The 72,089-nt window shown below is 31.0% G+C and overlaps 3 protein-coding genes across 3 annotated transcripts; 1 reads left to right on the plus strand and 2 right to left on the minus strand.

Moving 5' to 3' along the window:
* Window positions 1–14,813: 14,813 nt before the first annotated feature.
* On the minus strand, window positions 14,814–18,645 carry LOC107451460 (uncharacterized). Its single transcript, XM_087149383.1, has 2 exons — window positions 16,888–18,645; window positions 14,814–14,828 (listed from the first exon to the last, which is right to left on the minus strand). Exons 1-2 carry the CDS (start codon window positions 18,643–18,645, stop codon window positions 14,814–14,816), a joined length of 1,773 nt encoding a protein of 590 aa, XP_087005509.1.
* A 10,169-nt stretch (window positions 18,646–28,814) lies between these two features.
* Window positions 28,815–44,209, plus strand: LOC107449293 (uncharacterized). The gene is made up of 3 exons (XM_016064787.5): window positions 28,815–30,602; window positions 40,134–40,426; window positions 42,101–44,209. Exons 1-3 carry the CDS (start codon window positions 29,403–29,405, stop codon window positions 42,348–42,350), a joined length of 1,743 nt encoding a protein of 580 aa, XP_015920273.4. The 5' UTR covers window positions 28,815–29,402; the 3' UTR covers window positions 42,351–44,209.
* A 4,906-nt stretch (window positions 44,210–49,115) lies between these two features.
* LOC107449290 (uncharacterized) lies at window positions 49,116–53,113 on the minus strand. The gene is made up of 2 exons (XM_016064783.4): window positions 52,771–53,113; window positions 49,116–49,959 (listed from the first exon to the last, which is right to left on the minus strand). The coding sequence occupies exons 1-2, from the start codon at window positions 52,901–52,903 to the stop codon at window positions 49,226–49,228; spliced, it is 867 nt and encodes a 288-aa protein (XP_015920269.3). The 5' UTR covers window positions 52,904–53,113; the 3' UTR covers window positions 49,116–49,225.
* Between the last annotated feature and the right edge of the window lie 18,976 nt (window positions 53,114–72,089).

The following is a 72,089-nucleotide window of genomic DNA, read 5'->3' on the forward strand; positions in this document are numbered from 1 at the left end:
TTCTCAACAATAATGTGCTGGAAGATCCTAGATTCAACAAGATGCATAAGTATTTATTTTTTTGGTTTTCACCACAGAGAAAAACTACCATCGCCCCATATCCTACTAGATTTGGGTAAACGTTGGACTTGAAGAAAATTTGAAAGGTCGGATCTTCCAGAAAAAAGGGGACCGCATGTTCCATTGAACTATGCGTATTGTCGTCATATTCGGTGTTTTTTTAATTTTATTTCAACAATGAAAAATCATTAAACTCAATATAAAATATAATTAATTCTATTATTTAAACTATTACTGGTTTTTTATTCGTGACATAATTTCAGTTTGTCAGGTGGGTGGTACCTTCGCAATTTTGATATATGAACTATTTCTGTATTTTCTTTATTATGAATATTCTTTTTATTTATTTTGTAATTAACATCAGAAATTTTTTCAAGAATTATATATGGACCGGAAAAAGTTGGGGTAAGTTTCCTAGTATTGGGATATTTAAAATCTTCATACATTACAGTATCATTAGGGGAAAATTCAATATGAGTAAATCTTGCATCATAATAAATTTTATTTTTCTCATGATATTGTTTAGTTCTTTCAACTGCAATTTTTCTTGCTTCTTCTATTGGTGGATAAATTTCTTCGGATAAAGGATGATTAAATGGGACTGTGCCAAACATTTAAAAAGCTGGTGGGAATTTAGTTACTGAATGTGGAGTTAAATTGTATTCTTCGGTTACTTCTTTTAATAATTTAGGCCAAGGAACTTTTTTAGAAGAATCATTAATTTTGCATTTTAATCGTGTTACAATGGTTTGTCCTAAACGTTCAACTTTTCCATTGGTTTCGGGTCTGTGGGCTGTAGTTAACAATTGTTTGATTTTGCTATGCTTAGGAAATTTTTTAAAGTGGGAAGAAGTAAACGCGGCATTTCTATCACTCAAAATACTTTTAGGGGTTTGAATTTGAAAAATTTGGTGCAAAAAATTTACATAACTTTCCGTAGTTATTGATTTCGAAGCAAAAGACCACATATATCGAGTGTGATGATCAATTACCAAAGTTAAATATTTTTTGGTAGAATTATAATAATTAAAACCACCTACACTATCGATTGCAATTATTTCAAAAGGTTTGTCATCTGGGGGCATTTCCTGAAGTAACCCAAATCTTTTCTGTCTAGGTTTTTTATTAATTTGACAAGTATGACAATGTTTGTTAAAATTTGTAATGTCCAAAGTAATATTTTCCCAATAGTAAACAGGAGTAAGTAAATTAATAGTTTTTTGAATTCCCAGATGGCCAAATTTTTTATGAGTAATTTCAAGTAATTTATGCCTTAAAGAAAATGGAACAACAATTTTGGTAAAACCCTTTTTACGTAAACACAAAACATTATCTATTTTACTAAAATTTCCAGTTAAATTATCATTTTGTTGGGCTTCGCGAATTTCGTCTAATTGCAAAAGATGTGAAAAATGGCTTACATTATTTAAATTAACATTGCTATTGTGTTCAATATTGTCAGGAATATCTCGGGATAACATGTCAGCTTCAAAGTTCAAAGTGCCTTTTGTGTATTTTATATCATAATCATACATACTTAATAGTAAAGACCAGCGGAACAATCTACCTTTCAGATTTTTAACATTTTTTAACCAAACTAAAGCCGCATGATCTGTATGTATGGTAAATTTATTTCCAAATAAATAGTGATAAAATTTGTTTAATGCATCAACAATAGCAAGACATTCCAGTTCTGTGATTGCATAATTTTTCTCATAGTCTCTAAGAGAACGAGAATGGAATGCTATTGGATGTAAGACACCTGAAACATCTGGCTGTTTCAAAATTGCTCCAACACCACTTTGACTTGAATCAACAAAAATATGACATGGTAACTTAGGGTTAAATATTTTCAAAATTGGTTTACAAACTAAAGCATTCTTTAAAATTTCGAATGCGTCTTGACATTTGGGAGTCCAACACCAGGTTGTATTTTTCTTTAAGAGATTATTTAAAGGTGCTCTAATTTTAGCATAATTATTTATAAATTTATTATACACATTTATTGAACCTAAAAATCGTTGAAGAGATTTAACATTAGTTGGAGGTTTCAAGTTTTTAATTGCTTCAATGTTGTTGTTATCAGGAGTTACTACACCATGACATATTTCATAACCCAAAAATTGAATTTTAGTTTGCAAAAAAGAACATTTAGAAGGTTTTAATTTTAAATTTTCAAATCTACATATTTCAAAAATTTCCTTTAGATGATTTAAATGTTCTTCAAAACTATTAGAATAAATTATGATATCATCAAAATAATTAGCTGCAAATGAAACTTTATGTTTAGTGAGTATTCTACGTATTGTTCTTTGAAAAATACTAGGGGCGTTCTTCCACCCAAATGGCAATCTTAACCATTCATATAACCCACTATTGGTGACAAAAGCAAGTTTTTCAGTGTCTTCAGGGTTGATTGGAATTTGCCAATAACCACTTACCATATCGAGTCTACTAAAATAAACACTGTTCCCTAATTTATCTATAAGTGTTTCTATAAGAGGCAACGGTTCTGCATCTGATTTAGTAATTTGATTTAATTTTCTAAAGTCTATACACAATCTACTTTTTTTATTTTCATCTTTTTTATAAACTAAAGTTACTGGAGCCGAATAGGGAGACGAGCTTTCTTTAATTATATTATGCTTTAACAATTCTTCAATTTGTTTATCTATTTCCTCTTGTTGTTTTGGGGAAGTTTTGTATGCTCGTAAGGATACTGGTAAGTCTGATGTTAATCTTACCCTTTGAGGTTCAATTCTTATTGTCCCTACATCATATTTATCTTTAGCAAATATATCTGAAAAATCTTCTAAAATTTCCTGAAGTTGGAAACTTTTTTCATCATCTTGAATTTGCATAATTCCGTCAACATGATTTTGACAATGTTGCGCACCATTATCACATTTAGTCTCAAGAACATTTGAAAACTCAAGATTATTTTCAGTTTTGCTATTTAAATCTTTATTTTTAAGTCTATTTTTTATTTTATTCTTCTTTAAATTCTCTTTGTTTACATTTTTATTTTTGTTTACTTTTATGTCCAAAATTTTATTTTCCACAATCATTTCATTTTGTTTATTTTTAATTGATTTAATATTGTTTCTTTTATTTCTACTTTCCTTATTTTTATTCTTAGCTTTATTTTCTTTATTGATATTTTTGTTGCAATCATTAACCTGGATTTCAGGAGAAATGTGTAAAGACAAGTTGCTTTTATAATCCGAAAAAACTATCAGCTTCTTCTGATTTTGCATTACAACTCGTTCAACACAATCTATCACTAATTTAAACCCATTACATTCCTTTAAACCCAGTATGGCATAAGGTAGATCAGTATTTAAAATATAAAATTCCCCTGACCTAGCTATATCTCCAATTTTTAAATTTAAAGTACAAGTGTGGTTAAGTTGCAAGATACCTTTTGTTTGTTTTACATTAACAAAATCTTTTCTTTCTTTTAGGACATTAAGTTTTTCAAAAAGCTTAGCCGGAATTATATTTAAAGTACTTCCTGTATCAATGTTTAACAGGATAGTTTTATTTGACAAAATTGGGTTTTTGTCACTTATATTGTTTTCATTTTTATTTTGTAAATATCCAGTTACTATTAACTGACAATTTTGTTGTTGGTCACTTTCCTGTTTAGGCTGAGTTTGATTCTCAGCCGTAAAAATATTAAGTTTGTTTATACAATTTTGGCCCCAATGATAAGCATTGGTTATACCAAGCTTATCACAGTATTTACATGGCTTAGGAAGCAACTCCTGGGAAGCCTGGGCGAAATGACTTGTTTGTTGTTCATTTATATGAAACTTTTCATTTCGAATTGTAGGTCTAAATTGGGATTGTTGGTTATAACTTTGACTAGGCCCGGAAAAATTTTGATTTTGTTGAGGATTATAATTTGGATTACCCGAGTTGTTAAAGAATGGCCGCCCTGGTACCCAGCCTTGATATTGTGGTCCATACCCATTAAATTTGGATTCTGGTATTTTTTGTTTAGTTTCAGTTTGGGGTAAGACCGTAGGCACATCATGAATTATTTTCGAAACAATTGTGAGCCATTCAATCGGGGTTTTGGGTTCTTTTAAAACCGAAAGTGTCCTAATTTGGGGAGGCAAATCTATAGATAGACCCTCAATTATATGTCCATTACTTAAACCTATCTTTCTACCTAACTCTACCTTTTCAGTAAAATATGAGTTAAGGTCTTTAGCTTGGCCAGAAAATTTTAAATTTTGAAAATCGTTTAAGCCAAAGAGAGGTGAAAAATAATGTTCTTGAAAAATTTCAACTATTTCCTGATATGAATTACAATTAAGGCAGTTATTAATATACAATTTCAAAGCTGAACCTTTAATGAATTTTTGAAAATTTCTAACTTTCCATTCGTCATTACATTTAGCATCTAGAGTTTGTTTTTCGAAGTGTTTGAGCCAGGATGTGAATTGAACACCAATGTCAGGCTCAAAGACTAGTATGTCTGGTTTATCCTCTACATTTTGATGCATATTTGTAATTTTTGCCACTCAGTAAAGGCATTAAAATAACCAAAATAAATTTCAATAATTAAATATAACATTTAGAAGGAAAAAAATTTAAATTTATGAATAGCACATATTTTGCTTTTTTAAACACCATAATAAAATAAAAATTTAAATTTCTCTTCTACAATTAATATAATATACACTGTGATATATAATGCAATATAAAAAGTGATTCCTTAAATAATAATTAAAACTATAATCATACTGAATCATAAGTGGAAAAAAAAATATGTGATAGCACAAAATTTTAATATCATTATTTAATTTAAACAAATGATATTATAAACCATTGAATAATAGCATCAATAAATGGAACTATTATCAAAATATAAATATTAATAGATAAATATAATATTACCGGAATAAATATTTGGAACAATAAACATAAAATTATATGTTCCTATTTCAATATATGAGCGTAAATGATTCAAAAGTATTCACGTTTAAAAACTTAAACTTTTGAGAGTAAATACCAATCACATCTGTAATTAATCACCAATAAATCACTTCTAATATTTGATGAATCACGCGCACACGCGAGCGGAATCATAGCTACCACTTGAGATCACATTTTTGGTCATCTTCCGTTCAAGGAAACACAGAACACTCGAGAAAATCGCCACAAAACGAAATCAATTCGATCATATGCTGAACCTTTATCAATCCTCAATGAGACCGACAAGCAGCAAGCAAGTAGGGCAACACAGCAAGCACTTGCTGTAAATCCGCAAGAAGCTAATTGTTGATGGTAACACACGGTAGGCGAAAACGAAATCAAAACAGCGAAGACATCAATTCTTTAACGGCGATTCCGGTACAACGGTGTAGAGGCAACGTCTGGACCCATTATGAAGGAAAGTCCCGAAATTCTCATTCTTTTAGTCAGGATATCTGTTTCACGAGCAACGCCGGCATCTCCTAAAACTTCATTCGATTATTTTCTTTCCTTTTATATTTATATATTTTTTACTTATTTGAAAAAAAGCATTTTTTTAATGGAGCCAGTGAAAAAAAAAGTGCCAAACCAACTGCAAAATTTATCCTGCTAGGCTTGAAAGGGTAGCAGTCATGGTGAGTGATGTTAGGCCACGCAGATAGCAGTTGGAAGGCAAAAAATATTTTATTAAGTTCACATAGTGTATTTAAGACATTTTCTAGCAAAGGCGGAGCTCAAAATCGCACTCAAAAACTGTGTGCTTAAGTTTTTATCCTAGGGAAAGTAGCAAAGGAATTTCCCTCTATTTTGTTATATTTGAGGGGAAAAGGGAAGTGATACGGATTACTATTGGTTTATGAAAGAAATCTAACGTTTCCCACACAGAGCATAGGGAGATATGTCCTGCTCTTAATTAAATGCATAGTTGAGCCAAAAATAGATTTAAGAACAGGATGTGGCTTTTAAAAGTGTGAGAAAGAATTTGGAATAGAATAATTAATTAGGAATAAAGTAGGAGTTGTTTCATAGCAAAGAAACTAACATAAAAAGATTAATAAAAGCTTTTTATGTTACATATATATATATATATATATATATATATATATATATATATATATATATATATATATATATATATATATATATATATATATATATATATATATATATATATATATATATATATATATATATATATATATATATATATATATATATATATATATATAGTCTACGTTCCATAGTATGTTGCTCCTCTCCATAATGCTACAAACCTACAATTATAACGATCGATACATGAAGTCCCAGTTGCTCTTCCAAATACACATCGAATTATTTTATCAGCCGTTAGAACATCTGAACTGAACCACACATTTAAAAATAACGAACAAATTTCTTTTCTTTTTCTATTCCCAGGAAATCACTTAAAGAAAGGTGTTGAGCTTTTTTGAGTTTTAAAATTATTTCTATGAGAGCGAGTCTATGAATAATAAAAGCGTGGAGGAAATAGTCAAATTACTATTACTTTTTGCTTTACCACTCAATAAACGTAAAACAAGAATTCAATAGGAATAAAAAAGAATTCAATAGGAATAAAAAAGATAGTAACTGAACTACCTATTATTTCTTAGGCTGTCCGTCCTGAGTGTATTTATGGGTATAATAAAAGTATGAATTGTTGAATATTTTCCATTATTACGAATTGCAAGTGTTGGTGGGACAACCTCGGACTTTCCTGCGTGCATTCCTAACTTTCGCGAATTTCTTGTTAAAGGATTCGATAAATTCAACGATCCTGAGACATTAATTTGAAAATTACATTTTTTTTCTCTTTGTAAGGTAGTTTATTTTAGAGATTCGACATGTGGCATTCATGTACTTCTCAATTTTTTAACGATTCAATGATCAATTAGAATTAAAATTAAAGTAACATTTATAACCAAATAAATTAAAATACTTTATTATGATTTGAAATTTTTGTATTCGTAATTGTATATTTCGCATTCAGATTTGTCAGGATCTGACGAAATTTCAGCCCACATAATTTTAAAATCTTTAACTGTCAGGCTCAGTTGTAGAGCTTAATCTTTTGCTGAACATACCTGTCAAAACAAATAAAATAATGAGGTTAGATATAAAAAAAATACAACTGTACTCTTTGTGGAAAAAGAAAATCATGCATAAATATCCTAATAAAGGCACATTTATAACTAAATAAAAAAACTTTATTATCATTTGTAGTTTTAAAGTTTTTGTTTTTGCATTCAGATTTGTCAGGATCTGATGGAATTTTAGCCCACATAATCTTAAAATCTTTAACTGTCAGGCTCAGTTGTAGTGCTTAATCTTCTGCTGTCAAAACAAATAATTAATTACACTCGATAAATACTGACACTTACTGATTAAAAATAACATTCAGTAAATGGCGATACCATATAGTGACGCAATGGGTAAAATGAAGAAGTAAATATAAGAGAAGAAAGCCTTTTCTTTTGTTTCACAGTTCAAGGATATTGGCGACTGAGTTTTGTTTGGAATATTTCTTTTGTTGCTTGTGGTGATATAATAAAAGTATTATTAATATTATACTATACTATATGGCAGTGTTTCCCAAAGTGTGGTACGCGTACCCCCAGGGGTACGGGAACAGTTTAACGGGGGTACGCGTTCTTATGCAAAATATTTTGCAACAAACGAAAATTTAAAAAAAGTTTTATTTAAAAACAAAGTTGGCCATGTCAATTTACGAGTACGTATTTTTCTATTGGCTATTTTTTGCAGAGTTAGCATTCAATAATTAGTGGTGACGACAGCCAGTTGTGATTTTTAAATTTGTGTGCAATTTTTTTATAATAGCAAAAATAATATCCTTCTCACTGATGCAAATAAACTTATTAACAAAACTTTGTACCAAAAAAGAAAAACATATTTTTTAAAAAATACATTCATTTTTTATTAGTGGTACACAGCGTTGCGAAAAATTTAGAAAGGGTACACAAAAGTCATAAGTTTGGGAAACACTGTTATATGGTATTTTTCAAAATTACATTTTTTTTATCTTATTTGAATCTTGAAATTTGAAAATTAATTACAAATGCTCATTTTCAGACAAATCAAACCTATTTATTTTATAATATAAATTTTGCGATCACTTGAATATTTTTGTGGACTCACCTTATAAAAATCTGCATGAACTTTCCGGACGATCCAATACAATATTACGATAGCCAATATATCGTATAACACTTTGAATTGGAAATGGTTTTTATCTCTCTCGAGTCTTTTATAATGTTTAATTTTAACTCCAGTTGCAACTGAGTCGGCCAGCTATAAGTTCAATAGTAGACAAGTCCCGAAGAAATAATTGAATCTTATTTTTTTTTCCACACTGCAAAACATATTGTGTCGTAAAGCAAAGCAGTCAGAAATTTTGAGCAAAAAAAGTATTTAAATCTGCAATAGTTTCCAGACAAATTTTTAAAAAAGAAGCTAATGTAAAGTTCATAATCAAAACCTATTCTTTAAGCATGTAGAATTTCATCTCGTTAGTTACATTCTTTCGTTCTGTAGAGGCATTAGAGGCATAGAGGCATAGAGGCTATAGGCATTTTCCCCCACAGGTTTAACAGTTTAATGCATTTCTTGCTAAAAAAAATTAATAATAATAATTATGAAACTTTAATTGTTACAGAAAGTATTTCCAACAAATACTAAGAGATCATACCAATTAGAAGTAGAAAATAATTATATTTCTAACTTCGCTGATCCCTCATTTGACACTGTATACAAAATGCTAAAGCAATGTGGGATATGTTAAATCGTTTTAAATTTGCTTGTCAATTTTCAGCATTGTATACAATGCCGGATTTTTAATTTAGACACTGGTGTATCGAACAATATGTAGAGAAAAATAAAGGATACGAACACAAACTTTTAGAATCAGAAATGCTTCATTTTTATATAGATTAGGGGAAAAATAGGTACAAAAAATTACGATTGCTCAAGAGAAATTGTAAAACTTGGTTCGGTTCGATAAACCAGAGTGTTCTTCAGCGTCGAACCACAAAATGGCTAAACAAAGCTCATCAATATCATGGTAGAGTTAATAGTGTCGAATGCGTGTAAGGTATAAGTCTCCTGTCTTCAGTGAAAAAAAAATATGAAGATTCTCCATCCCTTTGTTACTTTACACCAAGACTAAAATCATAACATTTTTACAAACGCAAACATCCTTTTCGAATACATATTAATACTAACATATTACGATAATACACTCTATAACAAAAAAATCGATGCACCAAGAAGGAGTTGTCCGATTGAAACGAAAATTGGTGGATAGGAAGGCAATGTACAGAATAGTAAATGATTAAAGTTTCAGAACAATTGAATAATTTATTGCAGAGTTACAGTAACAAGTTCAATAAGGTGTTGACCCGCCTCTAGCCTGGATACAAGCTGCCACACGGCGTGGCATAGACCGATAAAGCTCCCGGATGGTCTCTTGCGGTATTTCCTGCCAAATTCGATTCAATTGTCGAACGAGGTCATCAATATTCCGTGCCTGATGCAATCGCGTTCCCATCATATCCCAGACATGCTCGATGGGAGAGAGATCTGGTGATCTGGCAGGCCAAGGAAGAGTTTGACAAGCTTCTAGACAGTTCATAGCAACACGTGCCGTATGTGGTCTGGCATTGTCCTGCTGAAAAACCAGCCCAGGCGCTGCAAAAGGAACGGTAGCAAAACAGGTCTTAGGATGTCGTCGACGTACCGCTGTGCAGTAAGTGTACCTCTAATGACGACCAAAGGGGTCTGACTGTCAAAGGAAATGGCACCTAGACCATAATGCCTTGTTGAGGGACGGTGTGGCGTGCAATAGTGAAGGCAGGATCCCCCCTCTGCCCTGTGCGTCTCCAAACACGTCTTCGATGATCGTCAGGACACAGTTGGAGGCGGGATTCGTCGCTAAAGACTATACGTCCCCAGTCGGCATCATTCCAGCCTGATCGAGCCATGCACCACTGCAATATGGCTCGGCAGTGTGCAAACGTGAGTGGCAGGTGGCGTAACGGTCGCCGCGAGCGTAGATTTCGCTCTCTCAACACTCTGTGAATGGTCATGGTGGACACTGGTGTTTGAGTTGAACGTCTGATGGTTGATAGAGATGAAGAAGGCGCTGTGACAGCTGCTCGGACAATTACTCCGTCCTCACGCTCTGTTGTAGCCCTAGGTCGACCGCTACCATCCTGACGCTGAACTCTGCCATTTTCCACCCATCCTTGCCAGCATCTTCGAATCGCCCCATCGCTTCGACTCAAATGACGAGCAATTCTCCGATTTGTCCAACCAGCCTCTTTCAATCCAATGATACGACCTCTGTCAAACTCTGAAAGTTGCTCGTAATGAGCGCGAACCCTGCAGCGAGGCATTTTTTGAGTTGTTGTAAGGTAATCTGAATCGCAATCAAACCGAAAGTTTTAACAACCGTTGAAGAACTGCTCCTTATTACGTCTCCTGGATGCGCAGTTCCGATGCGCCAGAGATCAAACTATTCGTTCATTGGACACAAAATTTTAATCATTAGCATATCTGTTCAAAACATTCATGCTTACGAAATTTCAAAGCAATCGGATGATTGCTTCTTGGTGCGTCGATTTTTTTGTTATAGAGTGTACTTTATAGTCTATCAAAAAATGACATTAGCAGTGTAATATTTACATCAACGATTCTATTTTAAGCATAAAATCATGTATATTCAATCAAGCAAGATTAACACAAAGATTTTAGATGTTACAAGCACAAATTATTGAAGAGATTTTTTATTTATTTACTCGTTGGTTATTTAGCATGAATTAACCCTATGGCAGAATTTTTTCGAGCTATCTGCGACAAAACTAATATCATTCTGCAAGATACTTTTAATAATAACAAACATATATGTTACTTATTTAGAAATAACAAAAGAGCTGTGTTTTTTTTTAACTGTAAAATATTTTTTTAATTGAACACGTTATAATATTTTATTCTAATATTATGGGTGATATTCTTGTATTTTGTTTGGAGGGGGGGATGCACAAATTATTTCCCTCTTCGCATTTTGTAAATAGTCATCACAATAAAAAAAATAATTAAAAATCATGAAATCCGAATTGCCGAAAAAAGATCAATGACGAAATCACGCTAATCAGATTCTTAAAATGCGTGTTTCGTTTCGAGATTAGGTTTGTTGAAATAAATAATATCGTGTAAAAATATCAGATTTAAAAACTGTGGAGAAATCAATAGCATTAACTGCCAAAAATTCAATAGAATTATTGGCTTACAGAGTAAACACTCAAATGCACGATTCGAATTATCCTATATTGCTTGAAATATATCGGGATATTTAAAAAATCACGTGAAAATAAAAATCAATAACAGCCGAAAATTCAGATTTAAATATTACCTGTAAATGTTTAGAAAATAAAAGTAAAATATTTTGCTTTTTAACAGAAAGCTGCGATTCTGCAACAGGGGCATTGGAGTAAATGTATAGCTTTGTGATTAACAAAATGTTATTATCAGAAGTATTGAGTATTATTAGCAAGTCCATGCTATTTAACAAGCCTACTTCCTTTCGTATAAAATGACCAATCCTCAATAGCAGCTCATGGACCTATTTATGAAGATTGCACAGTTATTGTGACATTAATTTTCTTAAAATGAAAATAAACATGACTAAGGGTATAAAAAAAGAATAAACTTTTTTTAATTAAATTCCTATTTATACAGTTCACAGAAAAAAAAAGAGATTTGTCCGAGACCAAATAATCTAAGTCGCTAACATTGATTTCTGCATGGAAGCAGCATTGACACAGAAACAGCATTGGAGGAGTTGATTTAATGTTAGACTAAACAGAAACAAAAAATTCTGCTTAATCCAACAATACCTCAATTTAAGGGTTTACAAATATCGAGCGTTTACGTCGATGATGTCTAATATACTATATTTAAACCTGGATTTTCGTTTCATTTAAAGTGAAAAATTGATTATCAGCAGGGGCAAAAAAATTCTTAGACATGGCATTTGACCAGAACATAAATCTTAAAATTCTTAAAAATTCTTCATCTTAAAATTCCCTGTTCCTATCAACGCAGATGACCAGATCACTTCCACTAAGTTCTGTCTTTCGATATGTTAATTTTAATTTATAGGGCTTTTCAAGTATTTATAACCGTGGTTGAACAGTCAACCCAATTTTTGGCTTACGGCTATTAATGTTCAACTCCGTAGTCTTGTGATTTTGAACCCAATCCAAAAGACAAAGGAACTTCTGGATCAAGTATTGGGAGAAATTTGCCTCCGTAGAGGACCTTTTGACGAAACTAACCCGCATTTTCATTACATAAGGAGGAAAAACAAAGAAAACCTCCCTGGGTTAGCCTCACGGCAAGGAGACTTTAACCTATGATCCGTCTATGACTGAGTATAATTTACGTCAGCACTGTGGTCCGTATAAGCTAGGTGCGGAATTCGTATCAACCAGCTGGGATTCAAACCCGGTTGCGTGCTTCAAATGAGAACCATTCCAATCCTTATGCTAGGGAATATTTGACTTTTCCCCTCGTTCTCGAGAAAAAGGATTCTACGCAATGACGTCAAAATGAAATTGTGCGTGCGCAACATGCCGTGCACTTGTGATAGGCAATAACAGGTATTTTCAAATAACAGGTTCCAGCTGTTACAATACAAAATAATACCTATTCCAAAATAACAGGTCTAAGGAAAAATGTCCACTTTTTTATATTTGAAAGATAGTTTAGAATGGCAAGTATTTTTGTAGCAGATACATTTTTTTCTATTAATTTTACAAAGTTTTTAGGAAAAGTATTTTTTCTTTCTAAGAGTAAGAAAATATCGCGAAGTTTGTTTCTATTTATTTTTTTAAACAAAAAGAAAGCAATTACATATTAGTTTTTGTTTTATTCTCTATTGTTTAGGGTCGGCGAAAAAACTACATTTCGTCTTTTTTTATGTAAACATAATTTATTTATTTATTTATTTATTTATTTTTTCGTGATTATACTTTAGATCGGGTAGTTTAAAATGGTTGAAAACAATTCAAAAGCATATTTGTCTGTGTCAGTGTAATCAAATATAATAAACAATAATAGAAACAATAATTTTTGTTACAAAATATAGTTCTTTTTAATGCACTTTTAGGAGAAATGAGTAACGCAGAAAAAATTCTTTTACAAAATGTGCCTCTTTTTAACAAGCATAAAATAATTTAGAAAGCTTAAATAATTTAAAAAGTTTTGAATATTACAATGTACATTGTTTCTAAATCTAAATAAAAAGAATTTAGGAATTCCCTATTACATTCTGTTTGACGATATAACCAGAATCTTTTCATTTCTACAAGAGGTGAAAAATGGAACTTCATAAATATTGAGATAAATTAGAAATTTAAAAAAAAAAAAATTAGTCTCTGAATTTAAAATACAACATATAGTGTATTATTATTTTTAAATCAAAACAATGTAGGAGTTGCACGTTATATTCTGTATATGTGGCAGAATAACTAATATTTTTTTCATTTGATAAAATGGGGAAAAAAAACAGAGCTTAGTTGCCCTCTAGAATTTTAAGTTGACAAAAATGAAATTAAATATAAGCTAATACACAAAAATAGTCTAACTGCATGCATTGCAACCTCGTCGCAACTTTTTAAATAGCTCGAATAACATCATTTTATAGTTTTAAATAAAAAAAAGTTATTTACACAAAAATTTAATAGATTGAGCTTTATCAATTTGCACCAGCTAAAATATTTATCAAATTAAATATAAATAGAGCATAATCCCAGACTTTTAAACATTTTTTTAAAAGTAAATATTCAAAATAATCAGTATACGAATTCAGCATAATTTTTAAAGAAACAAGCCTTTTTAACAATTCCAAACTTTTCATGGATTATTTAAATAATATTTTTCTTTCAAAACAATTAGCGCATTAATTTCATAATATCACATACTATGTAGCCTTGATGGTAATTTTAATATCAAAGGAAAATTCAAAACAATAAACAAAAGAAATTCGCCAAATTAACTGTAATAAATTTTTTCTTTTCCTGCAGAATATTATCATTTTAAAATATTTATTTATTTTCTTCAAAAATTCAAAATAAATAAATCTATTAAGCAACAAAATAATAGGCAATGGCAGAGAGACATCTATTTCTGTGCGAGTGGACGAAATTCAACACAATGACAAATCAGTCTTCACATTGAACATTGATTGAATTACTACAACAAATAACTACGAGGGAAATAAAGGACACGCCTTCATGTAAAGATACTGAGAAAGACGATTCGTAACCTTGAAGGCCACGGTTGAGAAAGAAACCGAAAGTTATTAGGGGGCCAATGGCGTAAAGAGGTGCCTGGATTCTCGAAGTAAACTACTTGATTAAATCTCCCCCAAAAGACGATTGTAATTTTTGCAGTAAATACAGTATTCGGAAAAAAGAGGGGGGAAAAATTGGAGCATTTTTATGTAAATGTAGGACGTAGTTACTCTATAGTGAGCAATTCACTATTTCAAAAAAAATATTCTGAATTTTTCATTAAATGTATAAAATACATAAATTTTATGACCCCTAAAACTTCATTACTAAACTTCATTATTAAATCCCATTCATAAAATATTTTGCTTAACCCAAACATCCATTCGATAGTTTCCTAATAAAAATAATAGCAATGTAATTAGTCCATAATCGACAATTTTATGCTTCCTTTGGCTGAAAGTTAAGAATTGTTTCTCTTATTTTCATGAAAAGAAAAATATTTACATATTATTCTACTACCCTTCATCTTCTCTGTACTACTCCTTCATGCTTCGTCATAAGTTCAGCATTTTAAAGTGGACGAAGTAAAAAAGGATAAAGATTGGGAGAAAAATATGGTGTTTGATAAGTGTTTAAATATGGCTTGAATTCGCATACTAAATATAGTTTTAACAATTTTAACACCCCCTTCTCATAATGGAATAAAAAGTTAAAATATTTATTGTCTTAAAAAAAAAGGGGGGAAAGAGAGAGAATAAGACCGAGGAGATAAGAAGTGAGACAATAAAACTCGTATTTTGTAGGAAATTTGTGAGAAATTTTTTTCTATTTTACATGTAGGAAATATGTATCAATATCAAAATTAGGAAAAATATTTGAATGCTTCTACTTTTTGTATCACAGAAGAAAAAAAAATTAAAACAAGGAAAATGCAATTATAAGCAACCTGCCACCCCCCATATGCCCGAGCATCAAAAGGGCAGGGGGACAGGTCACCACGTACCCGACATTCCTGCAAATAAACCTAACTTGCAAACTAGCAGGCAAGGCTATCACAAAATTCTTGCCTAGTTTTAAATACAAATTTGTTCAAAGATACTAACCTGTTTCACCTGTTCCAAAATGCTAGGCTGTGACAAAATACCATATGTTCCAAAATACTTACTTACTTACTTATCCTCTACGTGCCTTGGGCACTTAAGGCCTCCAGCATATCCCTCCAACGCCTCCTGTCTTTAGCAATAGATCTTGCTTCCTCCCAGCCAGATATTCCACATTCTTTTAATTCGCCCAAAAACATGCGCTGGATGGTAAGTCTGGGTCTTCCTCTTGTTCTCTTACCATCAGGGGCCCATGTAAGCGCAACAGATGAAATTTTTTCTTTGGGCATTCTAAGGATATGTCCGAGCCAGCTCCATCTTCGTTTTTTAATTTCATCTTCGATTGTTTTTATTTTAGCTTTCTTTAATAGATTTTGATTTGATACTTTGTAAGGCCAGAAAATTTTAAAAATAAATCTTAAACATTTGTTTTGAAAGGTTTCTAATTTTTGTATTTCGATCTTAGTCTGTTTCCAGGTTTCTGCGCCATATAATAGTACTGCTCTAACTATAGCTTTGTAAACAACTATTTTTGTCTTTATTTCAATATTTGACTCTCTCCAAAATTTATGTAATCCCTTAAAACATGTTCTTGCTTTGATTATTCTCTGTCTAATATCTTCGCTACTTCCACCTTTTTTATCTACAATAGAACCTAAATAGCTAAATGATTCTATGTCATCTATTTCGTGATTTTCGATTTTAATTTTGTCATTTTTCTTTTGATTTATTCTCATTACTTTAGTTTTCTTCTTGTTCATGAATAAACCTACACTATTTGAATATTTGTTGAATTTGTCTGTTTTAAGTTGAAGGTCTGTACATTTGGATGAAATAAGTACGATGTCATCAGCAAAATCAAGGTCTTCTAAAGTAGTTGTGAAATTCCACCTTATTCCTCTTTTTTCATCTTTCAAGCTGTTTCGCATAATCCAGTCTATCACCAGTATAAATAAAAATCCCGATAAAACACATCCCTGTCTCACGCCAGTTTTTACTAAAAAGAATTCAGTTAATTCTCCATTTACTTCTATACATGCTTTGCTGTTATCATACATATCTTTGATTATGTTAATATATTTTTCTGGTATATTATAAAGTGATAAAATTTCCCATAATTTCTCTCTCTTAACTGAATCAAAGGCTTTACTGAAATCAATAAAGTTTAAATATAAAGAGGTGTTAAATTCTAAGCTTTGCTCAATGATATTTCTAAGTGTGAAGATTTGCTGCATTGTTCCACTTCCACTGCGGAAACCTGCCTGTTCTTCTCTTAAAATTCCATAAATTTCATGTTTTAGTCTATTCAAAACTATTCTTCCAAATATTTTTCCTGGTATGGAAAGTAGGCTAATGCCCCTCCAATTTTCGCATTTTGTTAGATCGCCTTTCTTGGGAATTTTCACTATTACTGCTTCTTTCCATTGTTCTGGTATTCTTTCATTTCTCCAGATTTCATTGAAGAGCTTTTGCAACTGTCTTGTAGCGGTTTCAAAATCTGCCTTAAGCATCTCTGCCACGATTCCGTCTCTCCCTGCAGCCTTCTTTGGTTTTGTGGCCCTCAGGGCACTCTGTACCTCATCCAGCGAGATATCTTCCAAAGAAAAATCTACAGTAGATGCTACATTTAATGTAACATTTGGGAGTTGCTCAGAATTTTCAACATGGTGTGCGTTAAGCGTATCTTCAAAATATTCTCTCCATCTTTCTTCGATCCTCTTATCCGTAGTAAGTAACTTATTGTTTTTGTCTCGTACTGCACATTGCGAATTTCGTTTATTTCCTTTTATTTGTTTCACTTTCTGATAGAAAGTACTTATTTGTCCTTTTTGCGCTGCATCTTGAGCCTCATTGGCAAGGTCTGTGAAATATTTCCTTTTGTCTTTTCTGGCCGACTTTTTTACTTCTCTATCAATTTGACTATACTGCTGTCTATACCGATTAAATAATCTTTCAGACTTTGTAGTTTCCATCTGTATTTTCTTTTTCCTTCTGCTTTCAATTAGTATTAATGTTTCACCCGTAATCCATTCTTTGCTTTTCTTTCCTTTCTTTTCACCCAACACTTTTTCTGCTACGTCGCAATAAATGTTTTTGATATGTTCCCAAGTCTCTTCAACTTTTTCTTTTACCTCATTTTCTGATTGCTTAGTGTTGCCATGATTTTCTTCTTCCTTTAACAGCTCAAATCTGTTTTTCAACTCGATTGAAAATTCTTGTCTGCACTCTTTGGCTTTTAACTTAGCAATGTCATAGCTTATTCTTTTATGTCCCGTCTTCTTTGGTGATTTTCTTAATTTTAGTTTTAATATTGCAAGAATCAAGTAGTGATCTGATCCAACGTCGGCACCTCTCATCGCTCTTACGTCTCTTAGTGAGCTCCTGAACTTGTTATTAATTGCAATATGATCTATTTGATTCTTTGTTCTTCCGTCTGGTGAGGTCCATGTACATTTATGTATCTCTCTATGCTTGAATCTACTCCCACCTATGTTTAAACTATTTAGTTCGCACAGGGAAACAAACAGTTCTCCATTTTCGTTCCTCTCACCCGGTGATTCGTTTCCCATGGAGGTTTCATCATCACTAATCCGTTTTCCAACCTTAGCATTAAGGTCTCCCATAAGAATTATCATGTCATGTTTTGGAACTCGATTTAAAACACATTGTAGTTGATCATAAAATGTCTCCTTTTCCTCCTCATCAGCATCATTCGTTGGTGCATACACTTGAATAATTGATAGTTTAATATATTTTGAATAAAATCGTGCTCTTAAAATTCTTTCACTGATTGGTTCCCATTCCAAAAGACTCTTCGCTGTTTCTTTATTAATGATTAGCGCCACGCCTCTTTCGTGCTTTTCTTCAGCTCCTGAGTACAAAATGATTTGTTCACTTCCAGTTTTAATCTTGCCAAAACCTGTCCATCTAAGTTCTGATATTCCCAAGATATCCAATTGGTATCTATCCATTTCCATTGATACCTGTCTACTTTTCCCACATTGGTACATAGTTCTTACATTCCAAGCACCAATTCGTAACTTGTGTTTAGGTTTCATCAATGACTTCTTCCGCATCGAAGGCTCCAAATGGCTTTCCCTTCGACACTTCATAGGCGTGATTTCCTCATTCCAGGTTAGATAACTGTCATTTGGAATTTCACAAGTCATTGCTTCCGCCAAGAGAATTTGGCCCGATATGCTTTTGGTTTCTGTAGTCAGGGATGTTTTACGGGGTAGAGGGACTAGCCCTACGCCCAACCCTCCTCCTTTATCCAGGCTTGGGACTGGCGCACGGAATAGCCGAAGCTACCCATGTGGCGGAGTTGTTCCAAAATACTAGCTGTGAAAAAATATTGCCTGTTCCAAAATACTAGCTGTGAAAAATATCGCCTGTTCCAAAATACTAGCCTGTGACAAAATATCACCTGTTCCAAAATACTAGCTGTTAAAAAATACTCCCTGTTCCAAAATATCACCTGAGTAGGGGAAAATTGAGCGTTCAACCCCACTTTTTTTACTATGGGATGAGTGTTCAACCCCACTTCGGGTCGATGACCTCTTTTACTATAGTTCTATGGGATGAGAGCTACACCCCACTTCGGATCGATGACCTCTTGTCTACGAGATCCCCTCTTTAGATAAAGTTTCATCAAAAGGAAGATTTTTATTATCTCTTCTTTGGAAAGTGGAAGAATTATTTTTATTTTCGGGACATAGAAATTTTTCGCAAACTAGTATATTTTATTATGCTTTCAATATTTAAATTAATTTGTGAATTATTATTTTCTCAATTAAGCATTATAATTTCAATGATTTAATTTTAAAAATGAGCCTTCAAAGATTACATTTTTATTAATTTTATACTATATAACTAAAAATTCTAAACTAATTAAATAGTTTCATGATCAGAATGTTTATATTTAATTAGTTTTCTTCAGTGAGTTCGCTAATGTGAAGAGGAACGTTTTTTTTCCCCAAGGACTTAGAAATTTTTCGCAAGCCAGTATATTTTTCCTATGTTTTTATTATTCAAATTAATGTGGGAATTATTATTTTCTCATTAAAGCATTATAAAAACATTAATTTAATTTCTAAATGAACCATTCCTTAGAGATTAAATTTTTACCAATTTTAAATGATATGTCTAATAATTCTAAACTGATGAAATAGTTTATTAGTCAGAATGCTTGTATTTAATTAGTCGAGATATAGTAAATATGTAATAATCATTCTAAGAGTTCTAAGTATATGTAATAATCATTCTAAGAGAATATGTAATAATCATTCTATATATAATCAGTTGAAGAAAATGGTTTAAGAGTTCGAAAAAACTTGATGAATTTGTCTACTCATTATCAGTTATAAAGTGTAATTATTATTCATTAATATTTTAATGAAAACTAATTAAGTCACTAAAACTCGTAATTCATATTTTAATGAAAATCCGTTAAAACTCGTTTGATTAAGGCAGTTCTTGGAAATGTCGATGAAATACTAGCGTCTTTATCATTAACCTAAGAAAGTTAAGTAAACTCATATCGTCACTCTGAAACTGAAGTTTTCGATAACTATGTCTTGTTTTTAATCATCTGCGTTCCAAAACACTTCAGATTGGTTGTTAATTTGAAGTTAGAAAAATATTCAAAATGTTTGTACTTTGAAAATTTCCAATGTTATTGGTACTTGGAAAATTTCTGAAGTTCTTTGTACTTTGCATAACTTTCAAATTGTTTTGAGTTAGAAAAATTTAAAATTTTTTTGTACTTAGAAATACCCTGAAGCTGTGTGAACATATAAAATTATTTTAGTTGATTAATACGGTACCCTGGTAGTTATAAATTTTCATTAAGCTTGATGGGAATTTGAAAAACTTTAAATTCGGATGTATTGTTGGTAGAAAATTTCCGAAGTTGGTTGTGCTTTGAATTATTTTTAAATTGTTTTAACTCCAAAATATTTTCGAAATTTTTGTCCTTAGAAATATTTTGTAGTTTTGTAAACATGTAAATTTTTGAAGCTGGAAAAAATGCATTTAAAAAGTAGCAAAAGTTTACATTTTAAGTAATTTTCAACTTGCTCCGGCTTAGAAAAATTTTACAATTATATGTAATTGAAAAAATTCTGAAGCTCTTTGAACATAGAAAAGTATTTTAGTAGAAAAGAAACGCGTTTATTTAAAATCACAGAAGTTTAGTCACGGAAAAAATTCGAAACTGTTTCGGATTTTGTAAAATCTTCTAATAATCTGCAGTTTTCTTCAGTGAGTTGATCGCTAATGTGATGAGGAACGTTTTTTTTTCCTCAGGAAATTTTTCGCAAGCTAGTATACTTTTCCTATGTTTTTATTATTTAAATTAATGTGTGAATTATTATTTTCTCATTAAAGCATTATAAAAACATTAATTTAATTTCTAAATGAACCATTCCTTAGAGATTAAATTTTTACCAATTTTAAATGATATGTCTAATAATTCTAAACTGATGAAATAGTTTATTAGTCAGAATGTTTGTATTTAATTAGCTGAGATAGTATATATGTAATAATCATTCTAAGAGATAACTATACATATTCAGTTGAATAAAATGGTTTATGTTTTCATTACTTAAATTAATGTTCGAATTATTATTTTCCCATTGAAGCATTATAATAACATTAGTTTAATTTCTAACTGAACCCTTCTTTAGAGATTACATTTTTACCAATTTTAAATGATATGTCTAATAATTCTAAACTGATGAAATAGTTTATTAGTCAGAATGTTTGTATTTAATTAGCTGAGATAGTATATATGTAATAATCATTCTAAGAGATAACTATACATATTCAGTTGAATAAAATGGTTTATGTTTTCATTACTTAAATTAATGTTCGAATTATTATTTTCCCATTGAAGCATTATAATAACATTAGTTTAATTTCTAACTGAACCCTTCTTTAGAGATTACATTTTTACCAATTTAAAATGATATGCCTACTAATTCTAAACTGATGAAATAGTTTATTAGTCAGAATGTTTGTATTTAATTAGTCGAGATATAGTAAATATGTAATAATCATTCTAAGAGATAACTATATATAATCAGTTGAAGAAAATGGTTTATGAGTTCGAAAGAACTTGATGAATTTGTCTACTCATTATCAGTTATATAGTGTAATTATTATTCATTAATATTTTAATGAAAACTCGTTAATTAAGTCACTAAAACTCGTAATTCATATTTTAATGAAAATCGGATAAGAGTTTGGTGTTAAAAAATGTTAGATTTGATTCGACTTTTCAAATAATTTGCACTTTTAAAAAATTCCGAAGTTGTTGGAACTAGAAAATTATTTTAGTTGGAAAAAACAAGTATACAAGAAGTAACAGAATATATTTTTTTTCCAAATTGTTTTGACTTTGAAGTTTTTTAAAATTATTTATACTTTGAAATTATTTTGAATCGGATCGTGTTAGAAATATTCTGGAGTTACATGTACATAAAATTGTTTTTAGTTTGCAAAAATGGCTATATATCTAGCAGCAGGTGTTTGGTCGTGGAAAAGTTTTTGTAATTTGGAAAATTTTCAATTTCTTGGTTTTAAAAAAATTCTGAAGTTGTTGGTATTTCTAAATTTCTGAAGTTTTTTAAGAACAGGTATATTAAGAATCGCAGATGTTGTAAGTAATACTGTCGTACTGTTTGTAAAAACTCTTTGTACTTTGAAGAATTCTGATGTTGTTGGAACTTAGAAAATTTCTCAAGTTGTTTGCTCCTTAAAAAATTTTAAAATTGTCTTGACTTTGAAAAATTTTAAAATTGTTCGTACTTTGAAAAATTTTTACATTTTTCGTACTTCGAAAAGTTTCGATGGGAAATTCTGATTTCTTGAAAATTCTGAATTCTTCTTGTTTTGTACTTAGAATTGTTTTTGAATTCTTTGAACATAGAAAACTATTTTAGTTGGGAAAAATGGGTCTATAAGAAGTTGCAGTATATTTAAAATTGTTTAGACTTCGAAAAATTTTCAAATTATTTATACTCTGAAAAATTCTTACTCTGCAGGTTTTAGAAATATTCTGAAATTGTTTGAACCTAGAAACCTTTTTTTAGTTTTTTTTTTAAAAAAAAACCCAGATAAATAAAGAGTCGCAAAAGTTTGAAGTCTGAAAAATTTTCAACTTGCTTAGATTTTGAAAAAATATTCAAATAGTTTATACTAAGGAAGATTTCTAAAGATGAGTGAAGTCTATAAAACGTTTCAAATTTTTGTACTTAAAAATATTCGTAAGTTGTTTAAATGTAGAGTTTTCTTTTCCTTTAAGTTGGAAAAAAAACGGATTTATAAGGAGTAGCAGGTGTTTGGACGAGGAAAAATTTTTGAACTGTTTCGACTTTTAAAAGTTGTCAAATATTTCGTGCTTTGATAAATTCTGAAACTTTTGATTTTAGAAAAACTCTGAAGATGTTTAGAATCAGGAAAATTCTGAAGTTCTGAAAAAACGGATAAATAAGGAGTCGCAGAAGTTTGAAGTTAGAAAAAGTTTAAACTTTTAATACTTTGAAAATTCTGATGTTTTAGGTATTTAGAAAATTCTGAAGTTGTTTGTACTTTGAAAAACTTTTCTTTTTTTTTGTACCTAGAAATATTCTGAGGATATGTGAATTTGAAAATTTCTGAAGTTGGCAAAAAGAAAATGTATATAAGGAGTTGCAGAATTTTAAAATTAAAAACTTTTTTTAACGTGTTTCAACTTTGATAAATTTTCTAATTCTTTGTACTTTGAACAATTCTTAATCTGTTGGTTTTAGAAAAGTTCTGATGTTGTTTGAACACAGAAAATTTTCTGAATGTGAAAAAAACTGCTGTATAACGTATAGCAGAAGTTTGTTCTTTGAAAAATTTTCTAATGTTTTGTAATGAGAAAAACTCGGATATGTTCATTACTTAGAAAAATTCAGAAAATGTTTTACCTTTGAATAATTTTCAAATTCTTTTGGCTTTGAAAAATTTTCAAGTCGCTTGTATTTTGTTTAAACATAGAAATTTATCTATGTCGGAAAAAGCAGCTTTATTACGCCTAGCAGAAGTTTGGTCTCGGAAAAGTTTCAATATGTTTCAGCTTAGAACATTTTTCAAATTACTTGCACTTGTTGGTTCTAAAGTTGTTGGTACTTGAAAATTTTTTTAAATTGTTTTAAGTTAAAACATTTAAAAAATTTCGCTACCTAAAATTATAATGAAGTTGTTTGCACTTTGAATAATTTTAAATTGCCTTGACTTCGAAAAACTTTAAAATATTTTTTCTCCGAAATATTCCAAAATTGTTTGAATATAACACAATTTTTGAAGTTGGAAAAAATGGGTATATAGCGAGTCAAGATGTTTGGTCTAGGAAAATTTTTCAAATTGCTTCGATTTTTGAAAATTTTTTTGAATTGTACGTACTTTGAGAAATTATGAAACTCATGGTATTTTGAAAAATTCTAAAGTTATTTGTACCTAGAAATTTTTTTAATTTGTTTTGATTTAATTTTTTGGTGATACTTTTAATGTTTTTGGTACTTTTAAAAATTCTGAAGCAGTTTGTACTTTGAATAATTTTAAAGAGCTTTAAGATTTACAGAACTTTCAGACTGTCAGTACTTAGAATTATATCTTAAGTTGTGTGAACTTAGAAAAATATTTCGAACTATTTGGACTTTAAAATATTATGATATTCTTTGAACGTAGAAAACCTTTTAAGTTGGAAAAAATGGCTATATGCTGAGAGTAATCAGTAATACCTAACGAGTGGGGTTGAACTCTGATCCCTGCTAGGGAAGCGGATTGTAGCTCTTGAGTCATTTTCAAACTGTTTTGACTTTAAAAACGCTTTCGAACCATTTGTATTTAGAAATATTTTGCAAATGTTGATACACAGAAATTTATTGAAGTCGGAAAAAACAGTTATATAACGAGTAGCAGAAGTTTGGTCTTGAAATGACACTGAATAATTTTCAAATTAGCATATAAGAAGTCGCAGAAATATTTTCAAATTATTTTGTCATCAAAAAAATTTTCAAAGTGTTAGTACTTGAAAAAAAAAATTTCTGATGTTATTGGAACTTTGAAAATTTCTAAAGTTGTTTGTACTTTGAATAATTACAAATTATTTAGACTTTCGTAAACTTTCAAAACTTTTGTTCTTAGAAATAATCTGAAATCGTTTGACCTTACACAATTTTTGAAGTTGGAAAAATTAGCAGATAACGACTCATACTTGCTTAGGTCTAGGAAAATGTTTCAAATTGTTTCGATTTTAGAACAATTTTCGTAACTTATGTATTTTGAAAAAGTATGAAGCTGATGGTAGTTTGAAAAATTCTGAAACTTTTTTTAATCAAAACAATGGAAACAGCATTAAAAATGGAAACAGCTTCAGAATGTTTCAAAATACCATCAGCTTCATACTTTTTCAAAGTACATAAGTTACGAAAATTGTTCTAAGTTAGAAAACTCTACATTTAAACAACTTACGAATATTTTTAAGTACAAAAATTTGAAACGTTTTAAAGACTTCACTCATCTTTAGAAATCTTCCTTAGTATAAACTATTTGAATATTTTTTCAAAGTCTAAGCAAGTTGAAAATTTTTCAGACTTCAAACTTTTGCGACTCTTTATTTATCTGGGTTTTTTTTTAAAAAAAACTAAAAAAAGGTTTCTAGGTTCAAACAATTTCAGAATATTTCTAAAACCAGCAGAGTAAGAATTTTTCAGAGTATAAATAATTTGAAAATTTTTCGAAGTCTAAACAATTTTAAATATACTGCAACTTCTTATAGACCCATTTTTCCCAACTAAAATAGTTTTCTATGTTCAAAGAATTCAAAAACAATTCTAAGTACAAAAGAATTCAGAATTTTCAAGAAATCAGAATTTCCCATCGAAACTTTTCGAAGTACGAAAAATGTAAAAATTTTTCAAAGTACGAACAATTTTAAAATTTTTCAAAGTCAAGACAATTTTAAAATTTTTTAAGGAGCAAACAACTTGAGAAATTTTCTAAGTTCCAACAACATCAGAATTCTTCAAAGTACAAAGAGTTTTTACAAACAGTACAACAGTATTACTTACAACATCTGCGATTCTTAATATACCTGTTTTTAAAAAACTTCAGAAATTTAGAAATACCAACAACTTCAGAATTTTTTTAAAACCAAGAAATTGAAAATTTTCCAAATTACAAAAACTTTTCCACGACCAAACACCTGCTGCTAGATATATAGCCATTTTTGCAAACTAAAAACAATTTTATGTACATGTAACTCCAGAATATTTCTAACACGAACAGATTCAAAATAATTTCAAAGTATAAATAATTTTAAAAATCTTCAAAGTCAAAACAATTTGGAAAAAAAATATATTCTGTTACTTCTTGTATACTTGTTTTTTCCAACTAAAATAATTTTCTAGTTCCAACAACTTCGGAATTTTTTAAAAGTGCAAATTATTTGAAAAGTCGAATCAAATCTAACATTTTTTAGCACCAAACTCTTATCCGATTTTCATTAAAATATGAATTACGAGTTTTAGTGACTTAATTAACGAGTTTTCATTAAAATATTAATGAATAATAATTACACTATATAACTGATAATGAGTAGACAAATTCATCAAGTTCTTTCGAACTCATAAACCATTTTCTTCAACTGATTATATATAGTTATCTCTTAGAATGATTATTACATATTTACTATATCTCGACTAATTAAATACAAACATTCTGACTAATAAACTATTTCATCAGTTTAGAATTAGTAGACATATCATTTTAAATTGGTAAAAATGTAATCTCTAAAGAAGGGTTCAGTTAGAAATTAAACTAATGTTATTATAATGCTTCACTGGGAAAATAATAATTCGAACATTAATTTAAGTAATGAAAACATAAACCATTTTATTCAACTGAATATGTATAGTTATCTCTTAGAATGATTATTACATATATACTATCTCAGCTAATTAAATACAAACATTCTGACTAATAAACTATTTCATCAGTTTAGAATTAGTAGACATCAAATCAAAATCAAATAGCAAATTTAAGAAAGATATAAAGATATTTTTATTAATTGAATTTAAAAATATGTTTAATAACTAATAAAGAAAATCCTTAATGATAATGATTAAAGTTAGAGCCAATCAAAATTATTATTGAGAATATATATATATATATGTATGTGTAATTTCATCAACTTTTATTAAGATGATAATTTGAACATGTAAATATTTTGAAAATATTATTTCTGTCACTAAAAATAAATTTAATCGTTGCTTTTAATTTTTACTTGCAGCTCGTGTGTACATCAGATTGAAATAAATAAATAACTAATTAAGGTATTTCCATTGTCCATTTAACTTTTTTTTAAAATAAAAATTGGTCATTCTGCATAAACGAGTGGGAAAAATATTGTTGTTCCTGTTATTTTATTATAAGCACCAGACTGCTGGGAAACGGGTTCAATTTAACCTGATCTTGCTTTCTGCATGTAACAAACAATCCCGTCGTAAAACAACAAAAGCTGTTTATTGCCAGCATTCGATTTCATGAATTCAAAGGCTCTTGAAAAGGACCACCGTGATTGTCCCCAACATATGCGTTAGAATACAAAGCTTAATTTTCTGAGAAGAACCACTTTAAGGACAAGACAAGTGCAACCAATTGATTTACCACAGACAGAGAACATCCTTTCATCTCAGATATCTTTAAGCATCCTATAGGTGACTCATTCCCCCTTCCTTTTTTTTTTTTAGAGAAAAGGGTCTATATCTCAGAAAATTCAAATTGTCGTCATTTCGAGGGTGGGGGGTAGAGATACAAATAAATTGTGACTTAAGATTGAAGAAAGTAGGAGGTCTAGAAAAAGAAAAGTTTCTTGATTGACATAATTTTAAACCAATAACATTATTTAAGCTACAATCAGTAACTAATTTCCCGTATTTACGCACCCCCGTATATACACACAGGTTAAACATTTTGGTAAACACTTTACACCTTACAGTATTTTGTTTCAACTTGGTTCGTGTTTAGATAATTTTACTTTTTTCGCATTGTTTACTTTTTATTTAACTTTATCGAATATTTTACTATTTGATTTTTGTGATTATTTTAAAAGAAAAGTTTCGGGAAACGGTCAAACAAAGAGGAACAAGACTCGTGCAGAAATTTTAAATTTGACGTAAGTAACCATTTATTCTATTTAAATAGGTTCATCTTCCTTTTCCCCAATGTTTATTGAAAATGAAAATGTTTTTATAAACAATACTTGAGGAATCTTCCATTTCATTGGGCAAATAATTTTAATTATTAAAATTTGAACAGGTTTTTAAAGGCAAATTAATGAAATATAAGTTTAATTTTGTTCAAACGAAATCACTATTTTGTTTTTAAGAAAAGCTAAAGTCAGGTGTTTGATAAATAACCTTGTTAAAATGGTTAGCTTTGATGTGTACCTCCACTTAGAAAATATTTATTTTCAAAATTTTTCCTTTATCATCTTTGCCTGTACCGAAATTTTAAATTCAAAAGTTCTTTTTCTTCTTTTTGTGTTAAAATGTGTACTAAGATCTAGTAGAAGATATTTCGAAGTTGGTTATTTTAACATATAATGTATCATTTAACATTTAATGTATCATATGTGAAATAACTAGCAATCTTTTCTTAAAAACTTAAAAGTTTATTTGCAATTCGCAATTAAATTTCATCATTTTAATACATAAAATAGTTAATATTTCAATAGACTATTGAAATTATAGTATCGATAATTTTTCCTTATTTTAACAAAGTCATTTCTTGTAAATAAAAATTATAAGGAACAGATAAAACTATTCTTTATGACTCTAAAAATTATTATGACATTTTTACAGAAATATAAGAAGAAAAATAAATTTCATGAAAGGAAAAAAAAAATGGTAAAATCCTACGTGAATGCACAGAAAAAGTTTATTGTACTAAAACATTATTCTAAATTATTGCTTTTGAAAGCATACTGTAATAGTGTAAAGCTTGCATTGTTTCAGATAGTTGCTAAACCCTTCAAATAATTTTATGAATAATTATTATTCATCCATCAATATTGATTATGTCTAAATCAATATAAGTGAAGAGTTTAATTTTTCTAAAGCATTATTAGGAGTTACTTTCGCATTCTAAGAGGGGTGGGTGGAGTATTTCCAATAATCTGAATTCCGATGACTCTTTCCCTTTGGCACTTCCCCCCTCCCCTCCATAATGTCCTGTTTATACACTCACTACCTACTAACATCCCGGAAAATGCGTTGACAGATTAGAGATAACCCCCTTCCCCAACTTCCCTCAGAACATTCCTTTCACTTTTCGAACTTAGAAAATCACAAAAGGGTCTTTTAAGACAGCGTGTTGCTCTTTTGACCTTATGCGACGTTGTTATTTGATAGGCTGGTTGCATATCGTCAACAAACTTGCCTCTTTGATAAGACAAGAATTCTTTCGAATTGTAAGGGTGGACGCGGGGGAGTATAGAAAAAAGAAGGGTGAGTCGTCGTCTGTCTATCACGAGAAGGATATCAAATTGCCAAGAACGTTCATTAAAGATTGGGGTATTCGAACGTTTTCTTCTCCGTCGCTCACTTTAACGAGAATGGATGCGTCAGTTATTCTTAATTGATTCTAATTTCGAACTCCGTGAAAACAACAACGACCGCCGTAATTCATCGTTACTTTACTCAGACAGTCGGCAATTAAAAGTTCTCGGAAATCTGACTCTCTCTCTGAATTAGGGAAAACACATTAGCTCTGACGCAGTTTTTTGGTGCGGAGAATTAGTTGTTTAGTACCACTTAAGAAGGTTCTCGATAGAATATTTTCTTTCACTTGTCCCGTGTTTGTTTATAACTATATTATACATAGATTTTATTCAGTCATGGAGATTTGGAAATTATTATGGTGGTGCATTCTTGGCACTTCCATTGACTATGTACTGTGCACCAGGGAAAAGAAAATACAAGATATATTGGACACTGTCCACAGGATCGAAGACCAAATCAGCAAAGAAGATCGATTCCGAGAGATCGCCGATATTGTGAGGATCGATTCAACGGTCGATAAGATAAACATAAAAATGGATCGAATGCTCAATCTATTGGATAATAATCCATTGCCACCCATGGCTCGTAGTGACGGAGCCGTTATGCCACGAGATTTAGGTAGCAATGTCCTGGCCATTCAGAATCGACTGGAGAGCCTCGAGACAACTTGTGGCAAGATGCAAGACAACCTCGGTGCCTATTCGGTCAAGGTGAATGAGATTGAACAGCGGACGACGCAACTCAAGGATGACATGAACGTCAAGCTGAGGAAAATGATGAACGTCCTGACGGCCCTTTACGAGATGAACAAAGAGATGAAGAAAGATGTGGAGACTCGAACCGACGAGCCAGAGACTCCAAAGAGTGGTAGCTCGTCCACTGGAGGATATGCTACTGAATTTCTCATGGAAAATTTTGACGAGTTGGAGAGGAAAATCCGTGAGCAGTTCAGCATCTTGACGAGTGAGATACGGTCAGAAGTGACGAGTTTGAAAGTTGTCGCTGCCAGCTCTGGGGCTGGAAACTGCCAGTCTTCTTCTTCTGACGACGAGGAAGATGAGGAGTGGATGACACCGCAGAACAATGCTCGCTCTATCGGCAGAAGAGGTAGTCAGGCCGGCAGATCTGCTGGAATGTTAGACAATTTGATGGAAACACTGGGGCGATCGACACGAGAGATCAGAGAAGAAATACAACAAGGTATGCAAGGTATAGACGATAAGCTGGAAAATTTAACATCTTTAGCGCAATCACAACCCAAATGTGGGGATCTGGAGACGGCAGAATCTGCCATCAGCAGAAGGCGATCTTTGGAACCTTTTGGAGTGACGCCACAACAGCAGAGACTGGAAGAGAATAAACTCGAGAACAGGGATAAGTGTTCGAAAACTGCCCAAAATGTGCCAAATCCAAAATCTTGTGCTGATCTCAGGAAAGGCGGAGCAACTTGTGATGGCATTTATGTTATATTCCCTAAAGGGCGACGAGCTGTACGAGTTTATTGTGATATGACAACTGACAACGGTGGATGGACGGTAAGTGGACATTTTCTTCCACTTTTAAATTATCAATTTGTAATTTTTAAAAAAATTATGTATTAAAAATTATGTATTATGTAAGTAAGAAGAAATATTGTTTACCCTGTTTCTATTTATTTAATTAAAAAAAAATCATTTTAGATGCTAATAGTAATTCAGAAAATACATTAAATAAGTAAAAAAAATTACTTATTAATTTGCCTCTTTTTTTATAAATTTATTTCAAATACTCAAAAAATTTTTTAATTAAGGCAAAAATTCATTGTAAACTGTTTTATTTAGTTCTAAAATCCTATTTCATTTTCTAATGACATTTAATTAAATAAATTATTTAAAGGATATAAATATTTCTGATAAAACTATCCCCCTTTTGCTTATTTCAAAATTTTAATTTTAGACTTCACTAAAGTGAAAAAATTAAAAAATCTATTCCAAAAAGATAAATGTACAATGAGCCAAAAACCTTCAATAAATTTTAATATAATGATCAGGTTGTGGGACTAAATCTTAATGGTTGGAGAGGGTAACCTTAAAGATGCTAATTAATTAGTGCAGACGATATTTTAAGTTACGAAATCAGGCATAAAAACGTACTTTCTCGGATTAAACATGACTTTTTCTTTCAATAGATTCTGATCCCCAAAATATAGGGGTTAGCCAAAACCTGGGAAATAGGATCTTCCATAGTTTTGATCAGGAGAGCGTTCAAAAGTTTAGACGCTTTAATGTTAATTTTACGCATTTCGCCATATTTCGAGAACTTTTTAAGCTAATTGAAAAAAATTTGCACACAGCTCTAAATTTCGTTTATTCATATCATTCAGTTGCTCATGATATTCCATGCAAAAAGTAAATTTTAGAAAGTATTTCGAATTTTATTTAATAATAGTGTACAAGATTTTGAATAGCAAGGAAATAGAATTTTTTCCGTCATTTTAAGGTATTTTAAGATCATTTTAAGGTTTACATGGCAAAATACAAAATTTGAGAGAAATCTGTTGTATATTTCCTGAGAAATCGAAATTTAAGGAAGTTGTATATTTTAAGATGGTTTTTGTGTCTGATTTCATAACTTAAAATATCGTCTGCATTAATTAATTAGTATATTTGAGATTATCCATTCGAACCATTAAGATCGAGTCCTAAAACGAGAAGATACGATTATTAAATCAAAAGTTATTCTGGATGGTCCGTTTTTTTTTTTTTTTTTTTTTTTTTTATTTATTTTTTTTTTTTTAATTTTTTTTTTTTACACGCTGTACATAAGTTATGACTTAAATTTTCTTCCCTGTTATTTAGTACGAAAACTATCTTTTCCTTTATTTTGTTTTAATTTATGTAATATTGTTTAAAGAGTACGATTGATAAAATTAACCTCTCGTTCCTTAGTATTAATTAATTTTCGATTCTAATAACCCCCCAAAAAATCAATTATTCAAAAAGCACATAAAATTAGGACTTAATTGTTCTTCCTTTTATTTAGTTCATAACCAACTTTTTCTTTTCTGAAAATTTATTTTAGATACTTGTAATTAAAAAGAAAACAAAGTTCAGTTACTTGTATCAATGTGAGACGCGTAAATAGGTATAAGTACAAAATTAAATTTTTAACTCATTAAAACTTCTAAGACTTATAGACTATTAGTCGCATCGATCTTGTTTCATTCGATTCAGCGTAATAAAATACATCACTGTTTAATCAACTCCCCTAAAGAATATGCGGTTTTTTTTTTTTCCTTCTGTTCTTTCGATACATTCAAGCCCAGTTATTGACTGAAATCCTTATATGACTAAAACAAATCATATTTGAAATTTGTTCACCAAACAAAATAAAATTTTTTACCCTGAATGACCGAAATCAAAAGAATGACGACATTCACCGATAAATGTCAACAATCACATAGTCGCTTTGGTGAATGTCCGAAATATATGTCTCATATCCGATTTAAAATTAATTTATTCGTTGATGTTATTATATTTATTCGATAATTTAATATCTGTGCTGAGGATAGATTAAGAGAAACATCAGTGTTCGGAGTACCGGTCAAATGCATACCTGGCACTTGACCTTAGAAAAACATTGATGTAGACCGAGCAAATATATACCGGGCAGTGGCACTTAACTGGACCTAGTATGTAATTCGGACATTTACCAAAGCGACTATGTGATTGTCAACATTCACCGGTGGAAGTCGACAACCACCTATTTCTGTCATTCACTGTAACATATTCATTACAATGAAATCTTCAAGGGCCGATTATTATGAATAAGCAAATATTAAGAAGTATTTATAGTATTAACAAATTTAAAAAAAAATTTAAGAAATATAAAAATTATTACTAAACTTGTGTCAGTTTTATCCAGCTTTACATTTGTAAGTAACTAGTTGTAATTAACTACAAAAATTAAGTAGTTTTTCCGACAGCTGCTGTAGACTTTAATTACGTAGCATGATTTTGGCCAATTTTAATAGCCAAAAAATTAAATTAAACGACAGGTGAATGACTGAATTTCTCAACAGTGAAATCACATTCTTTTGTTTCATTTTGAGCCGTGGTGGCTCAGGGGATAGAGCATTCCAATAAGGTGCACCGGATTGGAATCCCAGCAACGGATAGTCGATACGAATTCCGCACAGTACTGACATAAAATATTCTCAGTGGTAGATGGATCCTGGGTTAGTCCTCTTGCCATCAGACTAACCATGGGAGGTTTTCCTCTTCATGCAACGCAAAGGCGGGCTAGTTTCATCATAAAGTCCTCCACGAAGGCGAATTTCTCCCAATATTTGATCTAGGACAGGGGGTGGCGAACCTTTATACACCAACGTGCCATTTTTTCTAAAAAATTGTTTAATGAGGTCATAGGTGTGCCGTCAAATAATTTTGACTTCGTAATTATTGGGAAAATAATAATACTATCAACTCAAAACTCCTTATTTACATTGGAAAAAAAATACATTTTGCAATGTCTCAGTTATACGCGTCATTCAACTTAAAGTAATATCAGTGTGACTTCTGTTGTTGCAGATTTGATGACAAATAACTTATATTAGGTTGTAAGATGTTAGTTTAAGCAGGACTGTTGATTTTTTTTGCTAGTTATTTATTGTTAGCTTGTTTTTTATGGCTATTAATTGTCTTTTTAGCATTAATTGTACATTTTTTATTAATAATTGTTTATTATTTTGAGTGTTTTAATTTAATTGTTACACGTGCTTCATAGTGTAATAACAATTCATACTGTAATAACAAATGTGATCACTGGCGTGCCCAAAATATTGTGATAGGTGCCATAAATGGCACGCGTGCCATTGGTTCGCCATCCCGGATCTAGGAGTTCCCTTTTCTTCTGACTTGGATCGAAAATTACAAGCTACAGAGTTGAATGTTTAGTAGTCGTCAACCCAAAAATTGGGTCGGCTGTTCAACGACGGTTGTGAAATTAAATAAAATGTTTCATTTTTAATAAACATGAACTTTTTTTTTATTTTTTTTTTCGTTGTTCTCTTTATTGGTCAGGTACAGATTGCGCAAAATTCAAATATTGCCTGATTATGAGACATTAAAAAAGAACAGCTGAAAAAGATTTTTTCTAACAGCCTATATTTGCAAGTTAAATGCTTATCACTTTTCGCTATGTAATCAATATTCCCCCTTCAATTGAATATTGTTTACACCTCTTTTATCTTGCTTCCCCCTTTTATCTTATCATAACCTATTTCTCATCTCTTAACTCTTTCAAAGATAAATGGGAAAGTGCGTTTAATTTTGAATAATAAATTAAGACGGAGATTTAGATAGAGAAATAACATAAAAAGTTTAGTTGAATATATTTTCTCCTTTAATATTAGAGCAAAGTATACTTTCTTTTAAATAAGAGTTATTTTTAGCCTCAAAAGCGTATGGGAAACGTTCATTTGATAAATTCAGAATTGATTGTGCTCAGGAAGAAGTCCCGATTTCCGGATTTTTCGCTAACCGCGATTGGGAAATTTTCGTAATTCCAAGGTCCTGAAGTTTCATTTTTATGTATAAAAATTTTTATGTATAAAATTTTTTGTATATTTTATTTAAAAATATTAGAGCTAGAATTTATACCTGGCATCTCTTTCATTTGTAAATATTTTTTCTGGTAGAATAATATATATGATTAGAGATAAAAGTAAATTTATACAAAATTATTCATTTAAATTATGCTGCATATAATAAAACTAAATGGAGTTAAAAACTTGACGCGAAGAGAGAGCAGAACTGTATTAAAGTTAAACACATCATTGCAACAAGGAACGAATACTACGAATTGGATATGAGGATATAAGATGGTTTATAGAGTCTTGAAAAAGTAAGAGAGAAAATCTGATTTTCATAATTTTTTTTTTTTAAACTTCAGGAAAGAGCTGCGGTGGCTCGGTTAGAGCACTCGCCTCCCAATGAGGTGACCCAGATTCGATTCATGCTTTGGCTAGTGGATACGAATTGCGCACCCGGGTCGCACCTACCACAGTGCTGACATAAAATACCCTCAGTGGTAGATGGATCATGCGTTAGAGTCCCTAGACTAACCGTGGGTGTTTTTCCTGCCCTTGTAACGAAAATGCGGATTAGTTTCATCAAAAAAGTCCTTCACGAAGATAAAATTTACTCTGATACTTGATCCAGAAGTTCTCTTGTCCTCTGGATTGGGTTCAGAATTACAAGGATACAGAGTTGAACATTGGTAGTTGCAAACTCAAAAAATGGATCGGCTGTTCAACGAAGCTCTTAAAGTAAATAATTTAAATCTAACTCCAATGCTGCATTATTTGGGATCACAAAAATAGAGAAATATTCATTGATTTTGATAATTTTTATCTAGGAAGTAAAATCTTCCCATTTGGTGATTTAAAAAAAAGTTAAACAACTCTTTACATTAAATTATTTATCCGTTCTAAGGCCCAGATAATTATTTACAGCACAATATGTCATATATAGTAAAAAATTATAGCCTTGTTTCAATGGTAAGATAGATATCCTCCTTGATATGTGGATCATGGGTTAGAATCCCCTTACTGTCGGACTAACTGTGGGAGGTTTTTGCGATCTTTTTCTCTATGTAACGCAAATACAGGTTAGTTCCAACAAAAAGTCCACCACGAAAGATGTTTTTCCTCATTATTTCATCACAGCCTTCCTTAGTTTTCTGAGCTAGGATCAAGGCTGCATGACAAAGAAATAGAACATTGATAATTGTAAACACAAAATTGGGTGTCTGTTCAACACTGGTTATATAATAAAAATGAAATAAAATTTTATGTTAACACATTTTTTTTATAGTTTTCACTGAATAGATGAAAAAAATTCGATTATGCAAAATATATATTTCCGTGTGTTCGGAAAATTTTACCTGCTGCTTTCTCTAAACAATTCTCTTATTTTATCATCATTTGCTTTAAGTCACATGATTCTTTTAAATTATAAAAATGAGGCATTTAAATTTTTTTGTGGAGAGTTTGCCGTAATGTAAGAAGATCTGTAAAAAGTTTTTACACATTCCTAAAAAAAAGTGCGTTTTTGACACTATCTAAAAATATCGCTGCTGCTTTAAAGTTTTTCCCCAGATATTTTCTTTCAAATGTTAACGTTATTTTATAACCATCGTTGAACAGTCGACCCAAATTTGGGTATACGACTACCGATGTTCAACTTCATAGTCATGTAATTTTGAACCCAATCCAGAAGACAAGGGAACTCCTGGATAAGTACTGGGGAAAATTTTGCATTCGTGCAGGACTTTTCGATGGAACTAATCAGCATTTGCGTTACTTGGCGGATAAAAACCACGAAAACCTCCCAGGGTAAGCCTGACTGAAAGGGAACTCTAACCCATGATCCGTCTATTCCCTCATTGGAAGGCGAACGTTCCATCCTGGAGCCTCCACGGCTGAAATGCTTTTGCCACCTCGCTAAATTCGATAAAATTCTAAATTTGGCGAAACATTTTTTCCACTGGAAAGAAACGAAAATTACAACAAAATGAATTTTTCGAAACGAATCAGTATTTTTTATTCGATTTCAGTAATTTTCGGTAGATGCGTCATATAACCAATTTGAATTGGGTCCAAATAACGTAAGCCTGAAACAAAATACCGTAAAATAGTTTTCTAAGGGAAGAAAATTAAACATAAAAAATTGAGATTTGCATTTGACGAAGACTTTCGAAAATTTGCGATTGCTTTTGATATTTGGCTAATTTACTGGTTAATATTTTGAAATCCTTGGCCCTGAATAACTGTAGCTAAGTATAAACTGTAAAATTAGGACTAATCAAAATTTATAGTGTTTCTTGCGTGTATTTCAAAATGCAATATTTTTATTCGTAGGCGTAACGTTGGGGCACATGGGACAGGTGCCCCATCAATAATTTTTCAAATCTTCAGAATTTCTTTTAAATTATTAAATTTTTGAAGCTTTAGAAAAACTATTTTTTATTTTACAAAAAAGACAATAATTTTAGGTAGTTTATAAAAATTTTAAACAATTATTTCTATGATTATTACTTTTAATTAAGTGTTATCTTGAAAGACAAAAACAAATTTACTACGATTATTAATCAATCGGTATTTGTTTATAACACTGAACTATACTTTTTGTTAATTATAAATATTTGTTTATAACTATAGCACTTGTTTATAACTGTAGTTCGTAGTTATTTAGTTTCATTTATGCATAATATTATTTTTAATTATAATTATTTTCTTTAACATTGTGTAATAATCTTTAAAAACACATTTTGCTTTTTGTAATTGTCAAACGTGTTTAGTTACAGCGTTTGCCAAACGTGTTAGTAACAGCTTGTTTAATATGTAAAATCTACATTTTAATTTGTTTCAAGTATACATTTAAAATTAAAACTTAATATATTACTTTTACGTTTAATATTTATAACCAATATTATCCAGTTAAATTTTTACTTAACCAGTTATATTATTTAACCAATGAGTTCCATTAACTAATTTTAAATGTGGCTTAATGATTTTTCGCCCTGTTTCAATCGAATTTGTTCTAAACTATTTTATTTGATTTTCAAATAACTTTTGAAAATGTAGCTCGCGACTTGAGAGACCTGATTGCATAAAAATATTTAAAAGAAGGGTATTACAAATAGTAAAAAAAAAATGTCATTCTTATAGATTTTAAGATCATCCTATATCAAAGATTTGCAACTGTTAAAAATTATAAAGTACATTAGAATGAACCTGATATTTTTCAAAGCGACGCGGATAACAGTTAAAATCGAAATGAATGTGTAAAAACTTTGTACATTTTTGGCACTGTGGCAAAATAATCATATCATTTATTTCAAGCAAAGACTAATTTAGGCTTACGCAACTCTTTTATAAAAAATAAATAAAAAAATTTAAAAAAAAAAACATTTTGCTACAATTATTAGACTATCTACTATTTTTCTATAACTGTTTAAAATTAATTGAATGTTTATGAATTGGAAATGTAAAATGCGGAGAAAAAAAAAACGGACCACCCTGAATAACTTCTGATCTAATGATTGAATCTTCACGTTCTAGGACTCCATCTTAATGGTTCGAGGGAGTGACCTCAAGTATGCTAATTAATTAGGGCAGGCGATAATTTAAATTACAAAAATCAGACACGAAAACTTACTTTCTCTGAGTAAACATACCTCCTTTTCAACTGATTCGAAATTTTCGCTATCTGGAAAATATGGCCCCCATAGTTTGATCCCCTTAATGTTAATTTTATTTTTTGCGTATTTCGCCATAGCTCGAGAACTTTATAAGTGAATTTCAAAATCTTTGCGCACAATTATGAAATCCGTTTATCCAAAGATAAATCCACGCAAAAGAAAACGAAAAAATTTTAGTAAATAATATTTATTTTTTAGCGAAACAGTCGAAACATATTTCAGCTATAAGGTATATAAAGTTTTACATAATTTTAAAATATCTAATTTTACATGACAAAATACAAAATTGGAGCGAAATCGGTTGAATAGTTCCTGAGAAATTTAGTTTTAAGTATATGACTTTTTTGGCGCAATGTACCTGTTACAGAACGTAATTGTAAATGAGAAATTTTGCCATTTTTATTTTTTCAATTTAAGAACATAAAACATGAAAATTCAGACTTGCATTGGCTTTACACTATGTCCTGGTTACATTGCAGTATTTGCGAGAACTCGGGAACGCTTTTTATTTATTTCCGATATTTTAGTTAACAACCTCTTCCTTAAGTACGCAATATTGCACTTAAGCTTGAGACATTTCTACAATTTTTTTTTATTCAATAATTGAAAATATCGCTAATAATATCAAATCTTTTTTGTTTCGTAGTAATTGTTTAGATTATAATTTCTAAAAAAAATAATTCGAAATAATTGAAAAAAAAGTAGAATGAGGTTTGAAGTATGGGTTTATTTAAAAAAAGAAAAACTGACTCTACGTTCAGATCTGTATCTTTGGCCAATTCATTTAGCCAATTAAATAGTTCATGTCAGATCGCTTCGATTGCTCTATCTGCATGGGTCTTGTTTAGTACTCCTGGATTTTATATTACATTCATATCTTTTAAACATTTTAATAATTATATTAAAGGTTACTGCCAATAGTGTGTCAAAAAACTAAAGATACTGAAGTTCATAGATATTTGTTCATTAAAAAACGCTACTTTCGTACTTTCGCTCAGACGAAAAAATACACGGCTGCTAAAAATCGCTGTGATTTGGACCCGATTCAGCTCATCTCTCTCCGCGAACGCTCTTATCTCTTGCGCCATCGTGGCTCTAACTTAACTATATTTTATTTTATAACCGTCGTTGAACAGCCGACCCAATTTTATGGGTTTACGACTATTTATGTTCAATTCCGTAACCTTGTCATTTGGAACCCAATCCAGAAGACAAGGAAACGCCTGGATCGAGTATCTGGAGAAATTTGCCTTCGTGGAGGACTTTTTGATGGAGCTAACTCGCATTTGCGTTACATGGAGAGGAAGACCACGAGAACCTCCCACGGTTAGCCTCACGGCAAAGGGACTCTAACCCATGATCCACTGAGGATATTTCACGTCAGCACTGTGGTCTGTGCAAGCCGGATGCGGGATTCGTATCGACAGGGATTCGAACCCGGTTCGCCTCATTGGAAGGCGAAAGCTCTATACCCTGAGCCATTGCGGCTTTAACTTAACTACATGACGCAAAGAAGAAAAATTTTTAACTTATACATAAAACAAGTGCAAAACTAATGTTTTCTTATTTAAATTGTATTAAAGGCTACGGCCTCGGCTCGCTAAAGTTTTTTTCTTTTTGATCTCTTCACCATCTTAGCTCGTTCATTTCATCTATCGTCTTTCCTCCTAAAATAAGCGGCCCTGATTTTAGATGAGCCTTTCAAAACGTTAAAATTGCATCTTAGTACATGAACAACCAAACAATTAGAATTATTAAAGTGTTCAGTTTATTATTTGTGCAAATGTTAAGATTTCAATTTAACAATTTGTTCTTTTTTCCAGTTACTTCTGAGACGGGGTGATTACGGAGAAAAAATGACCAGCTTCCATCGGAATTGGATGAGCTATAAGAATGGATTTGGAGATTCTGCTGGAGAGTTCTGGCTGGGCAATGACGTCATGAATTCCATGACCACTGAGGAACAAAATGTTCTAAGGATTCATCTCACTTCCTTTGATCATGACGAAGTGGACCTGGTGTACGATTCCTTTGTGGTTGGCAATGAAAGTACAAATTACAAACTAGTACTGGGAAGAACTATTCTAGGACCAGCAGTAGCAGCTAATAGCTTAAGGTAACCATTCTTAAGCGTCTACTTTTTTTTTTCTTACCGAGAGGCAGTTATCACTAAAACAAAATGCCAAAAATTGATATAGAATATTTTAGCCGTGAGGCGGCAGTGACGTGAAAACAAGATACTAATCACTGCGGACGTATTCCGTGATTACTACCGTTTGTAAGTCTGGCTACAGAAATCACGGAAGAGTACATTTTCTGGAAGCTTTCGTAATACTCCTTTATTTTATTTTTTTTTGGGGGGGGCGAGTTCTTTTTTACTCTCTTTGCACTTTTTCGGTAGCTCATAACTAAGGCCCGGATTTTGATGAAATTTGCATTTTTTTCATTTTTGGACATTTTTTGTCTTTTAGAGCATTCTTTTTTTATTTATAGGGCATTTTTCGTTAAATTTTGGGGCGTATTTTGCATTTTAATGCATTTTTTAAAGTTTTTTGTTAATTTTTTTCCAATTTTTATTATTTTTTATCAATTTTCATTATTACACTGGCTTCCAAACAATGAAGAAAATCTATAGGATATTAACAGGTGAAGCAAAATCTTTTCAAATTGAAGAAGAATTGTCAGTAAGTGAGACCGTCTTTTTCAAGTACGCCCCTATAACATCAGTAGACGTTGAAAGAAGCTTCTGCAAGAATGAAAATTTACTTTCAGACAAGAGACGCTCGTTTACATTTCAAATTATCAAAAAACATTTAATAATCCAATGTAATTCTGATATTTAGTAATATTATGAGATGGAAGTTTTTATATCCATTAAAGTTTCTATACAAAATAAAAATATTTTGGTATCAATATATTTTCCTTTTTTTGTTATTTTAGGATATAAAACGAATTTTTCAAACTTTAATGAACGTAGAACAAGTATTGCATTGCTTTATATTTTTTAAATGACTCATAATAATTTTAAAGAGCAAAACATTTTTTTTAATTCAATATTTTTACTTTATTTAAGGCATTTTTTGCGCAATTTTTGGATTCTTAAGGGCATTTTTTGCCCTTTTTAAGGGCATTTTTTGCACTTTTTAAGGGCATTAGTTGAGATTTTTTAGGTCATCAAAATCCGGGCTCTACTTATAACTATTTCAATAATTATATAATCACAGCACTCTGCGCATTATTTATATTTCACAATACATGGAGGAAACAGAACTCGCACGTCTAATTGAACTTTTAGTATATATTTTTAGAACCGTCTTAAAAATTGAAGAAAAAGTGTTTCCACGTTAGTAGGCAAATATTAATACGTAAGCGAATATTAATACGCAGCAAATATTAATACGTAAGCGAATAGGAATCAAAAACGCTATCGGAATCTCTATTTGCTAGTGATGAAGACAGAAAACCAGTTTGATTGCTTTTTGAAGCTTGAAGTATTTTCAATAATCACAACTTAATTCTTTTTCTTTTATTCAGAGAAATTACATTTTAGTGTCCGAATTTGAACTTTAAAACATTTTCTGCACATAGGCATATTTAAAGTTAGCTTCTCAGACCACTCAGATTGAGTTTCCTAAGAATCCGATCATTCAATTAAAAGTTGTTCGCTGTGTTCACCTTTTATTTTGCGCACTGTTCATAGTATGAAAACAAGTCTTTAAATGAAATCATTCATTCTGTGTCTTCTTTGGTGATAAAAACTTAATTCACTTCATTAAAATATATTTGACAGGTATCACAACAATCAGCCTTTCAGCACTTATGACAGAAAGAATGAAGACTTTCAGCAGAACTGTGCAGCCACCTACAAAGGAGGTTGGTGGTTTAACGGTTGCTACTTTGGTTTTCTGACTGGAGAATATTTCAAACCTGGTGACAAGCGAGAAAACTGGCAGGGAATGCTGTGGTACGACTGGAAGGGGAATGCAGCACTGAAAGCAGCAGAAATGATGATTAGACCAAAGAACTTCACTCTCACGTGAAGCACCTTTTAGCAGTAAAATAGAGATGGAACGTTCTTTTAAAAGATCGTGTACCGGTTCTTAGGACACAATTATACCTGTTACAAATATCTATTCCAAAGTAACAGACAAGCACTTTATAACAGTTCCATTAGAGTTACCCGTATCTATACTCGTCTCAAGAATGCGTGGTTTCCCTCATCCGTTACCATGATTTTGTTAAATCTGACTTTTTCCCCACGCAAGTATAGTCCAACCTCTTACTGAAACGTGCTGTTGTGGTAGGAAAAGCAAGATATACTGAAACCATGGTAATGCAGAGAGTAAAAAGTTGGTGAGTAGGGAAATCACGTAACTTTAAGACGCCTATTCTATTTAAAAAGAGTATGTTGAAATTAGAGAGTTACGACAGATATCGGAATCTGTTATCACACTTTCTTCTCTCCTACTTCGCATCAAATGTTAACTGTATCGTTTTTTTTATGAACCAAACTACGCATAAGTTGCAAAAATTATTGATCAACTAATTCAGCTTTTCAATAAGTCAAACTTTACTTTTAGTTTGTTTACAAAACTTTCCACTATACTCTGTTGCAAGTTAAGAAAAAAACATCCCTAAAGAGAGAGCCTGTTTGCATGTAAGGGCACTCCAAATGAATGCCAAGCTCTCAGGGAGAACGTGTATCAACATCGCCAACTCTTGAAATGACGTTGCACAGTCTTCTTTTTGATACCTTTCTTAGATTGTGAGAAATATGGAAAATAAGACTTAACTATTGTTAAGAATAAGAACTATTGTTTGGTTAATAAAAATTAATAAAAATGATATCTGAAAATCGTAACAAATATACATCTTCCTGTTCGCACTTATAGAAACTGATGAAAGAAATATTAAATATTGTTTCTTGACGACGATTTTCTTTTACAGCGAAACAAAAGTAAAAAAGTTCTTTATCTCGTATTTGATTTGTTGAGGCCATTTTTAGTGGTCCAATCAAATCCAATGGTCTGGCAACGTCATACAGTTGTCTCTTTTTCGAGAAAGAATGTTCTCCTTATTTATGGAAATATGTCGCCAAGCCTGGAATTTCAGTACGACTACGAAACTTTAACTTTTGTTTAAATAATTCTATGATATGTATCTTAAATGTTAGCAAGAATTAAATTTCTGCCCAACAAGTTTAACTTCTAAAAGCTTTTATATTGTTTTGAAAGCATGTTCATATAATTTGATATCTGAATAAAACGGAACTTTATGCAATAGCGAATGAATACTTAAATCCTATACCGCGATGGTCTTTTCTTAGCTTGTAACGAGATATAGCCATATTTTCTTGTAAAGAACGTTTCATCAAAAAACTAAACTTTATTTAGAGTAAATAACGTGATAGAAGTGCCAAATATAGCAATCACAATTTCTAGAAGCTATTTCTTTTTACAAAATATATAGATGGTTGGACTGATTTTGAGTACAACCGATACCATGTATGTATAATCAAGATAAATTTCTAATTTGAATTTGTTGAAATGTGACATTCAACTTCAATTACAATATGTGTAGAATGTTACGATAAACTAATTTCAAGCCGAAGCAGGATCGAGCAATTAAATAATAAATTTTAGGAAAAAAATGTGTCAAGCATAAAATGCATTTTCCAATTCAGCAAAGTACAAGTTAAAAGAACGTTTACATATTTCTATTACTTTACAATTCAGTCTGCATATTGTGCGATTGTGGTATTATAAATTAATATACTACTACACTTATGTATGTAGTCTTCATAAAGGTGTATTGTAAATGTATTTTTTTAGATCCCACCTAGCTGAATAGTTTGTAAGTATTTTGATATTGAAATAAAATAAAAAAAATTGTAAGTTACTATATGATTCCTTGCATCTGTTTCATTATATATCGGTTACTGTGAACGATCAAAATCAAGAGAATGTAGACTTTTACCGGTGAATGTCCACAATCACAAAGTCGCTTTGGTGAATGTCCGAATTATTTGTTATATCCTATTTGATATTAATTTATACGTTGACAATGTTTATTCGATGTTTTAATATCTGCTGAAGGTAGATTAGGAGAAACATCAGTGTTCGGAGTACCCGGCAAACGTATGCCGGGCATTGGCACTTAACTAGACCTAGTATATATTTCGAACATTTACCAAAGCGACTATGTGATTGTCAACATTCAACGTTGTAAGTCAACAATCACACATTTCGCTCATTCACAGTAACATATTTATCATTGCAAAAAATATTCCATGCCCCAGCTGAATTAAATATAAAATATTTTCGCTGTTAACTCTACGGTAATATCATTTCATGGAATTTTATGAAATGATTTGTTTGCAACTGAAATTTACTTACAACTGAGTTTGCTCTATAAAAATTGAATTTCATATAAAATTGATTAACTGTTTGTCCAATGGAAACAAAATTTCTATTATATTTCCAATAGCCCATTGTGCAGCTCTAGTGAGACGTAAATAAAGTAACTACCTATTGAACTGCAATTAAATCGCTGTAGCAAATGCATCGAAAATCAACAGAAGATTGACCGAATAACCTAACTTACTCCCTGGCATTACAGTCCATGTTGGACCATGGCCTCACTAACAATGTTTCTCCAAAGTCGCCTGTCTCTAGCTCTTTGTCTCCAGTTTCGGACCTTTAGAATCTTAAGGTCTTTCTCCACCTCGTCTAACCATCTCTTGGCCGGCCTTCTTCTTTTCCTTTGGCCCTGGCACTGCTCCTTGAATATCTTCTTAGTGCCTCTGTTTTCCTCCATTCTCTCAAGGTGTCCTAGCCATTGAATTTTCTTTGCTTTTACATAATTGATTATTTCTTTTCCTTTAAATCAGGGTTCATGAACCCCTAAGGGGTCCATGAGTTATATTTTGGGGGTCCGCTGAACACTCCTAATTTTTAAAACGTTTAGAAGCCTACCCATTGCTTGTAAAGCGAGTTATGGCAGCTATAATTCCATTTGCTACAGTAGTGTATCTTTGCGAAGCGGGATTTTCCACAATTGTGACAATAAAAACATAACATTGAAATCAATTGAATGTTGAACATGATATGCCTGTTTGCTTTGTTGAAAACCATCCCCCAATTCAATTTGTTAAGTAAGGAAAAGCAGCAGCAACCTTCACATTAAAAATTTTAATTTTTATACCATTAAAATAATAAAATTAAATGTTTTCTAATAATTGACGTTTTTTGCAATTATTTTTTTCACAGGGGGGTGGTCCGTGACTTCTTAAAATTTTTTAGAAAGGGTCCATTATATCAAAAAGGTTAAGGAACACTGCTTTAAATAGTCTTGAAATTACGAAATTGTATCGCCTTCTCCACAGATCACCCTCTTTGGCAGGTCCAAAAATAGTTCTAAGAATTTTTCTTCCCCAGGTAATCAGCATTTTTTCTTGTTTCTGGGTTGGAGTCCATGGCTTTGATCCATAGATAACGGTTGGTTTGATTATAGTTTTATAAACCTGAAGCTTTGTCTTCCTCGTTAATACTTTTGATGTTAGCAATCTATTAAGTGCAAAAAAAAACTGCGATTTCCAGCATTTAGTCTTTGCTTAATCTCTGGCATTTTATCATTGTATTCAGTGATAACTGAACCCAAGTACTGAAATTCCCTAACTCTTTCAAATTTTGTCATTTCATTAATTTGTAGTTCTGTGTCCGTATCCGTTCCCTTACAATCCATTATCATGTATTTGGTCTTATCAATATTTATTATTATCAATATATATTATATTAATTTTTGGTTAAGTTTTTAAAAAGGTCAACAAGTGCATTTTTACCGGTGTGAGGAAAAAAAAAGCCTGATTGCCGAAATCATGGTAACGGAGAAGGGAAAGAATCGGGCAACCACGTAATCTTGAGGCACTAATTTTATTTACAGAGTACATAACAGCACCATATTGCAGGCATCAAAGATACCTTCGCTAACGTAAAACAAGAATAAATAAAATAAAAAATATATAAAAATTTTAATGGAAGAATATACTATAGGACATTTTAAAAATGAATGAAATTCAAAAATTGGGAAAATGTTGTAGAAGGCTTAAAAAAGTCTTGATTTTCAGTCCCTTATCTTTCAATAAATTCCAATGTTTATTTATTGTTTTACATACATATGCAGGCTTGTACGCACAAAGTATGGTTTGTCAAACTGAAGAGCATGAAAAAGATACGGTCAGGGATTCGAACTCTCCACTTTTTACAAAACGCCAAGGCTATCATTCGAATGTTGATTTTTTTCACTAATTCACTTAAATGACGTTTAACACATTCCAACATTACCAATAAGCTCTTATTTTTCACTACTACTGTATATTTCCGAATATAGGCCGAGAAGTTTTAAAATTTTTTGAAAAATAAAGTAGAAGAGTTGGCTGCTTTCAATCGAATGTTATCTTCTCCAAAATTTCCAAACCACCACCTGCCAGCAAATATACTTTTCCGTTTACCGGGAATTCCGGATAAATCGCAAAATTTTGTGAGACAGCACATACAAAACGTAAAACTATATAAAATAACAATTAAAAATTAAACACGAAAAAAATTACTCATAAAAATGACAATAGAAAAGGTTTTTTTTTTAATAAGATATTCTTTTAACACTCGTTTTTCCTAATATAAAAGCAAACGAAAAGTTGAACATGATTGTTTAAGAATTCAAATAATCTTCGGCTCCGGAATTACTTCTGTTTTTTCCCAAATTCTGACGTCTGGACTGATAATTTCAAAAGCTTGAGAAAAAGAGAAGAGGAAACAAAAGTTAGAAAGAAAAACTTTCAATAAGTTTGTAATTCTGAACAAAGGTAAACAAATAAACTAAGTCGGCTGCTGCAAAAATGACCTAGTTACTTTCCAAAAACTGCTTATCTTATTTTAAAAAAATTTCACGTTAGATACTTAAATTAGTTTTGAAATTTCATGCAAATTTTGAAAGAAAAAGTGTACTCTCAGCTTATATATGGTATCCCAGGATTATTAGGGCGAACTTTAAGGAGATGTAGAGTAGCAGTTCCTAAATGGTGTTCCACGCGGAACCCCATGGATGAGTTTAAGGGGTTTCCGTGGGTTAGTATTTTTTTATAACCATCAGTGATGAATTTTGAAACCTCTGATTATATTTAAATCCAAAATATAATTTAATTAAACTTTCGGTTGTCTATATTAAATTACTTCAAGCAAAATATCAATGAAATAGAAATGTCATTTTTGAAAATAAACTATTTCTATTAACGATGTATTGAACAAATTATGAAAAGAACGAGCATTTATAAAGGATTGCATTAGTATCTTTCAAATCAAAATGAAATTCTTTAATTAAGAAAGATGTTTTCACAATAATCATTTTTAACGCATTTTAATTTCGAAATAAAATATAATTAGCGGCTTATTTTATTCACATTCAGCTACATACCAAAAACAAATTCATAACTAGACTAGATATAGCGCAAGAACAGCAACTGTCGGACATAAAACTAAATTTAAGGTTGCTGGTGATAAAACGATAAAAAAAAAAAAAAAAAAGTCTCATTCCTCTAATTAAATATTTAAGAAATAATGGTCTTCTTTTGGTTATAACTTTTACTTTTTAAAAACTAATTTATGCAGTCGAGGTTCCATGATTTATATGAAGATCGATTTATATGAAGTCGGGGTTCCGCCAAAAAAAGGCTGATTATATGAAGTTTCGTTGCCGAAAAACATTAGTAACCACTGAGGTGGGATCAGAAGGATTCAGATTTACGTAACAACATGTGGTAGGAAACGTGTTCGTTTGCCGCTAGGTGGTGTTGTATGTGGTACGAGCACTGAAAGAAACACACCTGCAGTCATTTCAGCTTCATTATTAATATGATAATAATTGATCTGAATTAAATTAAGGATTCTATTTCCTTTTTTCTTCTTTTTGTCTTCCCTATGTAATTTTTTAAATTTATCTGTAGTCAATCTTTATTTAACTTAAGTAAATTTGCACTATTGTTATGCCAAATTAGTTTGTTAGTCATGCCCGTCTGCTTTTATTTTATTTTATAACCGTCGTTGAACAGCCGATCCAATTTTAGGTTTACGATTACCAATTTTAGGTTACGACTACAATGTTCAACTCCACAGTTTTGTAATTTAGAACAAAAGCTAGATGAAAATGGAACTCCTGGCTCAAGTATTGGGAGAAATTTTGCCTTCGTGGAGGACTTTATAATGGAACTAACCCGCATTTGCTTTACATGGAAAAGAAAACCACGAAAATTTCCAACGGTAAGCCTGACGGCAAGGAGACTCTAATCGATGATCGTCTACCTCAGAGGATATTTTACGTCAGCGCTGTGGTTGGTGCAAACTGGGTCGGAATTCGTATCAACCAACCATCACTGAGATTCGAACCCGGTTCATCTCATTAGAAGGCGATTGAGGGTCGCCCGAATGGGAGTATGCAAAATTTTACGTACTCGGAGCTGGAAGATATGCAGATTATGTAAGGTACATCTTTCTTTCAGTACCTTTCGCAATACAGTCTTTCTGCTACTCTCGCATTTTCCTCCAGCAATCCGTCCATTATGTGCATAGCTGCCAGATCGATGTGCGTAAAACTTTGCATGATGACAAACTCAAATACTGCAGCAGTGCAGGTCTATTTCCTCCAATGCCCTTTTGTGAACACAACCTACCGGCGAAACAAAGATGTTTATGACCATGTCCCCTTAAAGTTTGTCCCAATAATTTTGGGACACCCTGTATACTTAAATGGGCTTATATTTTCTTTTTTTTTTTCTTTTTTGATTTCACGACTCCTGAGAAAAATAAAACTATTTTTGATTTTAGTAGTTTTACATTTCAACTAAGTTTTATAATATCGTTTCTTAATAATCACATTCGGACAAATTAACAACATTGGGAGACATCGGTGTGGAATTTTCATCGCTGTTTCGTTCACCGTCTATTGCACATGGAACACTGACACCACTTAATTTAGCCACTTCTTCTGTCACTATGTTCTGTATTTTTAATCTCGCTATCATTGACCTATCGTAGGGCAATATTCTGAGAGGTGTCAAAAGGCTCATGAGAAAATGGTAAGTGTCGTCGTTTCCGGGACACTTATCAGTACATTTCATTTTCTTTGAACTAGCCTCCCTGTGATGAGGAACTTCGGACTTTCTTTTGCCACTTGATTCTATGGAATTATCCGTGAGATTTTTATCATTTGATTCCGTGGTGGAATCATCTATGATATTTTTGCTAACTGATTCCGCGGAATCGTCTGCGAGACTTTCTTCAGATTCGTACACGGACACGGCATGGGCTAAGGTTTCGGTATCGCTATCAGTCGCGTCGTAAATGGAATCCTTGGAATCGTCAGCCACTGAATGTTCTATTTTAGTGGCACCCTTTGGTGGCTTCCCTCCAGAGAAAGAACGTTTTGTGTTAATCTTCTTGGTAAGCAGCTGATCCCCGAGAAACCACAAACTCTTGTACCATACCCACTGGGGAGTGTATTTTTCGGATGTACCACTGTTTCGTGCTTCCATATCCTTCTTGAATTCTTTCCGAAAATTATCCCGTAAATGTTTCCATTTACATCGAACAGCTTCACCTGAAAGTAGAGTTTTTCGTTTTAAAATTTGTCATTTAATTGGAATATAGGAAAGCTAAAATTTCATATGATATAAATATATACTGGTGGGCTCCCCTATTCCCAATCCCTCACTACTAAGTAGAGCCCGTTTAAAATGTGTAAAAAATGTAGAAATTTAAATTAATTATTTTAATCTTTAAAACTAATTCCTCTTTAAAAAATTAAAATGTTAAGTTAATAATAAGTTTGAAATAAAAAAATTTTAAATTGAAATAAATGACATAAAATAAATATGTCTGCAGACAGAGTTATACTTTTAAAAAGCATGTTTGACGGCTAATTCGAGCCCAGTTCACCGCTCTTAGCCACCACGGCATATATGCTATTGCTCGAAAGAGACAAGTTCCCTCATTTATAATTGGTATGCAGCACGTTTACTGTTTAAAATTTCACCAGCCATTTTAGAAAGGATCAAAAATAAATCCAAATAATTACTTCGTAACTAAATTTTTATTTCTATAAAAATACCAAATTATTCTAAATAAATACCTTATGTTAAATAATTATTTAACACTACTCAAAATTATTACTTAAGACTATCTAACAAAATGAGTCTGAACAAATGCTTAAAGTTTACCTAATAATCTAATGCGACTTCACTTAAATTATTACTCAAGACGATCTAACAAAATGAATCTAAAATACTTAAAGTATAACCAATTATGCAACACTACCTACTTAGAATAATCTAAAAAAACGAATCTCAACAAATACTTAAATTATAACTAATTATTTAACACTACATAAAATAGTACTTGTAACAATCTAACAAAATTGATCGGAACAAATACTTGTATTATAACTAATTTTTTAACACTATTTAAATTAGTACTTACAACAATCTAACAAAATTTATCTGAACAAATACTTGAATTATAACTAATTATTTAACACTTCTTATATTATAATTATTTAACACTACTTACGACAATCTACAACAAAATTAATCTAAACAAATACTTAATGCATAACTAATTATTTAACACTACTTAAATAAGAAATAATTAGGTAATTAAAATATTAAGCCTTAATAGTCACTAAAAATATTTTATTTAAACAGAATTTTGAATGGGTCTTCATAAAATGTTCCAGAAATAGAATTATATGTTAAAAAAAATAATAAAAAAATAAAATAAAATAAACCTTATAAATGTTAAAAAAACTGACGTTTTAAATATTTAGGAAAAAAGAGGTTGTTGAGAGTTGTTTTAATTTTTAAGAAAAATACTTAATTAAAAAGATAGCAATGTGTCTACATAATTCCAGTATAACATTTTACAATACAAAAATTAAGTGTAAAAATACTTTTGTTGATAGTAAATACAGAATACTTCAGAATTAATTTGAAAGAATAATAAGGTAATTAGAATATTAAACTTAAATAGTCAAGAAAAATATTTAATTTAACGGAATTCTGAATATGTGAATCTACCATGGTTACATTTAATATTTAAATTATACTACAATTGTGAATAAGAAATTAAAAATGACGTTCTTAACCGAATTCTCGTGAAAATAAAAACTAAATTATTTAGTTTCTTACGTCAAGAAAAATATTTAAGTTAAACAAAATTAACTATGTTTTTCCATAACATGTTGATTCTAAAACATGTGTAAGTACCAAATTTATGGAATTAGTATTTTAAGAAAAATAAGGCAATTCGAAACAGAAAATAGGAGTAATAAAATCATACATGAATCATAAAATATACTTTTGTCATCGATTTACATCGATAATCATACCGTAAATTTACATCCATATCATCTTCTCTGTATCATATTCGCGGTGATTTCGGGAAAATATATTTTTATAATGAAAATGTAATTAATATTTAAAAAATAAATCTGTTTATTAACATTCTTACTACTTATCAAAATAGCAGTTAATTAAGAGACGAAATATAATGGCAACATTTTAGGTTTCAGTTCTATACCTTAATTTGATTTAGTTATAAAATACATCCAAAAACGAAAATTTATTTTCTTTTAAAAAAACTCTTTAATTTTGCATTTATATAAAAAAATTTAATGAAGTTTATAAATTGATTTGATTTCGTAACCTTTACATTTAAAACGTACGTCATTATTGTATAATCTTTTCGAATCCAGAGTTATATATCGAATAAACTTAATTTACTTTTCTAAATTAGAAAATCTTTTAAATATCTAGAATATTCTTTTTAACATATAAAATTTAGAAGAACAAAGAACAAAAAAAATTTGGAAAAAAACTGTTCTCTAAAAATTTGATATTGTAGTTAATGTTTTAAATAGATTACAAAACATTTCCAGATTATAGAATAATAATTTTAAAAAAAAACATTTTCGTATTCTGAAATTTAGAAAATCTTTTGAATTGTGAAAAAATCATCCTAAAATTCTTCTCTAACCGAGCAGATAAAAAGAAAACGTATTTGAAACATCAATCAAATATAAATTATGAATATTCTGCTTAACATAATAAATTTGGAAGAACAAAAAAAAAAAAAAAAATTTAGAAGAACTATCGTCAAAAAAATTTAATATAGTAGTTAATGTATTAAATAGATTACAAAACAATTCCTGATTTTAGAATAATAATAATAAAACATTTCCTTATTCTATAATCTAGAAAATCTTTTGAATTGTGGAAAAATCATCTCTAAGTTCTTATCAAACAGAGTAGATAAAAAGAAAACTTATTTGAAACATCAATCCAAACCACGTGTTCACAGTAAATAAATTGCAGAGATACGAGTGAAAAACATCACACATTAAATGATTACTTACAAGGCATGTCACAGGCTTTAGCGATTTCATTCCACTTTTGCGCAACGACTTCTCTGTAATAATAATTTGTCGATTTTTGATTCCAAAGTGCAGGTCTTGCATGGACTTCTCGGATTAACTGTTCAATATCCATAATGAGAATTGTATCGTCTGCCTTTCATGAAGATAATAAAAATCGTTTGGCAGTTGGGAAAGCAAATAATGAAAATATCCGGCTAAACTTTCACAACCGGTTTAGACCAGAAACGTTTCCGCTCCGCTCGGCACCGCTTTTAAAAACCTGCCTTTTTACAGAGGTTGAAAGACGGTAGTCTCCGTTTCGGTACTGAACTATTTTAAGCCTACTTATGTTCTCAGCAAAATCATAAAAGAAAGAAAAAAAAAACTTTTTTTTTTCGCTTTCTTTGATCCATTAATATTAATATTTTCCTGCTGCTTTAAAACTATTGTTTTATCTATCTTATTTCCTTTCTCTTTCTCTCTCTTTTAAAGCTAACAGTTCTATATATTACATGATTACGTATAATTGAAACTATTTTCTGATTTCCGATTTCAATATTTTTTTTTTTTGTTATCGAATAAAATAAGACATTCTACAGTTTTTTTTTTTTTTTTTTTTTTTTTTTTTTTTTTTTTTGTAAATTGGTTCTTTGTAAGTCAACCACTACCGCATTTTGAGAAACTTCTTGGTGTTTTCGCTGACATGTTTGTAAATAAAAAAATATAATAAAAGCACAAGAAAATAAACTATGTTTCCTTAAAAATGTTAATTTATTTAAATATTTTTTTAGTTATTTTCGAAAATTTTGGAACCAGAGTGACCCCTATACCACTCACTTATATTAATAGAAATTGAATGCATTTTACATGTTAGTTAGACTATTGTGAAACCTTGTGCAAGAAGATTCCAAAAAAATGGCACTGTAAATTAGCGGAAACAAATATATAATATTCTACATATTTTAATATTAAAAAAATTTAGGCTTGAAAAACATGAGAAAAACTTAACTTTTGTTTCTATGACTTTAGAAAGCTAAACTTTGTATTCTAATTTTAATCAGGAACATTGAGATATCCTCGTTTCATTAATTTAAAAGTGTTTTTCTTTTTATGTCAGATGAACATAAATATCCTTTCTTCAGAACTTGATTTTATAGAAAACAGTCACAAAAGCTTTTAAATGTACTGTAAAAAGAAAAAAAATTGAAAAATTGTATGACCAGATTCGTTCACAGTGAAAAACTTGAAGATAAACAAATCACTCAACAAAACAAAGGTTTACAAAAACTCCAAGGGTTGCAAACTACAGCATTTTTAAATCACCCAAAAAATCAAATCATATTTATTTCAGTTTCTATGGTTACACTAAATTTATATGAATAATACAAGTAGAATTGGGTATAATATGAAAAAAACACAACTACTTCGATTTAGTAGGAACAACATATGACGCAATGCTAAACGAATGGAATTTAGTTGTTGTTTATTTAGTTATTGTTATTAGTAGTTGTTGTTATTTGTTTTAGTTGTTGTTGTTTATTTAGTTGTATTTAGTTTCAATAACTTTTCTTTATAATGCAATAAAATCTGGCGAGCAGCTATTTAAACGATCGAACACTTCGTTTGTTTACTTGTGGCTTGAAGTTAGGCTCGCAGAAAATGCCGTTCATGGGTTAAATTTAGTAGGAACAACACAACCTGTGACGTAGGCTATATTATACCCAATTCGACGTTTTTACCTGTTTTCAGAAAATGCTATTAACATATTCCATACAAAACTCATAGTTTATAATTTTTTATTACAGAAAGGGATGATATTTTAAAAATTTAAACAGGTTTGTTAATACTTTAGAATTTTTCTATAAAAAGTATTTTGAAAACCATTACTTTTTTTTAAATTTAGAATTTTTGAATTAGAGAATTAAAAATTTCCTATTTCTAAAGGAGGCACAAAATTATAAATCATGCCTAAGTAGTAAGTACTACATACCTAAGTAAAGGCCTAAGTACACCACAGTCCGGACCTCGCTTCACCCTCACAAATCCATAACCTTAAATGATTTCGCATTTTAATCAAGACCTGTTTCGAACCATTAACTGATTACATATCAAAATTAAAAAATTCTTGAGTGAAAAGGACTCAAAATTTTATTGATAGCAAATTTAAACATCATCATTTTGCTCAGTTATCAACTTCATTTTTTTCTTTTTTTTGAAATTCTTATTTAATTTTTGATAACTTAAAAAATTTATTTAATGATTTTTATCAAAACAATAATATTTAACAATAGTGCGAAAAAGTTAATTCCAAATGATTTTTCACAATTTCATATTCATTATTTTAATTTTTTATACTAAATGCCTACACAAGTATGATTTAGAATTATACTCGATAAGTACAAATAAATATAGCGTATTTACTATTCAATAACTTTTATTTTATTTTATAACCATCGCTGAGCAGCCGACCCAATTTCGAATGTACGACTACCAACAATTCAGAAGACAAGGGAACTTCTGGATAAAGCATTAACAGAAATTCAACCATTTTGGAAGACTTTTTGATGGAACTAACCAGCATTTGTGTTACTATGAGAGGAAAACCACGAAGATCCCCCACAATTATCCCGACTGCAAGGAGACTTTAACCCATGATCCGTCTACCACTGAGGTTGTTTTACGTCAGCACTGTGGCTGGCGCGAGCTGGTTGCGGAATTTGTATCAACCAGCCATTGCTGGGATTTGAACCCGGTTCACCTCATTGGAAGACGAACACTCTATCTCTTGAGTCACCATGACTTAAGCTATCAATTTCTGCAGGGTTGAGAAAATTAGAAGAAAACCACTTATACTATAAAACAATACTGTAACTATTCAATAATTGCAATATAATTATTCAATAATTGTATAACTTTTCAATGATTGCAAAAAGTAAGTTTAGATACCAATTCAAATATTTTTAATCATAAAAGTTTGCAAAATAAAGTAATATTGTAACCTTATTTCACCGTTATGATCCCAAGAAACCGTTTAGATCTCAGTACTTGAAAATGTTCTATATACACTTAAATCTCAACCTTTAACAACGTCCAATAAAATTAACAATGATAGGATATTATAATAATGGATCTTGATTGCTTTCATCTCATTAATAATCTAGTTTCTAAAGCTCATGGTAAATTCGGTTTCATAAAACTAAAAAATCTAAGACTTCATAAATGAACAAACCTTAAAAATTCTTTATTTTACTTTTATTCGTTTTATCTTGGGACATTGCAGTATTATTTGGAGTCCCAACTACAATGATATAAGTATCGACAGAGTTTTTTATTTTATTATAAAACAACTAAGACTTATCCTCGCGGCACTGTGAAATATATTTGATGTTTCATCATCATATGGCTACTTTATTATTTTTTCTATAAAATTCTTACGCTAATAACATTTAAAATCTGATTCAGTTTTCCATAAAATATCACAACATACGAAATAAATAAAAAAACATTATTGATCTCATTGTGTAAATTATCTAAAAAAAATCTTTATAACAACTTTATAACAATTTTTTTAACAACATTTTTAACGAGTTAGCTAAAAAAACATTGATATTTTTAACACATCTCTTACTGTTTTTTTAAGAAACTATGTTCAAATGTTTTAGTATTGCAATGTCATTAGTTGTTACCACTGTTCATGTTCGTTAGTTACTACCACTGTAACTAGACTTTATTTTTTATCTGTAGTGTGTGTTTCGTGTTAATATAAAATATATAAAAAAATCATAAGATTACTTTAGACCAGGGATCGCCAAACTTTTTTGATTATCGACCCCTATATAATTTTTCGAAATCTTCATCGACACAAGAGTAATTTTCTGTTAATTAAAATAAAACTCTATTAGATACTGTGTTTGTACATTTATTTAATGATTTTAAACATTTATTAAACTAATAGTACATTGTGTAACAATAATTTTATGAAAAATATATTAATATTGAAATTTAAGTACCTTATTATTAAATAATAAGTAATTATGCATAAGTAGATATAATAGTGTGCCTGGTGTTTTTTTGCAAGGTTCGCTATATTGGGTTCAAAATTGGTCAATTTTAATTTTCGTCAAAATTGGTCAATTTTGTAATTTTCGTAAAAAAAAAAAACAAAGTGTGCTATAGTTTTGTCGCGGGCTGTACTAATCCATATTATTAATGCTTACCTTCTTTTTTGTGAATTGATAATTAAAATTGATATCTAAACCAAACGAATGGTTTTATCGAAACAATAACTAATTATCCAAAACTATAAAAGTTTTAATAATGACACTGCAAATATTCAACACAGTTTGCAAAGATAGCTGAAACTGCGTATGATATTTGCATTTGTAACGTCAATGCTCGTCACGCGTGACATTTGGACAAGCGCACGTATGCATATGACTTATAAACTGCGCTGAGTTCGTGCCACTGCGCGGTGGTACGTAAATACTTGTTTCACCCCAATAAACATACGTTTATTAATTTATGTTTTATAAAGAAACTGATATTGAGTCAATTGTAAAAAAAATTCACAAATTTTACATACTTAATTAGGTATGTGTGATTTGCGTATTGAGAACTGTTTTTTTTTTTTTTTTCGACTCACAATTGACCCTTCCGATTCGGATCGACCCCCATTCGCCGCCCTGCCTCAGATCGACCCCCGCTTTTGTTAAATAGACCCCTGGGGATCTATATAGACCACTTTGGCGACCTCTGCTTTAGACGATGAAACGTACAGAAGAAAAACTTTAGGAGGGACCATCGAAATCTCACCCAGCCACCGGGCAAGCCTCTGCACCCAATGCGGAAAAAGTCAAATAAGGAAATAAGAAAAGATATCAAATAGAGATATATTAATGAAACAAATAAGTAGATTAAAATGTATTCGAAATATTTAGGGGGAGGGTCTTATTTAGAGAGAGCTCTTTTTGACGATTTCTGAAAGAGATCTACAATCTCATGTTCCAGTCAGAGTGCACTAAAAACGGTGCTATCAATGATTCATTTTTTGAAGAAAAAAGTTATCTTTGAATAAACAAAGTATCTTAAACAAAGAACTCTTCTCATATTTTAAAGTTGACTCATTTTTATGACATACAATTAAATGCAAACTTAAAAAACATCATTGTTTATTTATTTAAAATAGCTCAATCATTCATAATTGGAAATTTTATTTTAATACATAATTAGATCATTTTTTGTAGAAGCTTAATATCATTCATCTATCCGTCTTTTCAATACAAGTGGTATTTACGCACCAAGAAAATGACTAAAATTATAATTGTGTGCGAAAATAATCGATAACATTTTTAAGTCAACGGAAGAATGACCTAACTCCACTATGTTACTGTGCAGGGCCGGATTACCCATTAGGTCAAGGCCCGGGGCCCCCTTAAAAGGAATTTTTTGAAAATAAATTTAAAAAATTAAGAAAAACAATGATTTTTTAAAAAAAATTCTATTTCTAATATATATTAATAAAATACGATATTTTTTTACATAATGTTAATCATATTTATGTACTACTTATTTTAGTTATTACTTATAAGTATTATTACAGTTTGTGTATTAAAAGATTTATCAATCAAATGTTCTCCGTGAAATTAATTTTGATAACATTATAGATGAGTTTATTGATCTCGAGAGCAGAAAAAAAAGAGTTTTGAATACCAATTTTATAGTAGCGTTGATTTTGTAAAGTGTTAATAAATTTTTCATTTTTTCAAAATGTTATGATTATTTTTTAATTCTAATTTAACAAAATAAAGTAAAATTTAATTTACCATTATTTATTTTTATTTTAAATATGCTTTCTTAAATGAAAAGATATATACATACTTTTATATTTGAATAAATAAAAAATACTAGGAGGCTCCGCCCCCTGCTCGCTGACGCTCACCAACCCCCGAGAATTGCTACGCAATCCTATGTGGTTCACGCCGTGAACCATGGCTCGCTGCGCTCGCTCGCCAATGAACACAATGTTTTAGCACAAAGACATAGTATATTATCATCAAAGACATAGTATTTTATCATCAAAGACATAGTATTGTACTTATGTAGAAGAATTCTATCAATATTCTTATTGGCTTTTAAAAAAGTATATTAGCTATTTAGATTGTACATGGTGAAAATGAAATGAGAAGCATATTAGCAAAATAAATTATCAAATATTGCAGTTACTCACCTAAATTCAACTAAATGTGTATAATAAATTAGTTAATGCTAGAAATTCTGAAAGTTTTAGAAAAAAATTTTAATATTTAAAAATATAAACTTTAAACCCTAACTTTTCCTTGTGAGATAATAACCCTCAAAAAGTCTTTCATTTTCAAGAACACAAAAACTTGTTTTATCGCCAAATGAAATATTTTTTGGTGATCAGCATTATTGAAATCAATTTCTATTGAAATTAACATTTGTGATAAAGTACATAACATTTTAGAACAAAATAAGGATGATTTACATACATACAATGAATTAAAATGCATGGCTGTTAGCATTACCCAGGAAATACCACGTGGAGGTCGCCATGCTGCATTTCTAATCGGGGAGTTTTGATTTTGGCAGTTCCCCTTGCCTACTGCCAATAGAAGTTTCAATTAAATTTTTTCCAAAAAACATTTTCTTCTGCAAAGCTCTAAGAAAATAACACTAAGCGTTTAGAATTTCTTTGAAAACACAATAATAGATTTGGCATCTTGGAGCAATTACTGAAAGGCTGTCAAATGACTTAACTCTTGACAGGCCAACATAAAGTTGTCCATGACTAAAAACTTGTTTAGTCAATACTAAACTGATTTTCTCCTAAGTCTGACATTGTGACTTATTTATAGTCACGGAGAAGGCCAGCCTAATTAATTCCTAATTGAGTTTAAATTAAATACGAGTATTATCATGTTTTTAGGGCATGAATCTGAATTGAACAACATGATAATGCTCACTCTGGTTATTGGTTCCGTTTTTAAAAGCGCTATATGCTGAGCCACCTCATGTGACATTTGCCATGTGACATTTTTAGCAGTAATCATAGGTCGATTTTCTAGCGTTGCCATTCGGGGAGTTGTAATGAGGCTTTTTTTTGGTGCCGTGTAAGAGAAATATATATATAGATACGAGGAAAAAAAATTAATCCAAGGGCCCCAAAACTTTGAATGACCTAGGAGGCCCCGCGTTACGCTTAATCCGGCACTGTTACTGTGAAACTGAAAGTGGTCGCTCCCGAGAGATTTCACTGTATTGACGAAACAGCGTTTTTTTATGTTGTAAGCCTTTAATTTCGAATTATATATTTTTTTAAAAATTTATACTAGTAGAAAGTAGTAAGGATCATAAAAAAATATTTCACGCGAAAATAACGTAACTTTAAATAATTTCATGCTCATAACAACCAAAGAAATTGAGTTATCATGCAAGGAAACTGCTTAGGACAAATAAATCATACAATCTATGTTATTTATCTGTCCAATGAGCAGGCACGTGCCGGTCATTATTTTCATCTGATTTCTCACTGAAAAATAAAGTAGAGATCAAATCTGAGACTTTAAAAATAAGTTTTATTTAATTTTCGAAATATTAAAACTTCGTGATTGAAATTTGTTTTTCTTACAACTCTTAAGAGAGTTGATTAAAAAGAAAAATCGAAACTGACATGAAATAGAAAACAAAGTTATAAGTGTTTAGAAAATATACAGCTTCGGTGCTCTTATAATCTAACGTGGTGTACTTAACGATCACGCAATTGTTTATATTCTTGAACATGATTGAGTCCACTTACGAAATGTTCAGTGTACTGAAGGGGAAAAAAACGGACGAGCCTAAATAACTTTTGATCTAATAATCGGATCTTCTCGTGCTAAAAACTCAACAGAGGCGTTTTATATGTACTTTTGAATCATTTAAATGTAGTAGTGTTGTTGTTGTTGACGTATGCCTGTTGTAGGCAGAGGGGGTGCGATTGTTCTTGTTTTCCAGTGGCGCCATCTATGGCCAAGAATTCGACGTTTGCCACACCATTCGTCACACCCGTTTATAGGGCGGACTCATTCATACATCCATTCATTCATCCACAGATCAGTCCCGCAGTGAACTGATCGTTAAGACACGGTTCTCATCAGATCACCGAAGTCAAGCATCACTGGCTGCGGTCAGTGTGCGGGTGGGTGACCCACTTGGATCAGTCTGCGTAGGGACCGAGGGTGTGCGGTATTGGTCCTCGTTAAACTGTGCTACCGTAAAGTGCTCGACTTCGCGCGCAGGTTGTCGGGCTACCGAAGCGGGGGTGCCATCCCCTCCGCAGAGGATCAAAATTGTGATGGCATGTCTTCGGATCATCCTCCGGGATGTTTCCCAGACCGTCGCCAATAGCCCATTGTGCAGCTCTAGTGCGACGTAAATTAACAACATCAACATCATCCACAGATCGGATGAAACGATCCACAGATCGTAATTTTAACCTGAATCAGAGAACGATCGATCTCCAATGCAGTACCCCCTGAGGTATTGATTTGTTATGGGAACATGGAGGACTTTTGCGACTCGGCAGATTCCGGCGGGGTTCGAACCTATGAACTCTCGGACTGGGGCCCAGCGCCCCGCCGACCAGGCTATCCCGGCCCAAATGTAGTGGTGTGGACAATAACTTTAAATGAAATACAAACTTAGCAACCACTAGAAGAAATTTTCCCTAAAAGCGCAGAAAGTTGGTAACCCTGCTGAAATCACATTTCAAATACAATAAAACCACTCCCCGTTCCATAGTAAAATGGTCGTTGATGGAGGTAGGTTGTAATTAAAAGTTACCTCCATTGACTTCAAAATTGTTATCAAATGTACATGAACAATTATGTTTAAGTTTGCATTTAATTTTCTGTCATAAAAATTAGTTAGATTTAAGAGATTAGAAAAGGTATGCTTGAGACGCTTGTTTTTTTGTTTTTAATTTATCTAAAATAACTTTTTGCCTCTAATTTAATTTTCAACTCTAAAATTAAATCATAAATAGCATCTTCTTTAGTGCACTCTGACTGTAAAGGCCTGGTTTCTTAAGACAGGACGCCGTCAGCTGGAAATCAGCGCTAACCTCTGATTGGTCCATTTGTGAGTTTGATAGTACACGTCATCGAACGCTCATCTTGAACTACAATTGCCGTCCAACTCAACTGCAGTTGGATTACAACGTAACGTTAACCACAGAAACAATGGCGGACAACATCCAACAGCACATTGAAATCAGCCAAGATTTTGATTTTGACATTAAACATAGCTTCTTCATTAAACATAGCACTCTTCATTTAGCTCAGCTATAATGTGTTTTTTCTTGAACAAAGTCCTTATTTGTTCTTTAAAACACTGATCGACAAAAGCAAAATCAATACAAATTCAAAATAAATATTTGTTTACGTTATTAACGCATGCGCAATGAGAGATAATGTCTGCGTTGGACCGACTGCTCACGCTGAGCTAACAAAAAGGTATTTTTTTGGCTTCAGCTCTACGTCAACTTTCCGCTGACGCCCAGATAAGGCGCTAGTTGTAAGAAACCAAACCTTGAGCTAAGAAACCAGTATTTTGTTGGCGTCAGCGGGAAGTTGACGTCCCGCTGACGCCCAGATAAGGCGCTTGTCCTAAGAAACCAGACCTTAACATGAGGTTGTATCGTCGAAAAAAGCTCTCTAAAAAAGAGTCTCACACAAACATTTTGAATACATTTTAACCTATTTATTTGTTTTGTTAAATTTTTTCGTGTTTCTGCATTTGACCTTTTCGGCATTTGGTGCAGACGTTTGACAGGTCGCTGGGAGAGGTTTTAATGATATCTCCTAAAGGTTTTCTTCAACAAGTTTATGGAAAAAATTCGTGCTTCCCGGAAACAGTCGTAAATAGAGATAGCCACTATATAGAGAATGGCCTTTTCTGGAGGTTTCACTGTATTAAAAACTAAGATCACATTTTTTTTCTTCAAAACTACTGCATTTACTTCATGTTAATTTTTTCCACCCTGGTTAAAAAAAAAAAAAAGTCAAAACAAGCGACTATCACAAACTAAACAGATGTAATACAATAGCCTTTTATTCGCTTAATGTCGTTTGATAACACAGAGCCTTCGAAAAGCGTAAAATTTAGTAATTCTTTGCAATCATATTTTGTTAATACTTAATCGGATAAGTCATATCAACCGTAAGGGTTTGAACACTCTAGGTGAAATAGCAAGAGGTTACAGCTGGAAGAAAAGAAAAAAAGCTGTCAACAGAATGTTTGCACTAAAGGGCAAAATTAACCTTCTCCACCGACCATAGTGATACTATGTCGATTACAAAAATTGTTAATCGCCACTTCTTTCACATAAAGCATTTCACGCCTTTTTTTTTAAAAAAAAAAACAGCAGACGATTAGTCATTAAAATATTAAAACGGTATTTCCTTCCAAGTTCAAAACAGATTTTTTAAAATTAATATTTAATGTGATTTTATGATTTTTTTTAAATGTTTAATGCTTTGAGTATTTTGTGTTACGTCAGTTTTTGTTCGACGACAATTTATAAATGATAGAATATGTTTTAAATTACAGAATTGTAAATCGCTATTTTACGCTGGATCGAAATTGCAGAGGGATTGAATTTGTTTATAAGAGGTTTTATTCGAGTCAAAGTTAATTTCGCATTACTTTTTTTTTAAATTTTACCCTATAATATTTAACATCCAAATTTACTTTCACTGTTATGATGACGTTTGCACTCGATTTGTTTTGCAATGAATAAATTTTATTTTTATTAATACCTTCAAATTCTTGTTATTGGATCACAAACTAAAACCCTAAATTTTATTAGCTGTAAACATTATAAACAAAACTTAAATTTTACGTAAACCTACTTGAATCATTCTTGATGGTCACAATTCTTTGAAAATGTGGCCGATAATGAAACTACTGTCCGCCAACTAAATTTTCTAATTTTGCCTCATGTTTAATGCGGGCTGTCTTTTATAAAACATTTAATAAGTTTAAAAAATAATTGCCTTAAATATTTTATAACAAACAAAATGTTTAAAAAGAAACGCTTGGTCTTAAGGGTTTTAGTTAAACGTTTAACTAACTAAAACCAACCAGTTACTCTAATAATTTCATACATTTTATTATGAAACAGTTTCTATACATTTTAGTACGTCAAGACATTCGACTTAGAATTTAAAACTTTATTTTTAATTTTCCTTTATGTTGAAGCTTAAGGAAAACACCGATTATTTTACGACTTTAATAAAAGAAAATATGTTTTATCTAAATATAAGAGAGTGATAAATTTAACTTTTTTAATCTTTGAAGATGTTCAAGAACTTTTGGAGTATGCAAAACTGACAACAACAAAAACTTATCCATAGGAAGAATATAGTTATCCAGGGTTGTGAAGAAATCAGAAAAATGAAGTTCTAAAAATATTCAAGCAATGCAATTTCAACAAATCATAAAAATTTATTACACAAATTTCCATTAATATATTTTATAACCAAACATTTTACTCATATTTACGTTGCTAGTAATTACACTAATAAAATCAGGACTGTTGAGACAGGACATCATAATCTATTCAAAATTTTACAATTTTTGAAAAATATTTCAGAACTTACTTTTATATATATACCAAATACAAACTGAATAGAAGATGTAAGTTTCTTATATAAATAGTTAAAAACAAAATTTATTTTTGAAAAAAAACTTACAATATACATCATAAAGTTGAAGAAATCAGTAGCTTTAATCAACACATTCCTAAACAAAAAAATTTTCTAAAATTAGAGCAAAAATAAAAGCTTTTAAAACTTTACATAAAATATCTGCAAGGACCATTTAGAAATATTTAAAAAAAATTTAAACAGACAGAAAATACTTTAAATTATAAGTTGTTGCTCAGAACATTAAAAAAATTAGTTTACTTCTAAACAGACCTGTATAAAGATTCTAAGGAAAATTGAACTAACAATCTAAATTAACAGTCAGAGTTCTAAAATCTTTAAAAGCACTAAAACATTTACATTAAAAATGACATACTTCAAAAGCGATTGAAGCATTTTATGCTAGTTCTCGTAAAATTTCATTCTTAAATTGAAATATTCCAAGCATTGCATGCTAGCAAAAGATTTTTTAATGGCTAAACTACGTATATAAATCACTAATGAATAAGCATTCCAAAAGAATATCTATTTCAGACGATATTTGATTTTTCAGAATAACCAGGAGGAAAAGTTCTTTAAATAACGTTCACTAGTCAGCATTCAAACTTCTCTTTTGCACAATCCAGTATCAAAGAAGTCGGCAAGATCACTCAAATTATGTGCAGATACTTAGTTGGCAAACACAAAAAAGTAAATGATATCAGCCAAAGAATATGTCGATAAATATGTCGACGAAATACTGTGCGAACGCTCTAGCAACTTTGAAAGCTAATATTCTAGTAGCAAAACGTGCCAAGAAGGAAAGCTGTGGAACGACACGCATTTGAGTATCGTTTGCGGGCTTTTCGATGATCTGGTCAGGATGCGATCCAAAGTCTGGGTTTGCAATGAAGGCATAAGATAGTCCAATGCAGAAAAGTGCCAAAATTACCACAATCAAGTACTTCATCTTCCTTTTTTTATTTATAATTTAATTCCTGCTCGCAAATAGAATTCAAAATATAAGCTCGAATTAATTGGCTCGAGAAAGAATATTGTACTTTTCTTTGGTAAACGTGTTATTTAGAATGAAAAGTACTACCATTCCTCTACAGTTAAAAAGAAAACGGTTATAAGTCAACATCAACCTTTAGTGATTACTATGTCAAAAATAAAATTACCATACAGTATTATTAAACATTTTCTAACCGCCGTGGTCGAGCGGTCTTACCCATCAAACGCTTTGTAACGTGAAGGTGGCGAGTTCGAATCTCGCCGTAACCTTTATGATACCTTCGGGATGTCTTTCTACATCTGAGGCTTTTAAGTCGAACAATGTAATGAGCACCACACCTACCTGCTTATGTATGTGTAAAAATAAAGAACAAAAAACTATGCTGGGTTGACTAAGAGACTAAATTTTCGGACAGAGGTTCGTATCCAAGCGGAACAAATGTTTAAATAAACACGTCAAGCGTTGTATTAATAAGTTAATTGCTCAGATAGTTCTAAATAGCAGGAAGTGGCTGAGAAACTAAAACTCTGAACTGCGACAGAGAAGGTCGCAAGTTTGAGCCCTGATATCACTGAACAGCCTCAATGTTCACAAGCGAAGCGAATTGCCGACAAAACCCTTAATTGAGGCAGGAGTAACAAGAAATGCAAGCGGATTTTAGAGTTATGTGGTAGTTGATTCAAATCTGCACCATCCTTGAGTACTCTCATGGAATGAACAGAATTGAACATAACTTTCAAAGCTGGGGTAGAGGTCCTCCCTGATCAAACGGTCTCCCGAAGTGTGTATCCGCCATCTCCTCGAGCCCCTCTGTAGCCTGTAGGTGGCTGGTTAGAATCCCACCGTAACCCTGAATGTATCTTAGTAATGTACGTCCCTAACTTGTACTATCTGTTTTTTAACTCAATGAGAGCTTATAATTCGTAGCTTTTATAGAGCACACAAGCCTGCATATGTATAGGCAACAAAAAAATAAAGGGTCAAAAGTGCCGAGCGGTCACTGTAGCACGTTCATAACCCTGTATGTATTTTTCATGATGTTCTTCTTTGATTTGTGCTACCTGTTTTTCAACTTGAAAATTCTTATAAGCCGTATTTTATAAAGAGAACACAAGCCTGCACATGTATGCAACAATAAATAGGTAGGTACTTTATTTACGTTACACTAGAGCTGCATGATCTGGAAAATATCCCTGAAGATGATCCGAAGATCTGCAATCACAATTTTGATCCTTTGCAGAGGGGATAACTCCTCTACTTCGGCAGCCCGACAACTTGAGCGCGAAGTCGAGCGCTTTACGGTAGAACAGTTTAACGAGGACCGATACCTCGGTGTTCTACGGGGAACCGTGTCTTTACTATCAATCCACTGTGGACAACAATAAATAGAGATCTCACTGTGATTGTAAAGAAACGATTCCCAATAGAACACCTAAGTAAAGCATCACTGTCTGCGGTCAGTAAACGGTAGTATACCACTTTGATCAGCCTGCGTATGCATCATGGGTGCACGGTATCGGTCCTAGTTATACTGTTCTACCGTAAAGTGACCGACTTCGAGCTCAGGTTGTCAGACTACCAAAGCGAAGGATCAAAATTTTAATGGCATATCTTCAGATCATCCTTAGGGAGGTTTCTCAGACCGTCGCCAAAAGCGCATTGTGTAGCTCTAGCGTGGCGTAAATAAAGTACCTACCTACCCAATAAATAGAATAAAATAAATTAAGTCATGGTGACTAAAGGACTACAGTCTCAGACATCGGTGAAAAAGGTCACAGGTTCATGTTTCAAACTAATTGATTAACCTCAGCACCTACAAGTAATACTACCGCTTAAATAATATAGGACAAACATCATTATAAGCTCATGATAGACTAAAGTCTGAACTGAACAAAACTGGAACTCAATAAAGCGAAAACTTCGTAATAAGCTCATAATAAACTAGAGCCTTAATCTAAATTTGGGCCGCATGCAGTAGATTTCATCAATCCAAACTAAAATCAATGTAACAAAACATGTTTATTTAATTGGTTTGTTCCCATTTTAAAATTAAAAACATTATTTTTAATGGTGAAGATCTTCATTGACTTAAACTAAACTTGGTGGCATGACAGCTCAAAGAGGGCCAAGGCCTACCGTGCCTATCTCAGTTTTCTTGACCTCGAGCTCAGGAGCAGATGTTCCGAATAGTTGATCAGCCGAGCGCAGAACCCCCAGTGTTTAGTGCTCAAGCATGCTCAGTACTCATTTTATCGACCCACTGATGGGGTGAAAGACTGAGTCAACCTTGCCCGGCCCGAGAATCGAACCCAGGACGTGTGACAAGAGAGGGCGAAGCGTTACGGCTCAGCCACCGGGCGTCTCTTCAGTGACTTAGGGTTAACAGAACAGTAAGAAGTTCGGAAAACACTATTCGGTATTTAGAAAATATATGTCGAATAAAAGACTGTTCAGGAGAAATTTTTATCAAATTTTTTCGAAAATAATTTTCCTCTTTATTTTTTCCTATCAATATAAAAATTTCCCCACAGTTTGCCTGAAAAGAAATTTTCACGAAACACCAAAAAATATTATTCTGATTAGTATTTACGTTATGATTTCTTCTTCCTCAAATCATAAAATAGTTTGATACAATTCTTTGATATTTCTCCGTAATTGTTATGAGGGATTTAACAGAGAAGAAATTTTCCCTATACACCATAAAATGTTTGAGCTCCTTAATGAGGATTTCACTCTTGGCTACATGTCGGGAAGTTTATAAGCGAATTCAGAAATTTTTGCACATTATCATATAATTTGCTTGTCCAAAGATAATTTCAGATAAAAATAATTTCAATAATTATTTATTATTATTTTTTAATAATGGTTAAAACATTTTTTGATTGTAAGGTAAGCTGGCTGTTGATTCATTACTGGCACAAAGGGCCGTTGATTCAATAAAGAAGATGGTATACAAATTTTTACACTACTTTAAAATTTTAAAGAACCAAATACATAACTTGAACGAAGTTGGTCAAATAGTTCTAAAAAAAGTAAGTTTTAGAAATTACAGCTTTTCAGAAATTTTATTACTCAGAAATTATTTGAACCATTTCGCTGACATTTTGTACCTTGCCAATTAGAATTTTATTATTTAAAATATTGTAAAAATGTGTATACTAACATTTTAAAAAAAATTTCTTACATTATATTAATTGTTATTAAAATGATTTTAGAATAATTGTTATTAAAATGTACTTTTTACATTCAATTATTTTTGAATAAATGAATTTTATTATTATTTGAAAAAAACTATCCATTCGCTTAGACATTTTTCGACCTATGGCAAAACAAGCAAAAAGTATAAATAGCATTAAAGTACCCTAACTTTCAATTACTCTCCTGATTAACTTGTCGGGACCTTATGTTCGAATTTGAGACTACCCTCCCTCCCTATTTTGGTGGTCCAGAATCCAAATCCATCATAAAAATGTATTCAAAGAAAGTACGTTTTTGTGTCTGTTTTCGTAAAATTATGATTAGTGAAAATCTGATCACTAGAACAAAAGTTATTTACAATTATATCTTTTTTTTATTTTATGCAATATAAAGACGGTAAGGAGTCATGATTTTCGGAGCAATAATTTTACTTTTTCCTCCATAAAAGTTACCATAATATTTTGAAATGATAAATACCTAGATTTGATTTATGAGTAAAAATCAAAAATTCAAGTAGTCGAAATTTTGTTGCCACTGAGAAAACTTGAATTACGTTTTTCTTAATATATTCCAAGTTGACGAAACCTATAACTTGAACAGACCTTCATCAAACCAAAGATCTTCAATTCAAATAAAATTTTATTCTATAAAGAAGAGCATGGTATATTTTTATTTTATTTCATTGTAGTTTTTTCTTTGCTTAAATCTTAAATTCACTTAAAATTTAAATCTATATGGAAGTGAAGTACATAATATATATTTTTATTTTATTGTAGTTTTTTTCTTTGCTATAATCTTTAAGATCTTCAATTCAAATAAAATTTAATTATTTAAAGAAGTACATAGTGCATTTTTTTTATATTTTCTTGTAGTTTTTTTTTTCTTCATGTAATTTTCAAGATTTTTAATTCACTCGAAATTTAATTCTATATAGAAGTATATAGTATATTTTTTCATTTTACTGCAGTTTTTTTTCTTTGTTATAATTTTCTGGCTCGTTTTAGAGAAACTTAAGAATGTTAGGAAAATATCTTCCCAAAGTCCAAACATTAAAAAAATAAATAAATCTAGTGTACTATTTTAAAACATAATAAAGGCTTAATTTCTGAAAGAAAAAAAAATACGAACCTTTAATACGTACCATGAAATTTTGAAAAACGGCAAAATATAAAATAAGCGCATATTTTTAAAAACTACATGTATGACCTACACTTTAACGTAATATTTTATGCTAAATAATAATCCTAATGACATTGATTGCATAATATATAATGAAACAACAGAAACAGTCATATTTCCAAGCATGCAGCATTAAATAATAATGATAAACGTGAGATTATAAATAACCTTTCCTTACCTCCAAAAAACGGAAATTTAATATAAATTTCTCAAAAAAGGTTAAAAACGAAGAGGTAAATTTTAAACCTAATCAGTACAAGTTTGCTGATATATCAATAATCTTTTTGAAGATATCGTGCTTAGTCTGAAATCAACATTGAAGCAATATGTTACCGGGAATGACCGAAATCAAGAGAATGTCGACTTTCACCGGTGAATGTCCGAAATATTTGTTACATTCGATTTGATATTAATTCATTCGCTGATATTTTTATATTTATTAGCTATTTTAATGTCTGCTGTGGAAAAAATAATAGAAGCATCAGAGTTCGGAGTACCAGTTAAATGCATATTGGGCACTTGGCCTTAAGAAATACATTGATGTAGGGCATATCGGGCAGTGGTATTTAACTAGCCCTAGTATATATTTTGGACATTTACCAAAGCGATTGTCAACCCATTTCGGTCATTTACGGTAACAAATATATGTGACAGTCTTCGTAGCGGGGTAAAGAAAAAATCAGGAGAACACTTTTCAAAAAAATCAGGACATTTTTTTGGAGCAGGAGATACATACCAGTCTATTTTTATAAAAAAAGAGTTATAATTTTCTCTAGTTGAGCATTGAAGCTTGGGAGTAAGGGTATTTGTCTAAATCTAGTCTTAATCAATCAAATTTTGAAATTTTAACCAGCATTATCAACTAAAGTAAAAAAGAGATTTTGAATCGAAAATCTAAATTTTTCTATTCTTCATATCAATTATTTTAAAATCCGCATTTGTATTCGTATAAAATGGGAGCGAAAATCAGGAATAACAGGAGAAAGGGCTAAAAATCAGGACATAGGAACAACTACGAACCCTGGATTATAGTTTACGCAAAATTAATCAAAATTTATTGTGAAATTAAGTAGGGTGATGGAAGGTAATGTTGACGAGCTCCCCTGCGTTTCGTCTAATATGTAATAATTCACAAAAAAAAAAAGAAAGGGAAATGAGTTTTTATACAAATTAAGCCCTGGATATAAAAGGAAAAAACAATGAAAGAAATGGAAAAAATAATGATAATATTTTGCAGATAATGTTAAAAGAAAAAGTTATTAATTTCAACTTAAAAAATTTAAGTGCTGCAGGCTTGGCGGTACTTTTAAAAAGAAAAACTGTCCACTCGCATTCTTGTTTAGTGTCGTCCTAGAATAATAAATTAACAGTTCTATAGTAGAAGAATAAAGGAGTTTTTCATTGATTTTGATTTATACCAGTCTCATTGAAAAAATTATTGTCCTAATAAGTATTTTTTTTTCCTTCTGATAAAAATGACCTTACGATTCAATCAGGATCGGTTACCATTTTGCAGGAATGTTCTTCTCTTATTGAAATATCTTTTCTAGAGCATTTTTTTTTTAAAGAAAATAGAACTATGTGACTCTAAATAAGCAATGCGAAATATTTAACAGAATTGGTTTGTATGTTAATGCTGTCGAAGATTCAGTCATCAAGGGAAGCTGTTTGCAACAGTGACTGTTAGAAGTTTAGCTTGCCTTTCGTAATCGCCCTCTGCGAATTCTTAAAAGTGGTGCAAAATGTCCTTATGAAGAAAAGCTACAATTTTGTGCAAGTGAAAAATATTTGTGATCTAATTTTTTAATACTTAAATGTCCCGTGTAGTAAATGGTGACTGGTGCACGTTAAATCTGTCGGGGTCACAAAGTCCTCCAAGTTCCTATAGCAAATCATTACCTCTGAGGGTACCGATCCAGGATTTCCCTTGTCTTCTGGACTAGGTACAAAATGAGAAGGCTACGGAGTTGAACATTAGCAGTCGTAACCTCAAAAATTGGGTCGGCGACGGTTGTAAAATAAAATATTTAAATGTAACTACAATGCTGTATTATCTTGGATCACAAAAATAGAGAAATACTCATTAATTTTTATCCAGGTGGAAAAATCTCGTCATTTGGGAATTTTTAAAAAAATTTAAACTGTTTAAATCTAAGTTATGTGTTTGTTTGTAAAGCCCAGAGATTTCACCAAGATGTTATATACGGTCAAAAGTTATAAGTTTGTTTGAATGATAAGGCATT

The sequence above is a fragment of the Parasteatoda tepidariorum genome, chromosome 8 (genome assembly GCF_982258835.1).
Source record: "Parasteatoda tepidariorum strain Cologne lab strain chromosome 8, Ptep-v5.0, whole genome shotgun sequence".
Taxonomy (NCBI): Eukaryota; Metazoa; Arthropoda; class Arachnida; order Araneae; family Theridiidae; genus Parasteatoda; species Parasteatoda tepidariorum.

Excerpts from the sequence above, each read along its gene's own strand:
- LOC107449290 (XM_016064783.4), bottom strand. The coding sequence starts at position 52,903 with ATGGATATTGAACAGTTAATCCGAGAAGTCCATGCAAGACCTGCACTT. Across the intron at positions 49,960-52,770 it reads TAAAGCCTGTGACATGCCTT|GTGAAGCTGTTCGATGTAAA; the intron begins GTAAGTAATCAT and ends CTCTACTTTCAG.
- LOC107451460 (XM_087149383.1), bottom strand. The coding sequence starts at position 18,645 with ATGACTTGTGAAATTCCAAATGACAGTTATCTAACCTGGAATGAGGAA.
- LOC107449293 (XM_016064787.5), top strand. The coding sequence starts at position 29,403 with ATGGAGATTTGGAAATTATTATGGTGGTGCATTCTTGGCACTTCCATT. Across the intron at positions 30,603-40,133 it reads CTGACAACGGTGGATGGACG|TTACTTCTGAGACGGGGTGA; the intron begins GTAAGTGGACAT and ends TCTTTTTTCCAG. Across the intron at positions 40,427-42,100 it reads GTAGCAGCTAATAGCTTAAG|GTATCACAACAATCAGCCTT; the intron begins GTAACCATTCTT and ends TATATTTGACAG.